This window comes from Zophobas morio, unplaced genomic scaffold (genome assembly GCF_036711695.1).
Source record: "Zophobas morio isolate AGI-343-1 ecotype UQ-CSIRO unplaced genomic scaffold, CSIRO_AGI_Zmor_V1 ptg000046l, whole genome shotgun sequence".
Classification (NCBI taxonomy): Eukaryota; Metazoa; Arthropoda; class Insecta; order Coleoptera; family Tenebrionidae; genus Zophobas; species Zophobas morio.
Window position 1 is genome coordinate 4,755,582 of NW_026972151.1, and position 70,053 is coordinate 4,825,634.

At 35.1% G+C, this 70,053-nt stretch overlaps 9 protein-coding genes and 1 non-coding gene across 14 annotated transcripts; all 10 read left to right on the forward strand.

The window, feature by feature from the left end:
- The first annotated feature begins 501 nt into the window (after positions 1-501).
- LOC135142051 (farnesol dehydrogenase-like) lies at positions 502-1,867 on the forward strand. Of its 2 annotated transcripts, none has more exons than XM_064073704.1 (5): positions 502-607; positions 692-887; positions 935-1,396; positions 1,453-1,608; positions 1,661-1,867. In XM_064073704.1, exons 2-5 carry the CDS (start codon positions 780-782, stop codon positions 1,700-1,702), a joined length of 768 nt encoding a protein of 255 aa, XP_063929774.1. In that variant the 5' UTR covers positions 502-607; positions 692-779; the 3' UTR covers positions 1,703-1,867. The 2 variants fall into 2 exon arrangements, with proteins under 2 accessions (XP_063929774.1, XP_063929775.1); XM_064073705.1 differs by having other exon boundaries at positions 572-590.
- A 9,657-nt stretch (positions 1,868-11,524) lies between these two features.
- Positions 11,525-12,713, forward strand: LOC135142054 (farnesol dehydrogenase-like). The gene is made up of 4 exons (XM_064073707.1): positions 11,525-11,791; positions 11,839-12,300; positions 12,350-12,505; positions 12,554-12,713. The coding sequence occupies exons 1-4, from the start codon at positions 11,684-11,686 to the stop codon at positions 12,593-12,595; spliced, it is 768 nt and encodes a 255-aa protein (XP_063929777.1). The 5' UTR covers positions 11,525-11,683; the 3' UTR covers positions 12,596-12,713.
- Positions 12,714-20,790: 8,077 nt separating this feature from the next.
- LOC135142053 (farnesol dehydrogenase-like) lies at positions 20,791-21,984 on the forward strand. The gene is made up of 5 exons (XM_064073706.1): positions 20,791-20,809; positions 20,863-21,073; positions 21,128-21,589; positions 21,640-21,795; positions 21,845-21,984. Exons 2-5 carry the CDS (start codon positions 20,966-20,968, stop codon positions 21,884-21,886), a joined length of 768 nt encoding a protein of 255 aa, XP_063929776.1. The 5' UTR covers positions 20,791-20,809; positions 20,863-20,965; the 3' UTR covers positions 21,887-21,984.
- Positions 21,985-26,737: 4,753 nt separating this feature from the next.
- Positions 26,738-28,004, forward strand: LOC135142038 (farnesol dehydrogenase-like). Its single transcript, XM_064073686.1, has 4 exons — positions 26,738-27,098; positions 27,153-27,614; positions 27,665-27,814; positions 27,864-28,004. Exons 1-4 carry the CDS (start codon positions 26,991-26,993, stop codon positions 27,903-27,905), a joined length of 762 nt encoding a protein of 253 aa, XP_063929756.1. The 5' UTR covers positions 26,738-26,990; the 3' UTR covers positions 27,906-28,004.
- A 1,469-nt stretch (positions 28,005-29,473) lies between these two features.
- LOC135142055 (farnesol dehydrogenase-like) lies at positions 29,474-30,603 on the forward strand. The gene is made up of 4 exons (XM_064073708.1): positions 29,474-29,704; positions 29,755-30,216; positions 30,267-30,422; positions 30,471-30,603. Exons 1-4 carry the CDS (start codon positions 29,597-29,599, stop codon positions 30,510-30,512), a joined length of 768 nt encoding a protein of 255 aa, XP_063929778.1. The 5' UTR covers positions 29,474-29,596; the 3' UTR covers positions 30,513-30,603.
- Positions 30,604-34,368: 3,765 nt separating this feature from the next.
- LOC135142436 (U6 spliceosomal RNA) lies at positions 34,369-34,464 on the forward strand. Its single transcript, XR_010282525.1, has one exon. It is a non-coding gene; the product is annotated as a U6 spliceosomal RNA (small nuclear RNA).
- A 2,362-nt stretch (positions 34,465-36,826) lies between these two features.
- Positions 36,827-38,154, forward strand: LOC135142260 (farnesol dehydrogenase-like). Its single transcript, XM_064073942.1, has 5 exons — positions 36,827-36,932; positions 37,056-37,254; positions 37,302-37,763; positions 37,814-37,969; positions 38,020-38,154. Exons 2-5 carry the CDS (start codon positions 37,156-37,158, stop codon positions 38,053-38,055), a joined length of 753 nt encoding a protein of 250 aa, XP_063930012.1. The 5' UTR covers positions 36,827-36,932; positions 37,056-37,155; the 3' UTR covers positions 38,056-38,154.
- A 7,122-nt stretch (positions 38,155-45,276) lies between these two features.
- Positions 45,277-53,330, forward strand: LOC135142221 (farnesol dehydrogenase-like). Of its 4 annotated transcripts, none has more exons than XM_064073895.1 (6): positions 45,277-45,543; positions 51,905-51,954; positions 52,213-52,438; positions 52,486-52,947; positions 53,001-53,156; positions 53,205-53,330. In XM_064073895.1, exons 3-6 carry the CDS (start codon positions 52,331-52,333, stop codon positions 53,244-53,246), a joined length of 768 nt encoding a protein of 255 aa, XP_063929965.1. In that variant the 5' UTR covers positions 45,277-45,543; positions 51,905-51,954; positions 52,213-52,330; the 3' UTR covers positions 53,247-53,330. The 4 variants fall into 4 exon arrangements, with proteins under 4 accessions (XP_063929965.1, XP_063929966.1, XP_063929964.1 ...); XM_064073896.1 differs by having other exon boundaries at positions 45,277-45,448; XM_064073894.1 differs by lacking the exon at positions 45,277-45,543 and adding an exon at positions 51,306-51,321.
- Positions 46,101-51,299, forward strand: LOC135142140 (uncharacterized). The gene has a single exon (XM_064073809.1). The coding sequence runs from the start codon at positions 46,101-46,103 to the stop codon at positions 51,297-51,299; it is 5,199 nt and encodes a 1,732-aa protein (XP_063929879.1).
- Positions 53,331-58,522: 5,192 nt separating the features above from the next.
- LOC135142000 (farnesol dehydrogenase-like) lies at positions 58,523-59,700 on the forward strand. Its single transcript, XM_064073630.1, has 4 exons — positions 58,523-58,804; positions 58,851-59,312; positions 59,363-59,518; positions 59,573-59,700. The coding sequence occupies exons 1-4, from the start codon at positions 58,697-58,699 to the stop codon at positions 59,606-59,608; spliced, it is 762 nt and encodes a 253-aa protein (XP_063929700.1). The 5' UTR covers positions 58,523-58,696; the 3' UTR covers positions 59,609-59,700.
- The last annotated feature ends 10,353 nt before the right edge of the window (positions 59,701-70,053 follow it).

Here is a 70,053-nt window from a genome sequence, read left to right on the forward strand (position 1 = left end):
ATTTTTGTTTAGTGTAAAATTTACAACACCAATAATAATGAAATAAGTAATTAATATAAGACGCCACATATTCTGTCATGTTAAGTTTTCAAAAATCTTAGTACCAGATTCTTGTCATTGGAACGTACTAATAATCCAATTTTTTTGAAGTATAAATATCAACTATTGAAGTTAAGCATGTAGTGAGACATTGAGAAACATGTTTTTCCGATGATTATTATGCATTTCAAATGTAATTTATATTGTCTGTACTTGTGCGGACTGCAAAACACTAAATTGTGTGTCATATTTCTATATCAACGACTAAGTATATGTTATGTCAATTAAATTTAGGAATGCAGATCTATGCTACTTTTTTAAATTTTAATATCTCTATTTTTTAAAACATTGCCCACAAGTAAGTAGTTTAATTTTTAATGGTTTTGTTCTCAATTTTCTTAGAAACTGTTGAATTGTTTATTTGCCGTTTAATCATATCAATGAAAGGGGTCGCGACAGAGTTAAGTATTTAGATTAAAACACTGCAGTGGGTTATTGCAGAATTAATAATAATCAGTCGTTTTGTACTCATCCGTCTGAAACCAAATATTGTTAAGTATTTTAGAACGTATGTATATGACTAACATCATTTCATTCATTCCATGTGTATGTACATGTTGATATAATTACGTATCTTTCATTTACTCACCAGGTAATCTATTTCAACAAAAAAAATAATCGCTTCGTGTATAGAAAGTAAAAACCCAGTCTAAGTGTGTGTCTTCATAAAAAAATCAAAAATGGTGCTTTCATTAGATCGGTGGGTTGGGAAAGTCGCTGTAGTGACAGGTGCAAGTTCTGGAATAGGAGCAGCCATTGCTGAGTTTCTCGTAGACAAAGGATTAATAGTTAGTTTTCAACCATTTATTATATCAAACTGACCATACTACTTCAGGTCGCTGGCTTAGCTCGTCGCTCTGAACGCGTGGAAGAAAAGGCTAAACAGCTTTCTGGTAAACCAGGAAAACTGCATGCTGTTAAAACTGACATCAGTAAAGAAGAAGACATTTTGAGCGCGTTCAAATGGATTGAAGAAAATTTGGGCCATATTTACATCCTTATCAACAGTGCTGGTGTGGCTAAAGATAATTTTTTGAGGAATGGGGATTCAGAGGCCTGGAGACAAACTTTCGATGTCAATGTTCTGGGATTGTGCATTGCGACTCGGGAGGCTGTTAAGATAATGTCTGCCAATGATATCAATGGCCATATTATTCATATCAACAGTGTAGCAGGTCACAAATATGTGGATATGCCTGGGATGAATGTTTATACGGCGAGTAAATATGCAGTGACCGCTTTGACTGAAAGCCTGAGACATGAGATGAATGACATTGATTCTAAAATTAAGATTACTGTAAGTCTTGTTTACTTGGTTACTTCATTCCTTATATTTCCTTACTTTTTTTTTAGAGTATCAGTCCAGGATTAGTCGCAAGCGAGATGTCAACTCTTAATACCGAGTTTTGTGAGGAACGTCTAAATTTGGTAAAAAGTTTGCCAATACTCCAGGCAGAAGATATTGCGGAAGCTGTGGGCTTCGTCCTATCCACTTCTGAAAATGTTCAGGTATTGCGTTGTAAATTATTATCGTTCTGTTTGTCTGAAATTTTAGTTGCAGATTAACGAATTAACTATCACCCCAGTTGGAGAGAAATTTTAAGTTAGTACCTACCTAATATCATAATTATATTTCAGCATACTTATCCAATACTTTTATTTTTAATAACAATTAATCCCTGTCCTAAAAAATATTTTGGTAATTTGTTGAAACCTATAGATGTAGAGAAAAAAACTTTATTATTACATTATATGTACTTGGTCAGTTGGTGTATGTTTTATTCTAACTCATAACCTTCAAAGCCTAAGCTATCCATCGGTCTAATGACCAGTCGTGGGAGTCCGGACCACGTCCCACCTGGTCTCGGACTATTTCAAAGTGCTCCGTATCCCGGGTACCGGCTGGGCTGGCCTGGTAACCAGATTTTCGCTTTCTTCGAGCCGTCAAATTTACTTCGTGGCGGAACAGGATACAAGAGTATTCCCCTGTCCGTGTAACCGCCTGGTTTTTTGGTATCCCTTGTTTCCAAGGCCTGTCCTATTACTAGCTGTTAGAAGTACCGAGTACCAAATTTTGCGTCCCCCTTAGGAGGAACTGAAAGCTTTAATCGGCTTTCATCAGAGCTCCTTTTTTTGGAAGCGGTTGCAACCAACTAGAAGGTGGTAGTCAACGTAGAGCAAGAGAGGCCATACGTTAGGGGTTCACTGATAACATATAATATGCCTCACAGGATATAGCACCCGATGGGATTTTACGTTCTCTACGTACACGGTGGTGAAGCTTACCATGTCCAGTTTCCTGGGCCCGAAGGTGTCTGACCCGACTCCCGAAAAACGAACAAAATAGAATACAAATATGTATAATCTATAAAGAAAAAAAAATCATATCTAACATCCTTACTTGTATTCTGTACCTGAACCGCATACCTTTGTGGTATGGAGCGATCCATCAAATACAACTGCATTTAATAACCATGTTCCCCATTTAGTAATAGCAGGTTGTGGAGGTAATGGTAAATTGGGCAATGCATTTCGATAAAATTGTACTCTTAAAAGTGATTTAACAATTTTTTTTAACGTTATTGACTAAATCGTTTCCTATTGGAAATAAATTTATAATTTCCTCAGCCACTGTATTGATACCATGAGCTAAGCATGTAATGTTGATTAAGCTAGGAAAAAATATTTTTAGGTTGGATGAAGCTTTACACATTGTACGAGTATATGTAGCAGCATCTTAATTAATTAATATGTTTTTTACTTTCTGAAAACGCTAGAAAGACTAAACGAAAAAGAGATTCGGGAGACTGCTTTGAGCAAGCAACCTCTATATCCGAACCAAAATGCCTACATCCAAGGAAGATCCACCGATACCGCTCTACACACAGTTGTAAACCTTATAGAGTGGGCGATGGAGAACAAACTCTTCACCTTAGGAATGTTTTTGGATATTGAAGGAGCGTTTGATAAAACGACCTTCAAAAGCATAGAATTAGCCCTGCGAGAGCACAACGTGGACCCCACCCTAAGCAGGTGGGTGGCCGGTATGCTGAGGAATAGGGAAGTACTGATTAATGTAGGTGGCACTGAGATCGAGGCTGTTGTAGGCAGGGGATGTCCTCAGGGAGGAGTTCTCTCTCCTGTACTCCTGGGATACTGTCGTTGACAGCCTGATACGACGCCTCAATGATCTTGGCTACCACACAATTGGATACGCAGACGATCTAGTCATTCTGCTAACAGGAAAAAACGCAGATACATTATGCGTGATAATGCAAGCTGCAGTAAAAATCGTCGAGGAATGGTGCAGCAGGCATACCCTCTCCGTTAATGGAGAGAAGACGAAACTAATCCTGTTCACTAGGAAAAGGAAAATTGGCACACTACAGATGCCAAAAATATTTAACACAACGCTTCAACTTTCGGACGAAGTCAAATACCTGGGAGTTGTATTGGACTGGCGACTGAATTGGAAGAAGCATGTAGATGATAAAGTGGAAAAAGCACGTTCGGCTCTTTGGCAATGTCGTAGAGTGATGGGAAGGTCGTGGAGTTTAAATCCTAAGATCGCCCTCTGGATCTACACGGCAATAGTCAGACCGATGCTGTGCTATGGAGTTTTAGTTTGGTGGCCCAGAGCCAGACAAAAAACAACAACCCTGCAACTTGAACACGTTCAGAGAATGGCGTCTCTCAGTGTTACAGGAGCAATGAGCACAACTCCCACAGCGGCTCTGGAGACGCTTCTTTGCTTTACATAGAGGAAGCGGCAATGAGGACGTCTCTAAGACTTCACTCTCTGGGAGTATGGAACAAGCAAGGCCGCGCAACGAAGCACACTCGAATCTTAACGGAGGCGTTCAACAGAATACCCTTGTTAAGGATGGGTTGTGACCGAATGGGCACAAAATTAATATATGAGAAGACATATAGAATATCAATGAATGATAATTCAGAAGGAAGAGCCGACATCTATGTCGATGGTGCCAAAACAGATAGTGGTTCAGGAGCCGGCATCTACTCCGAACAACTGAACCCACAAATCAGTGTACCTGTCGGTACCCACACGTCTGTCTTACGAACAGAACTGATGGGAATAATGCTGGGAGCTAGAAACGTTGCTGAACGTGAAATCCGCAACACATCAATACGCATACTTACTGACAGCAAGTCTGCACTACTAGCCCTGGATAGCTGTATGGTTCGATACGGGCTGGTTTGGGAGTGCAGACAAACGCTAAGGTATGTAATGCAGAGGAATAGTGTGGAACTTTGTTGGATCAAAGGATACAGTGGCAACGAAGGAAACGAGAGGGCAGATGAGATGGCGAAGCGAGCCGCGTGCATACCCTTCTGGGGACTCGAACCAGCAATCACCCCTTCGGTCGCCCTCTCGAACGAACTCGTAAACCAATATACCCATAGACGCCATGAGCAGATATGGGCGACGTTGAGCAGCTGTCGGCAAAGTAGAGCTTGTATGGTGACAACAGACCGTAAATTGACGAAATTTTATCTCTCACTTTCAAGAGATAAACTGCGTAAACTGGTAGGATTCCTTACGGGACATTACCAGTTTAACAAACATCTATATACGATAGGGGTAGTAACAGATCCAATCTGTCGTGGATGCAATGAAGAAGAGGAAACAGCTGAGCACATTCTTCGTGAATGTCCAGCCCTAGCCTCCTACAGGGAGTCCATACTAGGGGATATCTGGCCTAGTATGGCAAAAATCAGGGAGTTTCCATCCTCTGCATTACTTAAGTACATTCAGCAGTTGGGTGGCTTGACGAGTAGAGGAGCGGGAAAACGCCCTGATATGGACTTAGGGAAGGTACAATGGGCACAAAGGCGAGGCCTAAGTGCCGGCTGGCTATGATCAGCCCCCATAATTAAGAATCCAGAATCCAGAATCCAGACTTTCTGAGCGTAAGCAAAGGAAGGATTCTAATCGAATCCGTCGGCCCACTCTCTACTTTTACGTTTTCTCGACCTTTCATGACCCCTAGAGTACGAAGAAATGCGTCTCCCGTTTCCGTCTGTCTGTCCGGCTGTCTATCTGTCTGTCTGTCCGTCTGTCTGCCGTCCTGGATTTTTATTAGACAGATAATCGCCGAAGGTACTAGGCCGATTGTTGTCAAATTTTGTATTTATATTAGGAATGTCTGCTAGATGGTAAAACGCTAACCAAAATTTGCCTAATCATCCCCACCAATAATGTGATGACGTCACTTCAAAATTGCACGTAGTAAATGGGTTTTAAATTGTATGATATAACATAGTCCTACACATGTAGTTTACGACTCCGTATTAAGTTTTTAGTTGGAACATCCAGATTTTTTGAAAAAATCAAAATTTTAAAACAACATTTTTCAATTTAATTTTGAATCTGCAAAACCGAAAGCTTTGAAATCTTGCAGATGGTCTTTTAGAGTGATCATAAGCATGGTAACTTTTGTTATCAAAATGTATTTGCTCATCCCCCCTAAAAAATTGATTACGTCACCCCCAAATTTTGCTGAATAAATCCTATCTAACATATCCAAAATATGATGAGTCTGTTCTTGTGATTTATCATTCCATTCATATTTTTCGGATTTGCATATACAGGGTGACTCAAAAAAATTAATGAATGCGTAAATATATTTCATTGATTTAATCAGGAACTACAAAACCAAATGTTTTTAAATCTTGGAGATATTTTAAAATTATCGTACGGTAAATTTTTGATCTAAATGTATTTGCTCATCGCCCCTAAAAAATTGATGACGCCACCCCAAAATTTTACTGAAAAGATGCAAAGCCTATACTTGTGATTTATCGCTGCGTTAATATTTTTTTGATTTGCTTATACGGGGTGTCTGAAAAAAAAATATGACTGAATGAATTTATTTTAATAATGGAACGGTTCACATGGTTATTTTTGAAATGTGTGTTACAATAACTATTTTGTGGAGAGATATGTAAATGCAAGCATTTTCTTGTGATTATACAAAGTGTTTATAAAATTTTTTTGATTTTTTTTACAATTTTCAAATGTCAATATTTTTGTTTTCAAACAGAACAGCTCGTATTTTATTATTGCTTCTTATTCTATTTTTGTATTCTTTCTGATAACCCGGAATTAATTAAGAATGATAACATTTGTTGTTGCATCACAAATACGTCATTTATTACGTTTTGTTATATATTTGTTATTTAAACTCCAGTGTAAGTGAAAACTGTTGTTTTAGAATACGCATGACGAACTCTGCCCAAAAATGCAATTCCACTGGTCAGTTTCCTACAATGAGAATTTTTGTTTAATTTCACATTTTACAAGGAGCAAAAATTTTGTGAGCCAAATTTATGCTGTTCACGCAATTGTCACCTGATATACCCGTCCCAGTGAATTTAAATAAATAATAATTATTGATTAATAACAAGGTTTAGATAATTCCGAAAAACAAATAAAAAACTGATAGTTTTTGTTTTTACCACACGCGGAAAATAACTTAGCTGTTTTATTCCAAAATAATATTTACTTACAAGAAATTTATTGTACCTTTTTGCTGCTGTTCCGTTTGTTTTTAGTTTGATATCAGTAATCACAAGTGTAGCATTGAATAATGTAAAAATAGTATCAAGAATCGTTAGAATTCCACGTTTAACTTTTTGTGAAGGTATGCAATTTTTTTGGAGATTTGCAACTGAATAAAAATTTGTTTGTCAAAAGTACATTTTCATTTATGTATTTATACATATTATATCCTGACATGAACAAAAAATTGATCAACAAGTAAACTATTCTCATTTGCGGTTCGTTAGGTCAATTATAAATATTGACCCCGGGCAGAGTGTTATACGTAGATTTCTTTTGAGTGGGAGTGAAATAAACTTATATTGTACAGAAGTAAATTTAAGATCATCTTTTTTATTGATCTTTTAAATTGTGAATTACGTGAAATATTCCCAAAATACATATATATTTGGGACACGACATAATTTCAAAGAATTTCTTTTCGTCGGTACTTTAGAAATGGTATTTTAAAAAATTGGTCTAAAGAGTTTAGACAGTACTTCCCTCGCTGTCGGAAACTTGACGAATGCATGGCTATTGTGTTTTTTTCTCATTACATTTTTGTAGTGGGAATTTAAAATTGCGATGACGTCATCAACATTTTTGCAAGGACACGGATATCAGTTGGGATAGATGTAGTGTAATACTAAGAATAAAATTATTGTATTCCCAAATTTTCAGGAAAATGAATTGGGTCGTTTTGAATATTGACTTTTTATAATCAATAAAATAACGAAACAATTTACTCACGTATACGGCAACTGAAAATCGTTTATGTATAAACATTCTTAATTTAAGATGACAAGCGTAACAGCATACGTGAGAGCCAAACAGAGAAACTGTAAACAAAACGACCATCGGTTTTATTGCTTCGACTTCCGCTTATTATATAAAACATTGGGTTTTATTTTAATTCTTGACGGTGAAATTCAGAATTGGTTGATTATAAACATGTCTATTTCACATTCGCGGAACCAAGTGAACAAATGCAGGTCTGTAATGTTAAAGTCGATGTAAATAAGCGTGCTACCCTTATGTTTCAACCGAGTTTTTCTTTTAACAAATTTTGTGTCTACCAAATTGGGTTGGTTGGGGTGTAATACTAATAATAAGTGTTGCCTTTAATTTAATCAATAAAATAAATTGACTTCATTAATTTTTTTTGAACCACCTCTTAAGAAAATCTAAAAAATATGAATGGAATGATAAATCACAAGTACAAACTCATCATATTTTTTGCATTTTAGATAGGATTTATTCAGCAAAATTTAAGGGTGACGTCATCAATTTTTTTAGGAGGGATGAACAAATACATTTTGAACAAAAGTTTACCATGCTTATAATAACTTTAAAATATTCCCAAGATTTCAAAGCATTCGGTTTTGTAATTCCTGATTAAATCGATAAAATAAATTCACGCCTTCATTAATTTTTTTGAGTCACCCTGCATATGCAAATCCAAAAATATGAATGGAATGATAAATCACAAGTACAGACTCATCATATTTTGTACATTTTAGATACGATTTATTCGGCAAACTTTTGAGCTGACGTCATCAGTTTTTTGTAGAAGATAACCAAACATATTTTGACTAAAAATCTATTATGCTCTTTATAACCTTACAACATCTGCAAGATTTCAAAGCATTCGGTTTTGTAGTTCCTGATTAAATCAATAAAATAAATTTACGCATTCATTAATTTTTTTGAGTCACCCTGTATATGCAAATCGAAAAAATTTGAATGGAATGATAAATCACAAGAAGAGACTCACCATATTTTGTACATTTTAGATAGGATTTATTCAGCAAAATTTTGTGGTGACATCATAAATTTTTTAGGGGGGACGACCAAATACGTTTTGATCAAAAATTTACCATGCTTATGATAATTTTAAAATATCTTCAAGATTTCGAAGCATTCGGTTTTGTAGTTCCTGAGTAAATCAGTAAAATAAATTTACGCTTTCATTTATTTTCTTGAATAACCCTGTATATGCAAATCCAAAAAATATGAATGGAGTGATAGATCACAAGTACAGACTGATCATATTTTGTACATTTTAGATATGATTTATTCGGCAAATTTTCGAGCTGACGTCATCAAGTTTTTGGAGGGGATAAGCAAATATATTTTGACTAAACATTTATTATGCTCTTTATGACCTTAAAACATCTGCATGATTTCAGAGCATTCGGTTTTGTAGTTCCTGATTAAATCAATAAAATATATTTACGCATTCATTAATTTTTTTGAGTCACCCTGTATATGCAAATCCAAAAAATATGAATGGAGTGATAGATCACAAGTACAGACTCATCATATTTTGTACATTTTAGATATGATTTATTCCACAAACTTTTGAGCTGACGTCATCAAGTTTTTGGAGGGGATAAGCAAATATTTTTTGACTAAAGATTTATGATGCTCTTTATAGCCTTCAAACATCTGCAAGATTTCAGAGCATTCTGTTTTGTAGTTCCTGATTAAATCAATAAAATATATTTACGCATTCATTAATTTTTTTGAGTCACCTTGTATATGCAAATCCAAAAAATATGAATGGAGTGATAGATCACAAGTACAGACTCATCATATTTTGTACATTTTAGATATGATTTATTCCACAAACTTTTGAGCTGACGTCATCAAGTTTTTGGAGGGGATAAGCAAATATTTTTTGACTAAAGATTTATGACGCTCTTTATAGCCTTAAAACATCTGCAACATTTCAAAGCATTCTGGTTAGCAGATTAAAAATTAAATTTCAAAATGTTGTTTTATAATTTTGATTTTTTTTCCAAAAATCTGGACGTTTCGGGTGAAAAGTCGATTCAGAGTTGTAAACTACATGTGTAGGACTATGTTATTTTATACAATTGAAAACCTATTTACTATGTACAATTTTGAAGTGACGTCATCGCATTAGTGGTGGGGATGATTAGACAAATTTTGGTTAGCGTTTTACCATCTACATGATATTCTTAATATAAGTACAAAATTTCACAACAATCGGTCGAGTACTTTCGGAGATTATCTGTCTAATAAAAATCCGGGACAACAGACGGACAGACGGACAGACGGACGGACAGACGGACAGACGGACGGACAGACGGACAGACGGACAGACGGACGGACAGACGGACAGACGGACAGACGGACAGACAGACGGAAATGGGAGACCTATTTCTTCGTCTTCTAGGGGTCATGAAAGATCGAGAAAACGTAAAAGTAGAGAGTCGGCCGACGGACTCGATTACAATACTTCCTTTGCTTACGCTCGGGAAGTAAAATTAATTCCATAATGAGATTTCCTGAATGTAAATACATTAATTAAAAAAAAATCTTGCTGCACTTGTTTCAGCCAAATTATTATTCAGTGTAACTTCGATAATCCGAATTAATTGGGGAAATTGTGTGTTCGAATTAACGATTTATTCGGATCAGCGAATTTACCAAAAATCTGAAAGGGAATTGCATAACAACTTCATACATTGAAGAAATAAACCTTAATTTTAATAAACAAAAATAATATAAAGTTTTCTTAAGCAACAATAGCTAATAATTCCAAAAAAATATTACTCCCTGACCATAAACACCCTATATTTTTGGAATCAACGACATTTTCAAAAATGAAATTTTATGGAAGTTTCGACCCACTTTCGACGATTTTCGAAATTTAACCAGATATATTTTCTGTAGATTTCGAGCCGCAGAAGTCATTTCCGGCCTCATTTCTTCGATAACTCCAATCGTTTTTCCAAAATCGCCAATTGAAATATCGCAATTTATAAAAATTGGTCGAAAGTTGTTTCGACAGAACTTCCCTCGCACCGAAAGTACAACGAAACAGATTCAGTATTTTCGAGTTAAATTTTTATTTTACACAATTTTGTGGTAGGAAAAGATTAAACGTAGCCTCCTTATAGCAAATAAGTAGTATAACAAAAAATACGATTAACGCTTTTTCTTAACAGCCTACGTTCTGCTAGTTCGCATTCTCACTTTACAAAAGAACATATAATTCAGTACGCCCACCCACCCCGCCTCCATTTCAGTCATTCACTTTGTCTACTCCGAATGAAAGGTGGATCTCAATTGAAGAGAGATAAAATCATTTGAATGAGAACAGCGTGTGTGGACGGGGCTAGAATCTGCTAAGATAAGACTGATTGTGGCAAACGACACCAACTACTAAGTACTAAGAAGAATAAACAGATAACTTATTGCTTAGCTACAAGTCAAGATTTGGGAAGTATAATAACATGATAATGATGGTTTTGTTATAACATTTCAGCAGACTCTGGATGTGTTTTTTCCTTCACTCTCATTTCTTGACGCATTTTTTCATTTTTTTTTAAATTGCTACTTAAATTGTGAATGCATTTATAAACTGACTTACTCTCGAAAATTTTCACAACTTTTTTTAAATGTTTTTTTACACTAAATGTTCAAAAACTCCTCTTTCTTCCTGAATGCACATTTGTAATCGCCTTGTAAAATTCGTGGCATTTTGTAACCTATTGCCGTTAATGCAGAACTTGAATCGTTTCAGTCATATTTCTGCGACATTGTCCATACACATAGATTATCTCTTTTCTCAAAAAAAAAAATAAATAAATAAATAAATTTCAGGCATTTTAAAACAAGCACAAAGTTGTTCCATCAGGGTTGTACATTTTTGACATGAAAAATTTGATCAAATCGGCCGGAAAATACATGAGATATAAGCTCTGAAAGTTTTAGGTGAAACACCCAGTATATTGATGCAAATTTGCTTTGTTCTTTGTTATCTAATCTAATAAAAAACGAAGAGTCATCATTTACTATGTAACTCAAATACCGTTATTAATTCCAAATGAACCGTATAATGTAGACACAAACAAATGCGTCCTAATAATAGAGCCTTGTTTAGGAACAGAATACCGAGTAATTCACTATCAAGGCCGCTGTTACATCATTTAATAATAATCCAATTTAAACACCCAGTCGTGAGTCTGCCTCTTCACAAGAACGTCCACAATGGTGCTTACACTAGATCGATGGGTCGGAAACGTCGCTGTAGTGACAGGTGCAAGTTCTGGAATAGGTGAGGCGATTGCAGAACTTCTCGTGGGCAAAGGATTAATAGTAAGTCCTCGACCACTAATTACAATGAATTAATTCTTTTTCTTCAGGTCGTTGGTTTAGCTCGCCGTTCCGAACTCGTCGAGGAAAAAGCTAAACAACTTTCTGGGAAAGCAGGTAAACTGCATGCTGTTAAAACCGACATCACCAAAGAAGAAGACATCGTGAATGCGTTCAAATGGATTGAAAAAAATTTGGGTCATGTTCACATCCTTATCAACAATGCTGGTATTTCTAAAGAAAATTTGCTGAGGGATGGAGATGCAGCGGCTTGGAAGCAAACTTTCGATGTGAATGTTATGGGGTTGTGTATTGCAACTCGGGAGGCTGTTAAGATAATGTCTGCTAATAATATCAAAGGGCATATTATCCATATTAACAGTGTAGTTGGCCATAAAGTGATTCCTTTTCCCGGGATTAATGTCTACACGGCGAGTAAATACGCAGTGACTGCTTTGACGGAAACTCTGAGACATGAATTGAATGCAATTGATTCCAAAATTAAAACTACCGTAAGGTTTGATAACGCTTTGGGTTCATGTTTAACACTTGTGGTTGTAGAGTATCAGTCCTGGGTTAGTAACCAGCGAGATGACAACTCTTAATCCTAAGCTTGGTGAGGACCGTAAAAAGTTAATGGCTACTATGCCAATACTAAAGGCAGAAGATATTGCCGAAGCTGTGGAATACGTCTTGTCTACATCTGAAAATGTTCAGGTATTTGATCGAAAATTATCAATTTGTTCTCTGATTTTTTTATTGCAGATTAATGAATTAACTATCACGCCGGTTGGTGAGAAATTTTAAATTCAAATCTACTGCCACTTTCTTCTAATTTCATGTATCTGCACTTTTAAAAATGTTATAAATCATGTTGTACTAATATTTGAAGAAAATATTATTTACAGAAATCTGAAAAAAATGACTTGACAAATTCTTATTATTACAATACACTTGTCGCTAAAAATCCATGCTATCGTCGATCGTCTAATCTAGCCCCACTTTTTCTAATGTAGTAAGTGAGGAGAGAAAATAAGACTATTTGTTTTAAATTTATATTAAAAACAGGTCTGATATTATAATAAATGTTGAAAATGTTGCCCCTCTGCTTCAATACATCTTAAAACCCTTCTCTCAAAATTTCTGAAAACACTTTCTAACATAATGGGAATGTTATTAATCTCCGGGCATTTTTGTTCAATTCTTTGCTGTAAGTCCTACAGATCTACAACCGCTGTTTGAAAAATTGTGTTTTTAAGATAAAGCCAAAAGAAAAAATCACAGGTTGTCAAATCATAGGAACGAGGTGGGCAAGGAATTACTGTATTTCGACTAACCATGCGGTCACCAAAGAACGAAATTATTATAGAGCCTTTGTTAACTCATTGTTATTGCACGATTCGTAAATAGTATCAAACGGGAAGTTTCGTAAGAAATTTAAGTTGTCCATTGTATAATGAATCAGTGCTCCATCTTGTTGAAAGAATCCGTTTTGCAATTCACTATCGTGTAAACGGTTGACAAAGGGCTCTAAAACGTCATTTCGATATCTAGCAACATTTATTTGTGTTTCTAATAAAAATGAGAGTACAAAATGGTTGCAGATATTTTTTTTATAGTTTACCTTGAACTAATATTGGTCCAATGATTCGTCTTTGATCACTGCTGCCCACACACCAAGTTTTCCAGGCTGCAATGGTTCAATAAATTCACGTGGGTTTTCATGACTCCAAATTCTCATTTTGTGAGTTTATGTATCCATTGAGGTGAAACCATGCTTCATCACTAAAAATTATTTCTTGCGCCAATTCTCTGTTGTTGTTCATATTCATAAACCAATTGCAAAATTCTACTCTTCGTGCGAAGTCCACTGGGAAGAGTTCTTGCACTGCTGTGATATGGTAAGAACAGACTTCCAAATTTTTATGTTCTAAACTGTAAGCCCTGGCACCAAGAATGGAATGTTTGTTTGTTGGTTAGTTGTAAAAACAAGATAAGTCAGGATGGGGTAAGGAAATAAGTCTGTTCGTTAACACAATTTAGAATTTAATTTGTGATCTTTGGTTGTCTAATAAATTTCGAGTATTTCAAAAAAGGTAAGAGTAGTGCTTTTATTCAAAATGTATAGGACTTCGACATTATCGGATGAAAGGAACTATTGATTTCTAAAATATGGCTGGCAAAAGCAGAGTTTGTATTTAAGTTCTTTTTGGAAAAATCAGTGTTAGAGATATTTTTCACTCGAAGATGGAAAGTAAAAGATAGGTATGAGGGACAGTGGGGTTTATTAAAGGAGTTACCTAGATGGAAGGAATATGTCTGACTATTATTATTAATCAGTCATTGTAGCTTACCCTTAAGTTTCGCAGACATAACTTTGCCTTTGAATGAAACAAACTCTTTGATCTTGTCGTCAAGGGATGATAATACAAATGGATGTAATGAAGAGGTTAACTTAGAATACGGGATGATTTTTTTAATACTGAAACTTTCAATTATCTCGAAAATAAGCTCTCCACAAAAAAATGTCTAGATACAAAATTTAATCATTCCATGGAGGAAATAGATCAATGCAAAAAATTAGCCCCCTTTCCCCCTCCTTGTAGATGGGGCGAGGATTAACTTTGAAAACTTAAATAGGAACCCCGAATTTTTGATTACGGATTCGGATTCTGCGGTTAAAAGTACGTAGGATTTGTCTAAAAGATTTTTTTAGATTCATGACAGATGACGCTGTAATAAACGAAATTCAATTTTTTCGATTTCTCCTACTGAGAACTTATGCATGCAATTCTGCAATTTGTTTGCAGTAAAAAATACCACGTTTTCTTTGTAAATAATCAAAAATGGGTCATTGATCATTGCAGGCAACCTGAATAGTGAAATGTACCGAGACATTTTGGAAAATTACCGACATTACTTGAAAACTTGAGCTTAAAAGTGCGACAGAACATGTGGTTTCAACATGATGGTTGTCCAGAGCTCTATTCGATGGTAGTACGTGAAGTACTTGATCATGATTTAGTGGTCACTAAATCGATAGCGCTGGTCCGATAAATTGGCCTGCCAGATCACCAGATCTTAGTGCGTCCGATTTCTTTTTGTGGGACTATCTCAAAGACAAAGTTTACAAACAAGAACCAACAACCCGTGAGAATATGATTGAGCAAATCAGAAATGCTTGCCCAGAAATTCCAGCAGACACATCTCATTCAATAAGCATTGAATTCGAGGGCCATCATTTTGAGAACTTACTTTAATTGAAAGATGATGAGGCGAGGGAACTCACCTAAATCAAGCACCCTGAACGACGAAGGGACCTAAATCAAGCACCCTGATACGTGGTAGACAAGGGGACCCACGTTAATCAACTACCCCGAAGGGAACAGAAAACTACTTCGTCCACAACGTTGTTCCTGGATTACACTAAAAGTAGTTTATTCGCTAGGCATTTAGATTTCTATATGTAATAATTTCCAAGTTATTCAAAATTTGCAACATAAATAAGCTTTTTTGGCGACGAGTTTTGAGCATTTACATCAAACGTGGTGTTTTTTATTGCCAACGAATCACAGAATCATTTGTATAGATTCTCAGTAGGAGAAATCGAAAAAAATTCTACGATTCACCGCCATCTATCACGAATAAAAAAAAATGTTTCAGACCAATTATACGTGCTTTTAGCTGTAGACTCCGAATCTGCAATAAGACAGCAGTTCCAATTTAACCCAGTAAACACAGTTACGTAGTAGCGATGTTAATGCCACTTAACTCTGTCTACGATCTCATTAGCTGTTACATCCCAAACTGCGTACATGTGCTTTCCCTGTAATCAACAGTCACCCATGCCTGTACCATACTGGTGACATCCACATTGTTTCAGACTAGAGACGTGCTCGCTGGTACATTGTCATAACGTTGTGTTAGTATGTCGCTAGATTCTCTATATTTTGATGTATCAGTTACGTTTTATTTTTAACGCCAATATAATGTATTAAATGGACATAGACGTTACGTATATATCGCAACATCGTAAACATATGACTCTCAGTATATTTTATTAACATGATCTATGCGATATGAATAGGCAGTTCAAAAAGATTAGTTGCCATTTATATGTATCATTTTATTCAAGGTTTGAAAAAACATAATATATAATAAGTAATAAAATACAAAAATTAATATAAATTCATAATATAAATAAATAAATAAATATATATATGATTTCCTAATTCGAAAATAATACAATATAATTTACACTTAAAAAAAGACACAGAAACTAGAAACCGTCGTCGTTTTTTCTTTCTTCAGGCGTTGACTAGAATGTCGTAGCCACTCTGACCAGCGTTGTTCTACTTCTTTTTCTATTGCGGAATGGGTCTTTATGGTAATTTCTTCAAAAATAAAAACTGTAATAGTTATATTTACTGCAAAAAAAATACCTTCCATGATAATTATTGTTTTTGTCCCAGCCATTCTGGAATTTTCCTAGTGAACGAACAAGCTACAGCAAATTCGATGAAAAATATTTTTTTTAATACACGCCCCACATTACTCTTTTTCCCATTACCACCTATCTGGGACAATAGCAGTTCCTGAAATAAGAAAAAGTGTATATTTTTGTGTTTATACAGAGTGACTCTGAAATAAGTTCGGAAAATAAAGCCACAACATCACGAAGTAGAGAAAATTTTAAGTAATTTCTTTTATCTAGTCCTAATTCAAGGAAAAAAATATCAAGATCTACACCTTATTCAGTGCCATTTATTTTCATCTAAGCAATACACAGCAAAAACAAAGAAAAAATTTAGTCACAATGGAAACTGAAAAAATCATTGTTGCATCATCGACATTTAACTAGATCTTTCGTATTTGTTTCTTGAAACTGGAGCAGCAATTTAATTACTTTGAATCCGCGTGACAATTAAAGGATTTTTTTCCGAATCTATTTGGAAGTCACCCCGTATGTATAATATATAGGGTGCTTCACTATAAGACTTTTCTGCAACCCACTATGTATGTAACGTGTTAAGAGAAATGTGTCATGTTTAGTAGGTTCCTAAAAAGTGTTATAGTATTACAGGCATCTACCTGTATATAATATCCAATATTATGTTATATGTAGGTACATATAAATTTATTGTATTTTTTTAACTTACAAAGAAACCTGCTTGTTGTACTAGGCAAAGATAATCTTCTAATTCCTCAAAATTTGTTTAGCTATGGTCTTGGCGGCATATCTTCTATTACTATTTTCTTTTTGATTTGTCAGATTTGATGACGTTTTCATGTTGGAGATTTGTTCACTCGTTTCCTTTAGAATTTTTTTGTTTCACACATATTTTTTGTATTTGTTTCAAGCCTAGAGTAAAATTATGTTCATTAGCACCTAGTTCATAAATAATTGCAGTAACATACCTTTGCAACATTTTATGGCAAAGCGCCTCACTTTCAAAAACAATCACCGTAAGTTCTTCAAAATCAGCGGGAGTATCTTCAGTGATTAATGATCGTATTTCCAGCTTATCTGGAAAAACTGTTTTTGTTATTTACGTACAGTTATCAAAAACAACAGAAGCACGTAAAAATTAAAATGATTACTTCATTAGAATTATATTAACTTACCTAGTATAAATACAATCCACACTGATTGGCAGAAATTTTCACAAAACTGCATTAAAAATGAAGTGAGTTACGGATCCACGAGAAAGGTTCGGTGGTTGTGAACCAAATGGCCAAATGGAATTCGAAAGCGTCACTGTGAGTGTGAAGTTCAATAAACATAAATACTGAAAAAAGGGATGGTCCGACTGCACCTCCCAAACATCTGGTGAATAGTAAATGCAGAAGTTGAGCGTTATTTTTTCATTAGATGAAATAAATTTAATAAAATTAAAAATTAACCACTCTCTAATTTTTTTGGTACCCATCATCGCTTTATAATTGCCTTTCTAAAATCAAAATTCGACGAATGAACTCTTCAAAACCTGGTCCCGTTTCAGGGACAATGGAGAAAGAATTTTTATGACTTTGTTTGTGTCGTTGGGTCTTCCCTATATTACCCCAGATGTTCTATTTATAATTTGCCAAGCAGGTACTTACAAAATAACACTTCAAGTGAAGAAGTTTACAGAAATAATTCGTAGAAATTATTACAATGAAAAAAACTTGTCTTTGGTGTATTTCTAATAAAGCCGTTGTATTTTTCGCTCTGAATATAATTATTAATTAAGCATTACGAACTCACTGCCGAAGGCCACTTTTTAAAGAATACGACGACCCACATCTAATTGACCATATAATCTTTAACAATAAATTTCAAATAATACCATAGTGGTTTTTTTAAATTTTGATAAGGTGTTGTAAAATTATATGTGAATCGCCACATCTGATATGTGTCTGTTTCTGTCTTCATTCCAGACACTGTATTTACGTGAGCAAAGGATGCCGTGCGTGGGATTTTAGGAGCGGAAGCGTATACCTGCGTAAATACTGTAAATACAGTGGTGTCTAACGAAGACAAAAAAAGAAACATACCCGTTGTATTAGTATTATACATACACTCTATTACCGACATTAAAAAAAGTCTACACTATTTCGTCATATCTGCTGCTTTGTTATCAGTTTTCAGTTAGCTACATATTGGATATGAAATGAAGTGAATTTTTTGAGAAAACAATAATTTAAAGATCAACCACGAAAATACTCAATTATAATTATTCATTATATATTACCAGTTTATTTTAGAATCCAAGATTACATTGAAAAAATCTGAACTTTGGAAATTTTAATGTTAAACAGATATACCTATAACTGAGTACGAAAGTCAATACACAAAACTCGATGATCAATTATTATTTCGTATTCAAATTATTTTTTATTTTCCTTACGATCAAAGTGAAGAAATTATTTAATTAATTTTTATTTTAGAACGATATCGCTGACCTTGAAATAGATTCGTTTTTTAATTTCGATTTTTTTCTTTGTGTTGCTTTTGTTGCCGATCAACATATTTTGCATTAGAATTAATAAAATTATGAAATATATGATTTTATTTTTCGAGCATATTTCAAAATTCTGTATATGTATAATTGTTCCTTTTTGGCAGTGACGCATAGGCAGAGGTTAAAAAATAATGTCTCATTACTAGTCTTAATTCGTGTTACCTGTTAGATGGGACATTTTTTTATTCTGATCATAAACTATATGCATTAAGTCTCTTGTTCAGTTTTATAAAGCGCAGGTCGTTATGGACGTATAAAAATAAAATTATAAATAAATATAATTACATGGAAATATAACATAAAAAAAAAATAAGAGCAACTCACTATTGGCGTCATCTCGCTTGTACAAGATTTAAGACACGGAAGAAATTTATTTTTTTAAGACTCAGCATCTTTTGTTTATGAATATACTATTTACTTGCAACTTTTTGGTGTTGCCCTGTCAGAAACGTTAATTTTCGATTTGACATGCCATTTTGTAAAATGAACTGAAAAGCACTTTACATAATTAACTAATAAAAATAAAACATTTCGAAACATGTATATATATTAATCAGATATCTAGTAACTACAGTTAACATTACTTATTGGTTACATAACCGTAGTACTCCATTGTGATGTTACAAGGCTTACCTGCCAACTATATCGCTGCGACACAACAATGAGATATCTAGTAAATGCAGTTAACATTAGGTGTTAGTTGCATAACAGGAGTACCACAGTGTGATGTTTAAACGCTTATATATGCAAGCTATATTGCTGCGACATAATAATGAGATATCCAGTAAATGTAGTCAACATTACGTGTTGATTACATAGCATGAGTACTCCATTGTGATGTTATATAGCTTACGTTTCAGGTATATCGTTAAGACATAATCATGCGATCTACTCATTGTTCTTTTGTGAGTACGTAACTGTCACGTTAATGTCACAGCTGTGTTTACTGGGAAGGTTTCGAAGTTAACCCCTGTCCCACCTACAAGGACAGGAGAAGGGGGGTTAATTTTAGCACTAATGTATTTCCCCCTTGGCATGTTTAAATTTTGATTCTGGACATTTTTTCGCAGAGTGCTTATTTTTCAAGACATTTGAAAGTTTTGCAGATTCAAAATTAAATTGTAGGTGAAACGAAGTTCAGGGGGTCAGCTAGTAATTTTATAAGTTTTTAAAATTTCAAGAGCCAATATTTATTTGGTTTTGTAACTTCAATTCGCTCTTCACATCTGATCTGAAAAAAAAGAACAGTCATCATATATCATATTTTTTGCATTAATAAGGATTAAACTAGAATATGGTTCTATTATTTGGAGATCCTATGACCAAATCCAGATAACTTTGACGTCTACAATCGCTATCCTGTTACTCAATGTGATCAAAAATTGTTATTGGAAACTCTTAATTTAACGTCATTAGATGCTAGGGGGAATACTGCCTGCATAATATTTTTTACAAAAATTAGTGTCTGGCCAAATTAATTGTTTTACATTGTTAACTGAAACAGACTTACATATTCCTAGATTATTAAGCAGAAAACTAAAAACTTTTTCTTAAAGAATACAAAACAAAGTGTTACATATTAACAGTCCACTTATATTTTGTTGTCGCCTACATAACCTAGTAGCAGGAAATGACTTTGATATATTCCATCAGGATTTTTCTAAAATAGGTGTTAAGAAGAAACTAATTAATGCTAAAATTTTCCTAGATAGCAGCTATAACAACTGAGTATAAACTATTTAAGAAATAAGTATTGTTTATTATATAGGTGTATGTATGTATGTATGTTGAGTCCACGGTAGGCACTTGCCTGTTGGACACTTATAATATTATTATTATTATATAAATCATATAACGTTATTAATTTCGAATGAAATATATAATGCACTTTTTAAAATCTAAAGTACAACTATTTTTTTAGTTATGTGACTTCACCTCGCTCTTCACTATCTAATCAGATAAAAAAAATGAGCAGTCATCGTCTAAACCAAATAACGTTATTAATTCCAAATGAACGGTATAGTGTAAACATATTATATCAATACGTCCTAATAATAGAGTTTTGTTTAGGAACTGAATAACGAGTAGTTCACTACAAGGTCGCTGTTACATCATTGCATAATCCAATTTAAACACCCAGTCGTGAGCTTGCTTTTTCACAAGAACATCCACAATGGTGCTTTCGCTAGATCGATGGGTCGGAAAAGTTGCTGTAGTGACAGGTGCAAGTTCTGGAATAGGTGAAGCGATTGCAGAGTTTCTCGTAGACAAAGGATTAATAGTTAGTCATTAACCACCAGTTACTACGAATTATGGTATAATTATTTTTCTTCAGGTCGCTGGTTTAGCTCGTCGTTCCGAACGCGTCGAAGAAAAAGCTAAACAGCTTTCTGGCAAAGCAGGAAAACTGCATGCTGTTAAAACCGACATCACCAAAGAAGAAGACACCGTGAAAGCGTTTCAATGGATTGAAAAAAATTTGGGTCATGTTCACATCCTTATCAACAATGCTGGTATTTCTAAGGAAAATTTCCTAAGGGATGGAGATTCAGCGTCTTGGAAGCAAACTTTCGATGTGAATGTTATGGGATTGTGCATTGCTACTCGGGAGGCTATCAAGATAATGTCTGCTAATAATATCAAAGGGCATATTATCCATATTAACAGCGTCGCAGGTCATAAAGTGGTGGATTTTCCCGGGATTAATGTCTACACTGCGAGTAAACACGCAGTAACTGCTTTGGCGGAAACTTTGAGGCATGAACTGAATGCTGTCGATTCTAAAATTAAAATCACCGTAAGCTTTGATAATTTCAATATTTTCATTGTTCACATTTTTGGTTATAGAGTCTCAGTCCTGGGTTAGTCACCAGCGAGATGACAACTCTCAATACTAACCTTGGTGAGGAGCGTAAAAAGGTGGTAGGCACGTTGCCAATACTAAAGCCAGAGGATATTGCGGAAGCTGTAGGATACGTCTTGTCCACTTCTGAAAATGTTCAGGTATTTGACTGAAGATTATCATGTGGTTTTCTGAGATTTTTTGTTACAGATTAACGAGCTGACTATCACGCCGGTTGGCGAGAAATTTTAAATAAAATAAAAATTTACTCCCACTTTCCTTTAATCACACGTTTCAACACATTTAAATAATGCTCTAATTTTAATATCAATAAATGATATTTATAAATATTTGAAGAGATTCTTTTCTTTAAAACCTGAAAAACTTGATAAAAGTTTGCTATTTACACGATACGTGTTGCCAAAAATCCATATGCATAATTTCAAAGCAAGTCATCTTTGGATTTGAGTCCGTATGTCTTCGATGAAAATATTGTGAATGACATTGACCCCTATCCTTGCACACCTTTTTCCCTTCCTCGACTGTCATAGTCTTCGTTAGTCCTGCTGTTTGTATAATAGTATATAATTTTTAAGATGTCGTTTATTTCTCTTCTAAAAATCAGAAGCAGATACTTCCAGAGATAGAACATCCAAGTTTAAGAGAAGTTTAAGTAGAAATTTAAAGACAAATGATGTTCCAAATCAAAATTTGCGGAATTACTCTAAAGCTGTCAAAACATTGCTGGGGATTGATAAAAGGGTTGAGGGGCTTGCCGAAAGACATCGTTGCGATGAAAAAAAAAATAAATTAAACAATACTAGGGAAAGGACAAGGCGAAGTTTATGACATAAACGATCATCCTACTGGACTTTCAATAAAGTGCTTTAAATTTTTGTGTACTTTTTTTATGAACAGCTCTCAAGACGAGGTTGAAGGTTTGAACAGGATCATTGAAAATCTGAAAAAGGAGAATAAAAATAGGGAAAAAAATATATTGCAGTATTAGAGGAAAAAACGAAAAGAAAAAATTTATAATCTAGAGGAAGATCAACCCAAAAAAATTCAAAGAAAAATTGAGACGTTGCTAAGCAAGTGTTTTACACCCGAGCAAATAAAATTACTTGCTAGTCAAATGCGAAAAAAAATCATTGGTGTTTTGATGATATTGCATCGGGAATCTCTTTATTCTCTGTTCAAATGAAAGAGTCAGTGATCACGCGAAACCTGCATGATGTATTCTGGAGCCGAGTGCGCGTAAGATTACTGCGCCTAGCCCGTGTTACACTGTGGAGAAAATTTAAGTTCCGATTTTGACAAAATAATGTTTTCAACATCCGACTTGATGGCGGTTACATGTATAAAAACAAGCGAAACCACAAACGACGAAAGCAAGGAGCCGACACAACGCAAGCGATGAGTCAACAATAAAACGCACTGGCAACGAAGTATCGGTACAGTGTAAAACTGGCCTGGGAAATACCCTCCTCCAAATTTGTCGACCAATTGGCAGTTGAACACGCGCTGATCACCTGTCTTTATTGCTGACTCTTTGCTTTAAATATACTGTAAGAAGTATACGTCCTAAAGGTTACAGCTTAGTACGAGCCAATTATTATCCTTTACCAGGATTTATAACTTTAAAGGATTGGGCTAAATGTTTGCACTTGGATTAAAGGCTTCTAGCTGATATTATTCGACTAATGAAAAGAAAGTCAGTAGGAATGACAGAACTACAAACACTGATGGTACTGACATTCGATGAGATCTACATCTCTAATAAAACTTATATTGACAGAACTATTCAAAAGAAACTTGGTTCACATAGATCGTGTCAAACAGCTGCGGCTAGGGGTTTGGTTGGTCAATGGAAGGAACCAATTTATTACCAATTTGACCACAACATGACAAAAGTTATTATGTTTGAAATAATAGCTGCACTTTATTCTGCGGGATTGATTGTCGTTGTAATTACTAGTGACATGGGTACGGGTAATATGGGTCTTTGCTCTTAGCTCAATATTGGTTACGATAATCAGTGTTCATTCAATCATCCAAGTGATGATTCTTTACGAATATTTGTGTTTGCGGGTGCTCCCTATCTAATAGTGGAAAAGTAGTTAACAAGCCATGCTTTGAAGAACTCATTTCACCCACCACCAATGATATGACGTCATCTCCAAAATTTACAATAATAATTTTTTTTATTTTTATAAAATAAGACCCTCTTGCATTTGTGGTGAATGAATCCGTCTTGAGTTTTCATCTTGGACAACCAGATTTTGCAATTTAACTTTGAAACTACAAAACCGAATGCTCTGATCTCTTGCGAAACGTTTTAAAGTTGTCGTAATGATGGTAAGTCGTTATTTAAAATTTATTCGTTTATCCCCTCCCAAAAAATGGATTACGTCATTTTAAAATTTTGTAAAATAGTTCCTTTCTAAAACCTACAAAATATGATATATGATGTACTTGTGATTTATCATTCCATTAATAGTTCTTGGAATTGCTTATACAGGGTACCTCAAAATAATTAATAAATACCAAAAAATTGATGACATCATCTCAACATTTTGCCGAATAAATCCTATCGAAAATGTGAATTTATATTTTTTAGAATTACTTATCCCGGGGGTCTTAAATGAGACAATTTATCTTACTGATTAAACTAGGAACGGATCACTTCATTTTATCAAAAATTTGGGAATACAATACTGTTATTGTTTTAGTATGTTTTAGTGCACCTATCCAAATTGATGTACATCTTGCAAAAATGTTTATCACAAAAGTTTATAAAGGAAAAACTGCTTTGAAACATAGTCGTAGCACGGTTCTTTATATTTACTTTAACATTACATATATGTATATCTTTATTTTAAGTTCTAGGGTTTCTCAAAAAAAAAATTAAATTCCCAAAATCAAATTATATAGTTTTCACTTCCCGAGCTTAGGCAAAGGAAGTATTGTAATCGAGTCCATCGGCCGACTTTCTACTTTTGCATTTTCTCGACCTATCATGATCCCTAGAGGACGAAGAAATAGGTCTCACGTTTCCGTCTTTCTGTTCGTCTGTTTGCCGTCCCGGATTTTTATTAGACAGATAATCTCCGAAAATACCTACTGGGCCGATTGTTGTAACATTTTTCTATTTATATTAGGTGTATCATATAGATGGTAAAACACTAATCAAAATTTGTCTAATCATCCCCACCACTAATGTGATGACGTAACTTCAAGACTGTACATAGTAAATGGGTTTTAAATTGTATCAAATAACATAGTCTTACACCTGTACTTTATGACTCCGAATTGAGATTTTAGCCGAAACGTCCAGATTTTTGGAAAAAAAAAATCAAAATTAGAAAACAACATTTTGACATTTAATTTGCAATCTGCAAAACCGAATGCTTTGAAATCTTGCAGATGGTTTACAGTTATGATAAGCATGATAAGTTTTTATTCAAAATATAAGGTCCCCTCCAAAAAATTGATGACGTCACCTGAAAAGTTTGCCGAATAAATCCTATCTAAAATGTAGAAAATATGATGAGTCTGTACTTGTACTTTACAATTCCATTAATATTTTTTGGATTTGCATATACAGGGTAACTCAAAAAAATTAATGAATGCGTGAATATATTTTATTTATTTAATCAGGAACTACAAAACCGACTGCTTTCAAGTCTTAGAGATGTTTTACAGTTATCATAGGAACGGTAAATGTTTAGTCAAAATATATTTCCTCACCCCCCCCCCTAAAAAATTGATGACGTCGCCTCAAAATTTTTCCGAAAAAATGCTATTTTAAATGTGCATTGTGCAAAGTTTGATGAGTCTATAGTTGTGATTTATTACTGCATAAATATTTTTTAGATTTGCTTATACGGGGTGTGTGAAAAAAATTAATGACTGTGTCAATTTATTTTATTGATTTTGTCTAATCATCCGCACCACTAATGTGATGACGTAACTTCAAGACTGTACATAGTAAATGGGTTTTAAATTGTATCAAATAACATAGTCTTACACATGTACTTTATGACTCCGAATTGAGATTTTAGTTTAGAGTTTTGCAATTCTTGATTTAATCAAAAATTGCAAAACTGAATACTTTGAAATCTTGACGTTTTGAAGTTATTATAAGCATGGTAACTTTTTAATGAAAATTTATGTTTTTGCCGAATAAATTATTTCGCAAATGTGCAAAATATGAACAGATTTTTAATCAGCGGATTCATATTTTTTAGATTTGCTCAAACATGTGACTCAAAAAAATTGATGAGTCAGTCAGTTTATTATTGATCAAATTAAGAACGAGCTACCCCATTTTCTGGAAAATGTGAGAATACGCTCGTCTTTATAACAATAAAATAATGTATTCCCGTTGATAATGTGCTGTAAATATATTTTTTGCACTCATAACCGTTTTTGATGACTTTGGCGCATTCAACAGCATGCGGGATTTCAAACATCACGCACAGATGCGTTTTGCTATGACGTCGTTGTTTATAAATAAAGCTGGGCGGTGCATCCTTGCCGTACTCGCTTCTCGCTTTCCAATTGTTTATAATTTTTAATAATTTGCAGAAATAGATTTATTTTCAGCGAGACCGACACTTGAAAACTATTAAAACGTTAGTTTACTTATAATTATTTTCTTCACGATGCGTAATATCACTGGTCTGGCGTGGTTCATACTGTTCATACGCAGCGCATAAATTTCAACCGCCTAGCCCTATTTTTTTAGTATTACTCTACATCTATCCAAACTAATATACGTGTCCTTGCAAAAATGTTGATGACGTCATCGCAAAAATTTTTTAAAATACTCCGCTACAAAAATGTAATGAAAAAAAAACTTGATAGGCATGCCCTCGTCACGTTTCCGACTGCGAGGGAAGTACTGTCAAAACTCTTTAGACCAATTTTTTGAAATTGAAAGAGCAAATACTTATTTAGTTGTGTAACTTCACTTCGCTATTCACTATATCTAATCTGATAAAGAAAAGAACAGTCATCATATATACCTATATATATATATATAAACTATAAAACGTTATTAACTCCAAATGAACCCTATTGTGTACTATTTTTAAATTTAAAGTGCAACTATTTATTTAGTTATGTACTTCACTTCGGTTTTCACTATCTAATCATATAAAAGGAAAAACAGTCATCGCATCAATCAAATAACGTTATAAATACCAAATGCAACGTAGAGTGTAGACACATAAACACGTTCTAATACTAGTTTTGTTTAGTAACCGAATAACGAGTGATTCACCACCAAAGTCGCTGTTACATAATTTAATAATCCAATTTAAACACCCAGACGTGAGTTTGCTTCTTCACAATGGTGCTTTCACTAGATCGATGGGTCGGAAAAGTCGCTGTAGTCACAGGTGCAAGTTCTGGAATAGGTGAGGCGATTACAGAGTTTCTCGTAGACAAAGGATTAATAGTTAGTCATTAACCACCAGTTACTACGAATTATGGTATAATTATTTTTCTTCAGGTCGCTGGTTTAGCTCGTCGTTCCGAACGCGTCGAAGAAAAAGCTAAACAGCTTTCTGGCAAAAAAGGAAAACTGCATGCTGTTAAAACCGACATCACCAAAGAAGAAGACATCGTGAATGCGTTCAAATGGATTGAAAAAAATTTGGGTCATGTCCACATCCTTATCAACAATGCTGGTATTTCTAAGGAAAATTTCCTAAGGGATGGAGATTCAGCGTCTTGGAAGCAAACTTTCGATGTGAATGTTATGGGATTGTGCATTGCAACTCGAGAGGCTGTTAAGATAATGTCTGCTAATAACATTAAAGGTCATATTATTCATATTAACAGCGTCGCAGGTCATAAAGTGGTGGATTATCCCGGGATTAATGTCTACACTGCGAGTAAACACGCAGTAACTACTTTGGCGGAAACTCTGAGGCATGAACTGAATGCTATCGATTCAAAAATTAAAATTACCGTAAGCTTTGATAATTTCAATGTTTTCATTGTCTACACTTTTGGTTGTAGAGTCTCAGTCCTGGATTAGTCGCCACCGAGATGACAACTGTCAATTTTGGTGAGGAGCGTAAAAAGGTGGTAAGCACTTTGCCAATACTAAAGCCACAAGATATTGCGGAAGCTGTGGGATACGTCTTGTCGACTTCTGAAAATGTTCAGGTATTTGACTGAAAATCATCACATTGTTTTCTGAAATTTTTAGTTGCAGATTAACGAATTGACTATCACGCCGGTTGGTGAGAAATTTTAAATGAAATAAAAATCTACTCCTACTTTCCTTTAATCACACGTTTCAACACATTTAAACAATGCTTTATTTTTAATGTCAATAAATGATGTTGTACAAATATTCGAAGAGGTTCTTTTCTACTGAAATCCGAAAAACTTGATAAAAGCTTGCCATGCTCTATGTGAACAAATATGTGGGGATATGCTTAATTTCTAGGCGAGCCATCTTTGGAATTGAATCCGCAAGCCTTCTCTGAAAATATTGTGTTTAATATGTTGGTTTTTGACTTTTGTTAGGGACTCACCCTGTATGTATGTGTGTGTCTGTTTAGCGACATTAAATTTCATCCAGCAGGTAAACCAGTGTTGCCACAAATATAGGGTGAGTCACTTAGAGCGCGTTCCTCGATATCTCATTGAGTATTAGAAACAAAAATAATTGGTCTAAAGCTGTTTCGACAGAACTTCCTGTAAGGAATTTCTCTCGTGAATGGGCTACGAGTCGCACATGGAAGGAATTCGACCAGCACTGGATATAGTTCCAAATAAACAATGACGTCATGGTACTCCACTGTGGTTATGGTCCACGAGGGGAGTCATTCGATTCTCAGCTATAACCAAGTCAAGTACTCGTAAACTGAGCTGTCCGAATTGATTTTAATAAAATATCTGTTTTAAAAACGTTGAGTCTTATATTCCCTCGCACCTAAAATACAATGAACCATATCCAGCATTTTCGAGTTGAGTTTTTACTTTTTTTTTAAATTTTGTGTCGATGTTATCAACATTTTTGCAGAAACACATAAATCAACTTAGATTGGTGCAGTGTAATACTAAAAATAGCAGTATTGTATTTTAAAATTTTCTGGAAAAATGGAGTGGGCCGTTCCTGATGTAATCGATAAAATAAATTGACTCATTCATTAATTTTTTAAGCAAATCTAAATATATGACTGCAGTGTTAAATCACAAGTCCAGACTCATCATATTTCGTACATTTAAGATTTTAGATTTATTCAGCAATATTTTGGGGTGACGTCATCAATTTTTTAGTGGGGGATGGACAAATATATCTCATCAAATTGATCAAAAATTTACCATGCTTATGATAACTTTAAAACATCTCCAAGATTTCCAAGCATTCGGTTTTGCAGTTCCTGATTAAATCAATAAAATAAATTCAATCTTTCATTAAATTTTTTGAGTTACCCTGTATAAGCAAATCCAAAAAATATGAATGGAATGATAAATCACAAGTATAGAGTCATCATATTTTGGACATTTTAGATATGATTTGTATTTTGATTAAGTATTTATCATGCTTATCATAACTTTAAAACTGTTTTACAGATTCAAAATTAAATTGGGAAATGTTACTGTTTAGAATGTTTAGGTTTTTTATTCATATCACTTTAAACTGCGTGTAAAAGTACAAAAGTTGTTATAGGCAATTGAGACGCAACTTCAATTATTTAAAACAAGTACGTCTTATACTCGACAGTTTCATTACGAATTACCTACATATCTATCGGTATCATCACGATCTAATCTACTCTGAAAAAAACGAGTCATCTTACAAAACAGAGATTGTATGAGTTCCAAACAGTCGTATAGTGCAGACACCAACTGCCAAATCCCAATAAGAAAATCTCTTTAAAAAAGCTCATTGTCACAAAGTCCGCTGTTAGATTACCTCTTAAAAAGCTATCAAAAATGGTACTTTCGCTTGATCGATGGGTCGGAAAAGTTGCTGTGGTAACAGGTGCAAGTTCTGGAATAGGTGCAGCCATTGCTGAGTTTCTCGTAGAAAAAGGATTAATAGTTAGTTCTCAACGAGTTAATATATCTAAATAACTAATATTCTTTTTAAGGTTGCTGGCTTAGCTCGCCGATCCGAACTCATAGAGCAAAAAGCTAAAGAGCTTTCTGGTAAATCAGGAAAACTCCATGCTATTAAAACTGACACGGCTAAAGAGGAAGACATTGTGAATGCGTTCAAATGGATCGAAAAAAATTTAGGCCATGTTCACATCCTTATCAACAATGCTGGTGTTACTAAAGAAAATTCGCTGAGGGATGGAGATGCAGCGGTCTGGAAGCAAACTTTCGACGTCAATGTCATGGGTTTGTGCATCGCGACTCGGGAGGCTGTGAAGATAATGTCTGCTAATAAAATCAATGGGCATATTATTCATATTAACAGTGTGGCGGGTCATAAAGTGGTGCCTATGCCGGGTATTAATGTTTATACTGCGAGTAAATACGCAGTGACGGCTTTAGCCGAGACTTTGAGACATGAATTGAATGCTGTTGATTCTAAAATTAAAATTACTGTAAGTGTTAATAATTTTATTGTTCTCATTTTCTACATTTTCGATTGTAGAGTATCAGTCCTGGGTTAGTCACCAGTGAAATGACAACTCTTAATCCTGTACTTGGTGAGAAGCGTAGAAATCTAATGAACAGTTTTCCAATACTAAAGGCAGAAGATGTTGCGGAAGCTGTGGGATACGTGTTATCTACCTCTGAAAATGTTCAGGTATTGAGTTAGAATTATTATATCGTTGTCTGAAATTTTCAGTTGCAGATTAATGAATTAACTATCACCCCGGTTGGAGAGAAATTTTAAATTTACGGTTACTACCAGTTTCCTATGATCGTTTGTTGTTTGACTACAATGTTTTTATTTTTAATAAAGATAAATTATAATGTTTTACAAATATTTTAAGAGTGCAAACTGGAAATTTATTGTTACCGTATACAACTCGCTGTAAGATGGTGAGAAGACGTGTAAAAGGAACGTCGAGCAACCAATGATTAGAATTAGCGAATTGGTTACCATAAACAATATAAAATGGGTGTGGATTTTGTTATCAAATTTTACTATTCATTGAAAATTATCATTAAAAGAACAAAATTTTAACTAAAACGTGCATGTTTTTCATATCCGTAAAATTCAAGACATCATGTGACTTATTATAACGGGTGTATTATTATTAATTAATTATTAATACAATAAATTATATATTAGAAGCCGCCTTTGGAATTATTAATTTAGTACTTGTTAAGATAAGATTGATTTCGGTAAATGAATAAACAATATTAAGAGTAATCACTGGAATGAAGAGGGGGTGGCTGGGCGGGACTATTGCTTGTTTATGAATGTCTCTACGGGAAAAAGTTAGACTTAGCCCCGCCCACCCACCCGTTCTCTAATTTTTTTTATATTATAGATATATTTTGATTAACAATTTACCATGCTTACAATAACTTTAAAACGTCTGAAAGATTTCGAAGATTTTGCAATTCTTGATTTAATAAATAAAATAAATTGACTCGGACAACAATACACCCTGTATAAGCAAATCAAAAAAATATTAATGCAGTGATAAATCACAAGTATAGACTCATCATATTTTGTGCATTTAAGCAATATCTTGAGGTGACGTCATTAATTTTTTAGGAGGGATGAGCAAATACATTTTGACCAAAAATTTACCATGCTTCAAAGAATTCGGTTCTGCATATTTCAAATTACATTGCAAAATGTTGTTTTGGATTCTGGATTCTTTATTATGGGGGCTGACATTAGCCAGCCGGCACTTAGGCCTCCCCTTTGGGCCCATTGTATCTTCCCCAAGTCCATTTCAGGGTGTTTTCCCGCTCCTCTACTCGTCAAGCCACCCAACTGCTTGAATGTACTTGAGTAATGCAGAGGGTGGAAACTCCCTGATTTTTGCCATACTAGGCCAGATGTCCCCTAGTATGGATTCCCTGTAGGAGGCTAGGGCTGGACACTCACGAAGAATGTGATCAGCTGTTTCCTCTTCTTCATTGCATCCACGAGAGACAGGGTCTGTTACCACCCCTATCGTACGTAGATATTTGTTAAACTGGTAATGTCCCGTAAGGAATCCTGCCAGTTTGCGCAGTTTGTCCCTTGAAAGTGAGAGATAAAATTTCGTCAACTTACGATCTGGTGTTGCCATACAAGCTCTACTTTGCCGACAGCTGCTCAACGTCGCCCATATCTGCTCATGGCGTCTATGGGTATATTGCTTTACGAGTTCGTTCGAGAGGGCGGCCGAAGGCGTGATTGCCGGTTTGGGTCCCCAGAAGGGCATGCGCGCGTCTCACTTCGCTATCTCATCTGCCCTCTCGTTTCCTTCGTTGCCACTGTGTCCTTTGATCCAACAAAGTTCCACACTATTCCTCTACGTACATACCTTAGCGTTTGTCTGCACTCCCAAACCAGCCCGTATCGAACCATACAGCTGTCCAGGGTTAGTAGTGCAGACTTGCTGTCAGTAAGAATGCATATTGATTTGTTGCCGATTTCACGTTCGGCAACGATTCTAGCTCTTAGCATTATTCCTATCAATTCTGTTTGTAAGACAGAAGTGTGGGTGCCGAGAGATACACTGATTTGTGCGTTCAGTTGTTCGGAGTAGATGCCGGCTCCTGAACCACTGTCTGTTTTGGCACCATCAAAATAGATATCGATGTCGGTTCTTCCTTCTGAATTATCATTCATTGATATATATTCTATATGTTTTCTCATATATTAGTTTTGTGCCCATTCGGTCACAGCTCATCCTTAATATATCTGTTGAACGCCTCCGTTAAGATTCGAGTGTGCTTCGTTGTGCGGCCTTGCTTGTTCCATACTCCCAGAGAGTGAAGTCTTAGAGACGTCCTCATTGCCGCTTTCTCTAAGTAAAGGTTAAAAGGTGCTAAGCAAAGAAGAGTCTCCAGAGCCGCTGTGGGAGTCCTCATTGCTCCTGTAACACTGAGACAAGCCATTCTCTGAACGTGTTCAAGTTGCAGGGCTGTTGTTTTTTGTCTGGCTCTGGGCCACCAAACTAAAGCTTCATAGCACAGCATCGGTCTGACTATTGCCGTGTAGGTCCAGAGGGCGATCTTGGGATTTAAACCCCACGACCTTCCCACCACCCTACGACATTGTCAAAGAGGCGAGCGTGCTTTTTCCAATTTATCATCTACATGCTTCTTCCAATTCAGTCGCCAGTCCAATACAACTCCCAGGTATTTGACTTCGTCCGAAAGTTGAAGCGTTGTGTTAAATATTTTTGGCATCTATAGTGTGCCAATTTTCCTTTTCCTAGTAAACAGGATTAGTTTCGTCTTCTCTCCATTAACGGAGAGGGTATGCCTGCTGCACCATTCCTCGACTATTTTTACTGCAGCTTGCATTATTTCACATAATGTATCTGCGTTTCTTCCTGTTAGCAGAATGACTAGATTGTCTGCGTATCCAATTGTGTGGTAGCCAAGATCATTGAGGCGTCGTATCAGGCTGTCAACGACAGTATCCCACAGTACAGGAGAGAGAACTGAGGACATCCCCTGCCTACAACAGCCTCGATCTCAGTGCCACCAACATTAATCAGTACTTCCCTATTCCTCAGCATACGTGCCACCCACATACTTAGGGTGGGGTCCACGTCGTGCTCTCGTAGGGCTAGTTCTATGCTTTTGAAGGTTGTTTTATCAAACGCTTCTTCAATATCCAAAAACATTCCTAAGGTGAAGAGTTTGTTTTCCATCGCCCATTCTATACGGTTTACAACTGTGTGTAGGGCCGTATCGGTGGATCTTCCTTGGATGTAGGCATGTTGGTTCGGATGTACACGTAGCTTGCTCAAAGCGGTCTCCCGAATCTCTTTTTCGCTTAGTCTTTCTAGCGTTTTCAGCAAGAATGATGTTAAGCTAATTGGTCTGTAAGATTTAGCCAAGGTGTACTCTTGTCGCCCTGGCTTAGGTATAAAGATCACCTTTACTTTTCGCCATGCATTCGGTATGTAGCTGAAAGCCAGACACGCCCGAAGCATTGGCAACAAAATAGGGCGTAGTCTGCTCATTCCCCTCTGCAGGAGGGCAGGATAAATACCGTCAACTTCCGGAGATTTATATGGGGAAAAGCTGCCCACTGCCCACTCCAGTCTTGCCTCCGTGACTACCTTTGCCGCCATCGCACAGTCCTTCGGAGAAGGTTGAGTATCGGCTACATTGTGCTGTCTGGAAACATGGTCTGCAGCAAAAGTTCTGCGGACTCTTCTAAGGCGGCTGTAAAGGTGCCATCTTCTTTCTTTAGGAAACCTAGTTGATGTGTGTGATCCTTCGAGAGAACTCTCTTCAGCCTTTCGGCCGAAGAATTGACGTTATGTCGCTGCAGAAGGATCTCTAGTCTTCAGTTTTCTTAGTGTTTTTTGTTCCATTGAAAAGTTTTCTTAGCCCCGATTGAAGTAGGCTGAGCCTTCGGTTCCACCATGGTGTACCTTGCCCAGACCTTCCTTCTTTAGGGGGCAACTTTTCTCATACGCTGACATTAGAGAGTCGTTGATAATGGTCAAGGTTTTCTCTATGTCTTCTGTCGATTTGTATTCTGTTGGTATAGACTGCGCGGAGGTCCCCAGTCTGTCGTCGAGTTCTTCGTTGTATAAAGCCCAGTTCGTCAGCCTAGGGTTCGCTTCGGCGATACATATACTAAAATTGGAACGATACAGAGAAGATTAGCATGGCCCCTGGGCAAAATGTTGTTTTATAATTGTGATTTTTTTCCAAAAAAAAACCTCAATACGGAGTCATAAACTACATGTGTAGGACTATGTTATTTTATACAATTTAAAATCCATTTACTACATTTACAAGGTGTCCATCTAGAGATTGTATCTAAAATATGCGTCTAGAATGAATTTATCAAGGGAATTTTTTTCGTTTGAAATTAACGAATCTGTGAGGATGAAGTCGAATACTGACATGATGTTGTAATTTATTTTTTTGTTCATAGTACAATCTTTCGATGTTAAAAAATATTTCAGTTATTCCACACATTGCTTACTATCTGTACATTCATCCACATGCAAATATTGTTCACAACTGCAGTAGTTATCGAAACGATGAATACGTTTTAGCGTCCAGTCAAAGCTGATAACTTTGAAATTAAGTCAAGAATGACAGTAAATACCAGATGACTATTATTAGCAACTCTGTTAGTCATATTAGTACGTCAGTTCATAGTTGTCAGATTTGACATCAACACGACTAACAAACGTGTTGATTAGTTGAGACGATGGCAGCTATTATAAATGTCACTTCGGCAATCAGGCATGCTATCATAAAATTTTAAATGAGTTCTCAACCTGATACACAACAATTACAAACATTAATAGTCAGTCGGTACATGCAACAAAACGATTGTACGAAATAGTTATTTACATTACAAGTCGGGTAGAAGCATCATTACACAAGTGTGTAACTTGTGTAACCACACAAGTAGTGTAATATGCTCTAGCCCACGAGTGATGTACAACATTTTATCTACGACCGCTGAGATAAGATACAAAACTAATAAAAACCAACGCTTAATTTTACGTTTTTCGTGACACGAATTCTATTCTGCCTTATTACCAGCAAAATCAAAACTGAAGTATGAAAAAACTTACGAGCGGTATCTGAAACGGTGTAACGCGAAAAAAAGTGGAAAATGTAACCAGTGAGAAGGTTGTGCTAGCGTTCTGACGAAAAAGTACAGATCATCCAGTGCTTGGGTTTTCTATTCAATACGAAGGGCAACAATTTCTACGAAATTGACTTACGAAAATACAAGCAGTTGATTGTATTTTTAAAAAGGTAGTCAGAAGCCTACAGACCCAAGAAGTCAAAAATATTTACTAATAATGAGATTGGAAAGTTCCTGAAATAAGCTGAAGATACGCAGTTTTTACTTACTAATTAAGGATGAAGGGTTGGTTCTCCACATACAATCCCGAACATGAAAACCAAAATTTCTAGAGAGTTTTTTCAAGCGGTCGGTGGCATCCAGAGACTTGATATGGTGGAAATAATTAGGGAATATCTGGCGTTACGTCCCCAGCATACCAACCAAGGAAAGTTTTTTGTTGGATACAGGAAGGTTTTTGTACAATGCAACCTGTACACATTGATATGTTTGGGACTATATCCAATTACGAAAACATTGTTATTATTGTTTATAGGGACGTGTGTGTTTTTGCAGTTTACTTAAATAAAATGTTCCATCTTTATATTTATAAATTTAATCTTGAAAATCAAAATGAATTGTGTAATGAATTTCATTACACGATTAGTGAAATAATATTGAAGATTACATAACTCAGACAGCCGTAATGATAAGTGATTATCATGTAAGCCGCAGATAAACAACGTATTTATTTATTGATCACCTTAGAAACGTGTTATTGACTAGATAAAAATTAGTGACTATCTATAAGCAACACCTGTTATAATTCGACGTTTTATTAATATAATAATAACATAATATGTACATGCACTCTCTAAATAAATTATGGGCTGACATTTTTTATTTAATTTATTTAATATATTTTGATCATTCTAATGTTTTCTAATCATTAAATTAATCCCTTATTGAATCATAAATAAGAGATTAGTGCTTTACTGTATTCACAAAAATCTTAAAGTGTGTGCAAAATTCATAAGGACAAAACTAGGGGTCTATTTGTTAAAACACATGGCTGTATAAACAATATGTATACTGTTTTATATTTTAAATTAGTAAAATTTTTAAATGAAGTTTTGAAATTTTTATCTGTCTAATAAAATCACCAACAGAGAGAAACTGGCGACCAACTTTATCGTATTCTAGGCCCTACGACCACACTTCTTTAACTTGTGTACGTCGAAATTAGCGAAACAGCAAAACGGAGACAAAAAACACGCCACAGGAAGTTAAATTAAACCGACTTTCCAATTTCGAAAAATTGCAAGGACCCCTCTGTTGTTGAATCTAATTCATTCAGCATTGAGGACCATAGAGGACGATTTTCGACCGGCTGGAAACTTATACACTTCGTTCATTTCCTTCAGGTTGCACAATGTTGCTTGTTGTGTAACGTTCCGCATGTCAATATATAAATACACGCGTTCGACGTTTGACTCGATACAGTTTTCCTCATATCTTGCGCCTTACAGAAATAGTAGTAATTCAGTGTTGTAGTGATACTTCCAGAAATTTCTGCACAAAAATTAGGTACGTAAGGATTATAAAGTCATCAATAGGGTGGAGAAATAAGAGCGTGGGAAAAAATAAACTTGTTAAGAAAAAATAATAAACAAAGAATTATTATAAAACAAATAATCTTATTAATTCCAGCAACAACATATTGATTTGAAAGCACACTCAGCAGTTCATCAATCAAGGGCACCATTATATTATTTATCGTGAGTCTTCCTCTTAAAAAATACGCTCAAAAATGGTGCTTTCGCTGGATCGATGGGTCGGAAAAGTGACAGGTGCGAGTTCTGGAATAGGCGCAGCCATTGCAGAGTTCCTCGTGGACAAAGGATTAATAGTTAGTCCTTAAACACCAACTATACCAGAATAACTATTCTTCTTCAGGTCGCTGGTTTAGCTCGTCGCTCCGACCTCGTAGAGAAAAAAGCCAAAGAGCTTTCTGGTAAAACAGGAAAACTGTATGCTATTAAAACTGACCTCGCAAAAGAAGAAGATATTCTGAATGCGTTGAAGTGGATTGAAGAAAATTTGGGCCACGTTCATATCCTTATCAACAATGCTGGTCTTTTTAAAGACAATCTGTTGAGAAATGGAGATTCAGCGCTCTGGAAACAAATTTTCGATGTAAATGTTCTGGGGTTGTGCATTGCAACTCGAGAGGCTGTTAAGATAATGTCTGGTCATAACATCAACGGCCATATTATTCATATCAACAGCGTAGTGGGTCATAAAGTGCTGCCTTTTCCAGGGAGTAATGTTTATCCTGCGAGTAAACACGCAGTGACTGCTCTGACTGAGACTCTGAGGCATGAACTGAACGCTGTGGATTCTAAAATTAAAACAACTGTAAGTTTTGATTAGTTCGTTCTTTTTATTTGTGACACTTTTAATTGTAGAGTATTAGTCCTGGGTTAACCGATAGTGAAATGACAACTTTAAACACTGAGCTTAGTCAAGAGCGCCAAAATTTATTTAAATCTTTGCCAGCACTAAAGGGAGTAGATGTTGCGGAAGCTGTAGGATATGTGTTATCCACTTCTGAAAATGTTCAGGTATTGGTTTGAAAATCGTCATGTTATATGTTGAAATCTTTGAGTTGCAGATTAATGAATTGACCATGACACCAGTTGGAGAGTAGTTTTCAAATCACATGCACTACCTGTATTCCAATCCAAGTATATGGATGTAGTTTTGAAAAAATAAAAAGTTTCTAAATAAAGTACATTTAAAATGACAATACTCTACTAAAAACTTGTTTGTCCACCTTTTCCGCAAAATAATTATCATTCATTCACGCCTTATTTTGGCTTGTTCTCGAGCACTAGAATTTGGAATTATTTTTTTCGGCAATACATAGCATTGTTTAAAACATATACAATCGTCAAATACATTTTTTTTTCTAAGCAACTACATCCTACACGTCTTTAAAATTTTCCCAAAACCTTGTTGTTGAGTTAGTGATAACTGATAACCTGATAATAATCTGTTGATTTAAATGTGTATGAGTTGAGACTTTTCCCACAAAAATTTAGATGTGCTAGCACTTAAATAATACTCATATATGTATCAAGAGAAATAAACTGCCATATTAATCCCGAGGCTGTAAGTTCAGTCGAGGGATTAAGAAAGTTTATTCCATACAAAACTTTCCTCCCAACCGGTTAAATTAACAATAAATTACAAACGAAAATGATGTAGCAGTTAATTTTATGAATAAAATCATTCATAAATTGAAAAAATGAACATTGAAGAATTTGATATACCTTTGGCCATTACTGCAAGAGCTAAAGATGTAACGTCCAATTTGCTTCCGGAGAAATTGAAAAATGTGTATAAAAAGGCTTACCAACAATTCTTGAATTAGTGTGAACAGTGTTTCTTCTGAAGATGTGTTGCTGGTACATAGGTGGGCATAATGATGGGTTTTGTTGGAGCGACAAGGGTTCAAGAACTCTTAAATTTATCAGTAGGTGATATTGGAGACGAAGGAGCAGTTATAATTGTTAACGTCAGAGATACAAAAAGCAGGACTGATCGGTCTTTTGGTATTGTAAATCCTAAGGACAAATAATCGCTGAAATTAATTGAACTGTAACAGGAAAAATACTTTAGGCAAAAGACCATTGATTATTGCAAAGTATTTGAAGCTTTCTGATGCTAAGTTATATACTGGACACTGTATGAGAAGAACATCAGCCACTTTGTTGGCAGACAGCGGTGCTGATTAAACGACTGTAAAGCGGTTGGAAATTTGGAAATGTTGCAAAAGACTACATAGAATCTTCGGCTCAAAGTAAAACGCTAATTGCAAAATAGATGTTCACCGATTATGAAAATGCAGCTTCAACCAGCAGAGACGAAACTTCAACTAGCAAGACCAGCAAAGTTGCAGTCGTAGGTAATAGAAATAATGAATTCTTGGTTATTAGTAATGTAAATGTTAATGTTAATTCATAAAAGAATAAAATTTGGTATTTCACTTAAATTGTTCTTACTTATTCCCTAGGGTATAAAGCATCATTTTATTCCCGGTTTGAAGAAATAGTTATTTATGTACCAAGGGTACAAAGAAGATGTTTATATTCGAGGGCAACGTTTACAAATTCGAGGCCTCTGGCCCGAGATTTTGTAAGTTGCCCGAGATTTATAAACATCAAGTTGTGCCCATGGTGCATACAAACTTTTATTTTTCACGAGAAAATCTAAAAAAAAGACTAATTTATATAATTAATTCGTAAAAAAAAATTTACGTGGCGTTGATTTTGTTGCCAAGGAGATTCTATGTTTATTGCAAACACGGCGTCTATTCACGGTGTCAACACGTATATTTTCGACCGCGGAAATGAATGAGGAAAATTGTGAAATTCCAGAAAACATTGTGAAGAAAGCACAAAAAGCCAATGAAAATGTGTTACCTGGAACATCAGGATCCATATATGAAAAATAATACAAAATTTTCCTTAATTGGAAGATTAAGAAGTGGCTTACTTCCAAGAATTGGTGAGTTATTCTGTTTATAAAATAATTATTTAACTGCGTTCTTCATTTTGAGTCAGAAAAATATTCACCCAGTTCCTTATGGTGAAAATACTCGATGATCAAGACAACTTTAAGAGTAAACGACAACATAGACATTTCTAATTATCATCGTTTGACATATTTCTATAAAAAAACCCAAAAGGTTATGTGGCAAAAAAATCCCGAGTTTTGACTGGCGAACAAGTCATGCAATTTCTAAAAGATGCTTCCGACAACAGATATTTACTTCAGAAGGTAAAGTAAGTTATTTTTTGACGATTGTAATTAATTTAAATACGAATGTTTTATGCTGCAAAGGTAGTTGGAGGATGAGTGAACACAATTCAAGATTTTTATATAATACGTTATTCGGTGCTAGCAGAATGTAAGCAGTGGCAGAAATAATTCCAATAGAGGCACCTCCGAAAAGTTTAAGTTTACCTGAATAAATAGTTTGGTATGAATAGCAAGTTTGTAAATTGTAATTTGTATCTTCGTTATTAAATAAATTGTCAAAAAATAAATAAGTAGTTAAAAATAAACAATAATTTTTTTAAATTTTTGTTTAATTCGGTTTAGCATAATGAGAGGGCGTAATAACTCTTTATGCCCGCTCATTGTGCCCCGGATATAAGATGCCGCTTTACGTTTATCAAATCATGGATATAAAACAAACATTATATACGAGTGAAAAATAAAATATTTTATTTTTCACGGCGATTTTAAGATTAAGGCAAAACAATATTATTGTATCAAAACATATTGATTTTATCGATTACCTTGTAAACGACTTATCGAATTTTTCTAGAACATTTGAAACACTCAGGTTATATTTGGTAGAGTAGGGGAAAATTTAGAGACTAGAAGATAAATAAAAAATTATTGAGTGTCTATAAGCAATATTAATACAGTCTATAAATAAAACTAAAAGTCTTAACCTAACGATTTCTTAAATTCAACAATTTTGGCTTTAGATAGCGATGATCTGATGAAATAAGCGGAGCATGTAGGAGGGAAGAATTAAAGTGTATATTTACAGAAAATGTAATTGACGAAGTGTTTCAAATACTTTTAACAATAATAATATTAGTTTCCTGAGATGTTTGTTTGCTTTTTCCAAGTGTCCTAATACCGCAAACCTTAGTCTGTTTAGAAAAATTGTTGGTTTAACATAGCTTGGAGCAACAAATCATTGAAGAATATGTTCAACTAAACGACGTCTGTATAAAACAAAATATTTTTCAATTTAACCGACAATTTTTTCAAAAGCATGACGAAGCGGGAATGTGCAATTCGTTATCACCTTTCATGGCTGATCTTTTCTTCAATATCAAATGTTGGAATATTTTCCACGGAAATCTCACCCCTTTATTATTATTGTTTATATTTTTATTGCACTCTCGAGCAAAGAGTTCACACTCTGTTATCTTCCAAAACAATGTCTTTAATGTGATAAATGCGGTCTAAGAAATTTTTAATAGCAAAGCTTAGTTGATTGGCGAGTTTTAAATTCGTTTGTTAACCACTTCGGGACCTTGGAAGTTAATTTCAGAGACAACTGGTAGTATCGATTTACCAAGTTTGTGAATTTTAGACACAATACAATTTAGGAACTACAAAGTTAGTTCTAGCAACGTGCAACTTAAACCTTAGTCCAGGGGTAATGAAGTAGTTCATTATTTTGAACTGTTTACTTCTCTGATCATCTTTGGTAATGTATTTTTCACAATTGACTCATAAGGACCAATTCAATAAGAAGATTAAAATAGTTCTCTTTATCTAAAATAACGACTTTATTACCCTCCCCAGCTTTAATATAAAAGCCGCTTTCATGTTTTCACGACATTCCATGAGCGTCTGCGTCGATTTTTACTAGACACGTAATCTCCGAAACTACTGGACCGATTGTTGTCAAATTTTGTATCTAGATTGAGAATATCATGTGGATGGTAAAACGCTGACTAAAATGTGGATAATTATATCCACCACCAATGGGATGATGTCATTGTTGTATATTATAGGGTATTCGGTGTGTCAGGTTGGCAAGGGACAGCAGTTGCAACATAGCCGCCAAGACACAGAGTCTTTGAAAATTAATGTTATTTTTGTATTAGCCAGGATCATCAATAAACATCCTTTGTTATAATCGAGTTTCTTACAATGTACAGTATATCACATGGTGTCAGGTGTGAAGATTTTCAAATGAAATAAAAAAATTTGGACAAGTTTGGAAACCAAGTTTAAACAGAACCTCCAAAATGGGCGATCTCTACAATAAACCCGGAAAATTGATCATAAAGGGGAATCGAAACATCGATTGGAAAACTTGGAAGAAATGTTTCGAAAATTATTTAGTTGCATCTGGGATGGATGGTGTCAAGGACAAAAGAAAAATTGCCATAATGATAAATCTCATAGGAGAAGATGGACAACAGATGTATGACAATTTCAAGTACGAAGCGGAAGAGGATAAAAAGAGTTTCAACGTAGTAATGAAGAAGTTTGAAGAAGTGTGTGAACCGAAACTGAATCTAACTGTAGAAAGATTCAATCTCTTCAATACCAGCCAAAGAGAGGGTGAGCCGTTTGAGACATTTCTAATAGAGTTAAGAAACAAAACAGCAACATGTGAGTTTGGAGAACAAAGAGACAGTCTTATTAGAGACAAAATTGATTTCAGAAAAAAATAGTACAGATATTTGGAGATATTGAAGGAGTTAACATAATATTTGACGATTTAATAATAGCAGCAAGTACAGAAGAAGAACATGGTAGAATTTTAGGAGAAGTAATGAAAAGAGCTGAGAAAAATAAAGTGAAATTCAACAAGAATAAACTTCAATTTAAGGTAAAAGCGGTGAAATTTTTAGGTAACATAGTAAGTGAAAAAGGATTAGTCGCAGATCCAGAAAAAGTTAAAGCAATTGCAGCAGTAGAGACACCAAAGAGCAAAGAAGAATTGAAGAGAATTTTGGAAATGATCAATTACCTTTCAACATTCATACCAAACTTAGCTGAGTTAAACGCACCCTTAAGAGAGTTGTTAAAACAAGATATAGAATGGGTTTGGAATGAGAAGCATCAAGAGAGTTTGGAAAAGCTGAAGCAGTTGTTATGTAAAGCACCAGTATTCTCGTATTATGACCAGAAAGTTCCAATAATTATTCAAACGGATGCCTCAGGAAATGGTTTAGGAGCGTGCTTATTGCAAAATCAACATCCAGTTGCTTACGCTTCTAGAGCACTAACAGAAAGTGAAAAGAAGATGGCACAGAAAGAAAAGGAACTGTTAGTGATTGTGTATGCTATAGAAAAGTTTCATTATTATGTTTATGGAAAGAAGTTTACAGTACAGAGTGATCATAAACCTCTGGAAGCGATACTGAAGAAAGAGATAACGAAAGTCACTAGTATATTACAGAGAATGATACTGAAACAGTATCCAAGCATTTAGCGGTAACTCCAGAAAAAAGAAAAGTATTCCAAGAAGAAACCAAGGAAGACAAAGACATCTGTACTCTGTGTCTCGGCGGCCATGTTGCAACTGCTGTCCCTTGCCAACCTGACACACCGAATACGCTATAATATACAACACAATGTACAGTATATAGCAGTCATCTCCAAAATTTACAATAATACTTTTCTCTTAATCCTGCACTTGTGATGTATGAATCCGTGTTGAATTTTCAGCCTAGATAGACATCCAAATTGTTTGAAAAAAAAATCAGAATTATATAACAACATTTTGCAACTTATCTTTGAAACTGTAAAACTGCGCTCTGAAATTTTGCAAACGTTTTAAAGCTACCGCAACTAGGGTAAATGGATAATTAAAATCTATTCGTTTATCTATTCCCTGACTTCATCTCAAAATTTTGCCTTGCAGATCCTCTCTGAAATATGTTTCTATTTCAGAAATGACCTCTTCCACTTCCGGACGGATTGGTCGCAGTATTTCGAACCACGATTCAAAAGTTCTAATTCACTGTCATTAAAAGTTTGTGAAATTGGTTCTCAACAGTGTTGATGTTCTTCAAAGGAGGCTCCGCTTTCTTGGAAGAACAACCCATTTTTCCTAATTTCCTTTGCTGTGAAATAATTTTCTTGTGAAGCTATCAATTAATTGTCAGGAACATCTTCTTTTGAAAATCACACCGTTGTTGGTGTTCAAGTGGGGCGAGTCCTCGTTAGGGTATAAATAAGCGCCTAGTTATAGTTTAAGTTGAGTTTAGCTTTGTCTAGATAATGCCAAACTGGTTAGCGTCGACAAATATTCTTTTAGATGTTTTGGGTCGTGGGGATAAACGTTATACTATAATAGCGCACCCATTGATCAAAAAGTACAATAGTATTTTAAATTATAAGTGAGAGGAAAGCTATATTATAGCGAGTGATACTGCTCTCACGAACTTATAATGACATTTCGCTCACGTACAATATGCGATGTTTTATCTTACAGAAGCAACAAATTCATAAAAGTAAGAATAAGGTGAATCCAAATTGACAGCTCATTTAGCTTAAAAAATCGTATTGTCATTAGAAGTATTAGTAGTATCTATAGTTAGATTACATTACATCACTTGTTAATAATACTGAATTTGTCTCTCGCAAAACGGTTGTATAATCTCCCCAAAACCTACTACTATACGATAAAATTATTTGATTCACTGATTAGTACTTTTTTAACACATTTATTTAACAAATTTGAATATTTTAAATTTCAAAACAATTCTCGTATATTCTAACACGAACTTTAAAATTGCTCTTGCAAAATTTATTTTCTTTTATGACCACCCATAGGTACTACATATTAAAAATTTGATCCATTATTAAACCATAAGTACAAAATTAGCGTTTTACTGTATTCACGAAAATTTTAAAGCTTGTCCAAAATTTCGTTATGCAGTTTTGAATATTTTCGTAATTATCTACATTGACAGCGTTAAAAATAGGAGTGTAAATATTTGACAAATCACACCTTTAGTAAACATTTGCCGTCCACATTTTAATTAGGATTTATTTAGCAAAATTTTCACACGTCGTCACCAAATTTTTGATGATCAGATAAATTTACCCCAAATTCTTAAAATTTCACAAACATCTGTCTAATAAAGTCGGCAACGAAACTGGCGACCAACTTTACCATATTCTAGGATGTTAATACGCCACTTCCGGGAAGCAGGAAAAGTTAACGAAAACAGAAAAATTCAGAGAGAAACACTCCACGCAAATTAATTGAAATTACTAGGGTACCTGCGCAGTCGAATCTACTTCATGCAGTATCGAGTACCACACAGCGTGATTTTGGACCGGCTGGAGATTTAAAACACATTTCGTTCACTTACTTCACGTTGCACAATGTAGCTTGTTATTGCGTAACCTTCCACATAAATATAAATACACGTGCTCGAAATTTTACTTGGTGAAGTTTTTCTGTGTAACTTGTGTCTTACAGAAATAGTAGGAATTCAGTATTCTAGTGATACTGTAAGAAATTTTGCAAAAGATATTAGGTAAGGACTATAAAGTGGCCAAAAAGCGAAGAGTGTTGAAAAAATTAAAAAAAACATTAGGGGGTGGGGGAAATATTGTACCACTCAAACAGAGGGTTGGTGAAGTGAAAAAAATTATATGTATATTGTTAGTGCCTCTGGCGGGACCCTGTTTCACCCCTCCCCACCCATAAGGGTGGGAGCCAGAGCCACCCCCACCTTGGTACACAGGGTAGCATTCATTCTAAAATCTTAACTGATTCATAGACATTCATTCGCAATTCACAATTCGTAACGAACAGTCATCTCTCTCGACCGCACGGTCATACTATTCTATTCTTGTAATTCTTAGTTATCATAACACTTGTTACTAGCAATATACACTTATTTTACTGTTCGCTGGTCTTATTCATTTATACAAATTAACATGGTCCTTCGAGCCGGATCAGCGACAGAATAACAGTGGTAGTGATAAGTGTAATTCTCAACGTATCATTCCTCGGCTGGAATTCAGCAAAATAGTTATCAAACATTACCCAGAAATCATCCGCGCAGTGTTCAACAATCGGTAACGGCCGCGAGTGCAGTGCAAATCATCCAGGGTCATTCATCGAGAAACTCAGGTAGGCTTTAGTTTTGTCCATTTACGTAGTGCATTAATCTCGTACCGACGATGCCGAATAACGATTCTCTCTGTAAATTTATCCTTCTGGTTCACGACGTGCGTTCACATGAGGATTTTATCTCAGAAGTTACAAACCACCAAAAAATAGGCGAATTAAGATGCAGGTTGGAGGACTTAAAACGGGTACAATCGGCGGTATTAGGCCTTATGGCTGAACATAAATCGGACACTTTATTAATTACGGATGACGCGGATAGCGAGGAACCTAGCGAACCTGTCGTTTATAATTTCAGAGATACTTTGAAGGATATTTTTAAATTGCATGGAACTTTCGACGAGCTCATAAGAAAAGGTGATGCGGCATCTCGATCTTCTTCCCCTACCTTCTCCAACGCATGCAATATAAGGGTTAAATTGCCTAAAATAGACCTCCCTAAATTCAGTGGAGATGTTACGGAATGGGGGTCATTTTTCGACACGTTTTCTAGCCTAATAGGTAACAACGAATCGCTAACTGAATCCCAAAAGTTTCATTATTTAAAATCGTCTTTAGGTGACGAACCAAGGAAAACGTTAGAAAGTCTTAAAACAACCAATAATAACTACGCTATTGCCGTGGATCTATTGAAACAAAGATTTGAAAACAAAAGATTTATAGTCAATAACCACTTAAAAAATATTTTCGACCTTCCTCACGTGAATAAAAATGATTCTAAGTCTTTGCGCGGTTTTCTAGACCAAGCGCAAATTAATTTAAATACGTTAAAGGCATTGGGGCGTCCTGTCGATCAATGGGGGGACGTCATTGTTTACATATTGACCTCCAAACTAGATCATTTCTCCAGTGCGGCATGGGAGGAATCTATTGAATTTAACACCATTCCCGGGCAAGCGGAATTACTTTCATTTTTAGAAAAACGTTGCCGAAACTTAGAGTCAATTAATTTACACAAATTTCGTAACGAAGGAAAACCGATTATTACTCCCAGACCAAATGTGAATGCTTCACTTAAAAGGCATGTTTTTCAGTCATCAAATATAAACAAAGTCCATGCTAACAGTAATCAATCAATCCCGTGTTTTATATGTTCCCAAATGCACAATATATTCAATTGTACAGATTTTTTAAGTTTGACGCCCAACGATAGGTTGGAACAAATAAGGAAAATGAATCGTTGTGTCAATTGTTTAAGAACTAATCATTTTGCTAAAAGTTGTTACACATTAACGCGTTGTAAACAATGTCATAAGAAGCACCACACGCTTTTGCACGCGGAAACAAACAATAACCCGACCAAAAATGAAATAAAAGATAAACCAGATGAGGATTCCGATAATGCTGAAGACACGTCAAAATGTAATTTAGCTATTACGTCTAGTGTACTTTTGTCCACCGCGTTGATTCACGTAAAGGGTCCGTCAGGGAAAGTAAAAGAATGTCGCGTGTTGTTGGACATCGGGAGTCAATCTCATTTTATCACCGAAGATTTGTGCAAGGCTTTAGAATTAAATATTAATAACATCAATATGTCAATCGTAGGTATCAACAGCGAGACGAGGCTTTCGAAATGTGCCGAGCTCGAAATAATTAGCCGAGTTTCCGAATTTCGTGCAGTGGTTAAGTGTTTAATTATTCCAAAAATTACCGATAATTTGCCCGCATTCAATTTTAATATAAACCACTTAAAGTTGCCCAAAAATCTAAAATTGGCTGATCCGAAATTGCATGTTTCTGCAACTGTGGATATGTTAATTGGAGCAGAGTTATTTTTGCACTTGCTGACTAACGGTAAAATTCAATTGGGAAAAAATCAACCAGTGCTTCAGAATACAGTACTTGGATGGATTCTTGGCGGTACTTTGAGGGGCTTAGAAAATAATCCTTCCTGTTGTTATAAAATCAGTCTGGACGAGAGAATTTCGCGTTTCTGGGAAATTGAAACCGTTGAAGCCGCCGACAAACCTATTAAAAAGGATTCACAAAGTACGCTTTGTGAAACCCACTTTAAAGATACCACAGGCCGTTCACCCGATGGTCGCTTTGTGGTGAGACTCCCCTTTTCGAAGAATCCGCCGCAATTAGGAAATTCCAAAGAGATGGCCCTAAAACGGCTATTGTCTATGGAGAGAAAGTTGGGTCGGGACCGTAAACTTAATGAGGGTTATACTTCCTTTATGAAGGAGTACTTGGCACTTGGACACATGGAGGTTGTAGAGGATGATTCATCCAGTAAATCCTTTTACCTTCCTCACAATTGCGTTGTAAATCCGAATAGCTCTTCCACTAAATTGCGCGTGGTTTTCGATGGTTCATGTCCTAGTTCAAACAACTTAAGTCTAAACGACAATTTATTAACAGGCCCCGTTTTACAACCCGAACTTTTTACCATATTAATTCAATTTCGCTTACCACAGTTCGTCATAACATGTGACATATCGAAGATGTACCGGTGCGTTTGGGTTCACCCCGACGACCGCAATTACCAAAAAATTGTGTGGCGAGAATCTACTGAACTTCCCATCCAAACGTACCGACTCAAAACAATAACGTATGGTCTAACGTCCTCGTCTTATCAGGCCATTAAATGTGTTCAGCAGTTAGGGTTCGATGAAAAAGCTTCTTTTCCTTTAGCACATAATGTAATAAACAATTGCTTTTATGTCGATGATGCATTGTTCGGTGCAAATTCAGTAAGCGAGTTAATCGAAACCAAAGACGAATTAAAGGCCGTTCTGGCAAAGGGAGGCTTCGAGTTAAGCAAATGGTCGTCTAATTGTCCCAATATACAAGAATGCACTCAGCCTACATCCAGCGGTAATCGCTTAATAACGGACAAACAACACAATAATAAAACTTTAGGTATCAGGTGGGATAACCAAAATGATTCGTTTTCCTATGCCGGGTTTACTTTTTCGGTGACAAAGGTCACCAAACGATCTGTAATGAGCGCCATATCGCAATTATTTGATCCGCTTGGTTTAGTCAATCCGGTAGTAACAAAGGCTAAAATCATTATGCAACAGCTATGGGCTTTGAAACTAAATTGGGACGACGAATTACCTGAACACATGCACAAAATATGGGTTGCTTTTGTGCGCGAATTAGCATTTCTAAACAACTTTCAATTTCCCAGACGGGTAATTTGTAAGGACCCTATCAAATTAGAAATCCACGGATTTTGCGATAGCTCACAGCAAGCTTACGGCGCGGCCATTTTTCTTAGATCCATCAATACTCAGTTAAATGTATCGGTACGGTTACTATGTGCAAAATCACGTGTTGCCCCGTTAAAGACAATCTCGCTACCCCGACTCGAATTATGTGGAGCGGTACTACTATCCAAACTTCTCTGCAAACTATCAAAAACGTTAAGCATTCTTCCAGAGAACTGTTATTGCTGGACCGACTCCCAAATAGTGTTATCCTGGTTAGCGGCGGAGCCTAGTAACTGGAAAACCTTTGTAGCAAATCGCGTATCCGAAATCCAGGACCTAACGAACGGTTGTACTTGGAATCACGTGAATAGTCGGGACAACCCAGCCGATATAATTACGCGCGGTGCTTATCCAAGAGAATTAGCGAAACATCAATTATGGTCAAGTGGACCATCTTGGCTTTATCAATTGGAAATCAATACCTCTAGGGAACACGAAAAAAGTCTAGCCCAAACAGAGGCATCGCTTGAAAAACGCACTGTTGTCGCGATAAACCTGCAACGGAACAAAGACGCTATGGTCATTTTCACTCTTTTTTCCACTTTCTCGAAACTGAAAACTTTTGTAGCCTGTTGGAAGCGTGTTATTAAAAACTTGCAGAATCGCGTAAAGAAACAACCTGAAGTTACTGGCAATTTGACATTAGGAGAATTAAAAGAAGCCACTACCTCCATAATCCGCTTGTTGCAAGCTGAATCTTTTTCCTCAGAAATCCGACAGTTAAAGAAAAATCAAAAAATCAGTAATAGTCATGTCATTTCCCTTAATCCCTTCTTAGATTCAAACGCCTTAATTAGGGTTGGGGGTAGACTGAGAAATGTTTCAACCATGCCTTTCAATAAAAAATGTCCTATTCTACTGCCAAAGCATCATGTAACTGATGTGATAATAAAAGAAACGCATGAACACTTATTGCACGCAGGTCAATTAGGTACGCTGGCACAAATAAGATTGAACTATTGGCCTGTATCCGGGCGTAGTCAAGTCCGTAAAGTTTTACACAAGTGTATTAATTGTTTCAAAGTCAATCCTAAGCCTTACACTCAAATTATGGGGAATTTACCTGAAGAACGGTTAATGTCAGCCCGCCCATTTTGTAATGTAGGAGTGGATTTCGGAGGCCCTATATTCATTAAAGAGGGAAGAGGTAGAGGAAAAAGAACTGTCAAATCGTACATCTGCCTTTTCGTTTGCTTATGTACCAAGGCAATCCATCTCGAATTAGTAGGTGACCTCACGACCGATGCATTTTTTAACGCTTTAAAACGACTTATTTCTCGCCGTGGTAACATTTCATATATCATTAGTGACAATGCCACGAATTTCGTAGGTACTAAGCGTGAGCTAAAGGAATTGTTATTAGGTAAAGAATTTCAAAATAAAGTAAAACAAGAAAATATTACGTGGAAATTCATCCCTCCGCGTGCGCCCAATTTTGGTGGTTTGTGGGAAGCGGGGATTAAATCCGTAAAAACTCACATTAAGCGCGTTATCGGGGAAAACCATCTGACGTACGAGGAAATGTATACGCTCTTGGTCAGGATTGAGGCTGTCTTGAATTCTCGTCCCTTGACGCCGCTATCCAGCGACGTTACTGATTTGGCCGCCCTGACTCCGGGCCATTTTCTCGTTGGCCATCCATTGACAGCTCCAGTAGAAAGGGACCACACTACCATTCCTCACAACAGGCTCTCCCGTTGGCAATTAATTGAATCCTGTCGCCAACATTTTTGGAAGCGTTGGTCCGCGGAGTACCTGACGACGCTGCAAGGGAGATCCAGGTGGCAGACCGTCTCAAAAATCGTGCCCGACGTCGGAACTCTGGTACTGATCAAAGAGGACAACCTGCCCCCGCTTCAGTGGCAGTTAGGGAGAATAGTGCAAGTGCATCCCGGTAAAGACGATCTCGTTCGTGTAGTGTCTGTGCAGTGTCGAAATGGGATCATAAAACGAGCCATTTCAAAAATATGCCCCCTACCGGTCGACAATGAGAGTGCTAATTCAGAAACAATATGTCGATCCAGTGTTTAAGTATTGGACTAGCGATGCTTAAGTGAGCTCTTAGGTTTACACTGTAAATAAGTTCGTTCTCATATTAATTCTTGTTCTGGTTTACTGCTAACTCACTACATGCACAGTTTTGTAAATAAAGTTGGTCCACTCGTATTGTACCTAATAATGTGTTGTAAATCTCTTTCAGGTGGCTTACATGTAATGTAATATTCATTGTAATATTCTATAATTTTGGTATTAAAACAATGTAATTGTTTCAAGGCGGGGGGTATGTTAGTGCCTCTGGCGGGACCCTGTTTCACCCCTCCCCACCCATAAGGGTGGGAGCCAGAGCCACCCCCACCTTGGTACACAGGGTAGCATTCATTCTAAAATCTTAACTGATTCATAGACATTCATTCGCAATTCACAATTCGTAACGAACAGTCATCTCTCTCGACCGCACGGTCATACTATTCTATTCTTGTAATTCTTAGTTATCATAACACTTGTTACTAGCAATATACACTTATTTTACTGTTCGCTGGTCTTATTCATTTATACAAATTAACATATATATTTTTTAACAAATTACTAAAATATAGTCTCAAATGAGCGGAAAATCATTTCAAAAATATTTTCAGATACGGTTTTGGACCATCGTCGATATAGGTGCTGCTCATTCATAGATAAGGTAAGACCCAATTAAACTTATATTATTATCTATATTCATATAAAATTCGTCCTTGACAATTTTTGTTCAGAGTTGTTATCAACTAATTAAAATATACTTTCTGCTAGGTAGTTAGAGAACTGCGTTTCATAACTGAAAGTTAGATTACGAGTTACCTGTATGTTTACAAATATAAATAATTGTGCTTAGTTGTCCACTCTGTAATCTGCCTCTAAATAAAAATTTGTCATATAAAACAGATAATCTTATTAATTCTAGGTGAATCGTCTAGTGTGGACCCAAATCAACAAATTTCAATAACAGCACACTGTTTAGAAACTACAGTCATCAGTTCACTGTCAAGGCCACCCTTACATCATTCATAAAACCGTTAAAAATGGTACTTTCACTAGATCGATGGGTCGGAAAAGTCGCTGTAGTGACAGGAGCAAGTTCTGGAATAGGTGCAGCCATTGCAGACTTCCTCGTCGACAAAGGACTAATAGTCAGTACTCAACCCCCAATTACAACAAATTAATTCTCCTTCTTCAGGTCGCTGGTTTAGCTCGTCGTTCTGAACGCGTAGAGAAAAAAGCTAAAGAGCTCTCTGGCAAAAAAGGGAAACTCCATGCTATTAAAACTGACATCACCAAAGAAGAAGACATACTGAATGCCTTCAAATGGATCGAAGAAAATTTGGGCCACGTTCATATCCTCATCAACAACGCTGGTGTTTCGAAGGAGGATTTTTTAAGAAATGGAGATGCAGCGATTTGGAAACAAGTTTTGGATGTGAATGTCATGGGTTTGTGTATTGCTACTCGGGAGGCTGTAAAGATAATGTCTGCTAATAACATCAAGGGGCATATTATTCACATCAATAGTGTGGCTGGGCATAAAGTGCTGAATTATCCCGGGATAAATCTTTACTGTGCGAGTAAATATGCTGTGACCGCTTTGACTGAGACCCTGAGGCATGAGTTGAATGCTATTGATTCTAAAATTAAAACGACTGTAAGTTTTGATTGTTTGGTTCGTTGTTTTTTTTTCTATGTTTTTATTTGTAGAGTCTCAGTCCTGGGTTAGTCACTTGTGAAATGACAACTCTTAATCCTGAGCTTAGTGAGGAGCGTAAAAAGTTGCGCGTCACTTTGCCGATACTAGATCCAGAGGATGTTGCTGAGGCTGTAGGATATGTCTTATCCACTTCTGAAAATGTTCAGGTATTAGGTGTAAATTTTCATATAGTTTTCTGAAATTTTCTGTTTCAGATTAATGAGTTAACTATCACTCCAGTTGGCGAGAAATTTTAAATTCACATCCATTGCCTATTTCCTGTTATCTGTTCCAACGCATTTACAATTGCTCTTATTCTTAATAAAACTGAGTAATATTTTCTTTCAAACATTTAAAAAGAGTATTGTTTACTAAAATCTGAACAATAAGGTTTTAGTGCTCATAATAGCTGTTCGTACAATAAAACAGGATAACCAATGTTTTTGCGTATTAAGTGTGCTATTTTTCACCGAAACGAAGTTTAGGTTAGAAACACGCCGTGTACAGAAAAAGCTTTTCCAAACATGTTGCGCACATGATTTTTTCAAGTTTAAAGTATAATCAGTCGAATAAAAAACAGCTGAAAGACAACAAACTACGTAGCATGGTGACGCATTATGGCAGCAGCGCGAAGGGCGTCTTGTCGTGAATGTCTACTTGTCCCAACCACAACTTCAACACGCCACGTGCGTTTTAAGTAATCGCATTCCTGAGGGTTCTAGGTACTCCGCGTCGTTATCCCGTGCTTCTGAAATCTCCCAAATTTTGACGGTAGTAAAATAAGTGTTACAATTATAACAAGCAAAATTAAATTATGCCACACTCTATCAAGAATTTCAAACAAAGAATTTACATGATATTAAAATATGTATTAATTCAAATTATTGATTTGAGCCAACAAATCTTACATAATAAGCAATATTCAGTACGATTAAAATCATTTTCTCAAATACTTACTTGAGAACAGATGTTCAAATTGAGTCAGTAGGAAAGTATTAAAACCCCCCGGTTTTCGAATCCACGACAATATGAATTTAATTGATGAAAGATGAGTTTAAATGTCATCATTAAATGTCGAGTGAGTACTAGTGAAGTATGTTATAATATAAGAACTTAAATAAAAACATTCTGAACTTTTAGACATTTTGCTGTAGAAGTAACATAAATAGTTAAAAATCTTAATATGAACTTTGAATTTACAAACAAAAGAAACAAAAATAACACGTGTTGACGAATTCGCCGAAGATTCATAACATTTCAGATTAGAAAATCGATAATTAACTGATCTTACACCAATTACACTCTACGAGTAGGAGGATAGTGGTGTCAAATGCGATCCATTTTTGTTTAATCAATTGCCCGTTTATGTATAATTACTAGAGTCCGGAATTTACGAAATTTGCATTCTGATGTAGTTGTTCATACTACAACTAAATGCTTTCGGATCTAGGCGAATTAGGTAAATACGAATTGATTGATTATTTTCACATATTTTGACAATTTTTAGATTTTCAAAGCATAGCGCGCACTTTTTATTGCAAGTGTCAGCGTTTTTAACTTCTAAAGGTCGAAATCTACAAGATAATATCTTTGGTTAAATTTCGAAAATTGTCAAAAACAATTGAAAATTTCAAAATGGGATGTATTGAAAAATTGAATTTTTGAAAAAGTTGCTTAAAAAATCTCAAACAATTCTGAGGTGTACATTTTGACATGCCAATTGGAAAAATGTAGCGTCTTTATCATTCTTGAACGAGATTTTAGAAATATCCGGTTTGAAATTTACTTTTTTTTAATAATCCTAAAAGTTGCCACATTTCAATTGGTGATTCTGAAAAAATGGTGGGAGTTACATTTGCCAACCTCGGTCTTATTTTAGCAGGTACTAGCCCCGCCCACCCGCCCTCTCTTTTCTTAGAGGTATCTCATTTGCCAATATCCGTTTTATTTTAGCAGGTACTAGCTCCGCCCATCCACACTCTCTATTTTTCGAGGGTATTTCATTTGCTAAAATCGATCTTATTTTAGCAGGTACTAACCCCGCCCACCCACCTTCTATTTTATTAGAGGGATCACATTTGCCAAAAGCAGTCTTATTTATCTTAACAGCTACTAAGTTTAACTTTTTCCTACAGAGTTCTATCTTAGCAGATACTAGCTCCCCCCACCGGCGCTGTTCTCATTCTAACGATTTTATTTCTGTTGAAAATAATATAATTCCAAACACGCATTAAAAAAGTAAAGGGAAAAATAGCACAACTTATAAATAAAAAGTTTAAGGAAGTACTAGAAAAGAATCAAGGATATATTTTGTTATCAAAGGTAGCTAAAATATATAATGGAGATTCTAGTAGTGCGGTTAACATGGAACCACATTTAATTAGCGCTCTTAAGTATGCACCCATTACATCAGTGGATGTAGAGACGAGTTTCTCTACCTATAAACAAATTTTTTCTGATAGGCGACGTAATTTTTTAATTGAAAACATTGAAAAACTTATAGTTGCATTAACGCTGTGGCGACACAATAATAAGTAGTAGTAAACGAAGAAAGATAAGCGGTCTCATGGTCTAGTGGTCAGGATACCTGCCCGGCAAGCGGGAAGCGTGGGCTTCGATTCCCCCCGAGGCAGAGCAACATTTTTCTTTGTTTACCTACAATGCAGACATTTAACTGTTTTTGATGTATCATTGTACTCGTTTTTTTTGCAAATATTTGTTATTTAGTTGTCTTTTTTTTGTAAAATAAAATTTTTAAAATATGGCACAATATTGTTTTAAATTCAAAGTTTTAGACTTATGGATAAACTACCAATTTGTTGTATGCTCAATAAAAAAAGTATAAAACGTGTGCATATGTTTACAAAAATTTTGCATATTTTCGTAAAATTAAAACATATTTTCTTATTTTTTCTGCATAAATATGCACATATTTTGGCCAAATTTCGTGCATAAAATTCCGGACTCTAATAATTACAAAGTAAATGATGTACCAATTTTATTAAGAGGTGTTAAACAATATTTAGCAAGAAGTGAACCAAAAATAAGCTCTCCCCGAACGCCAAATCTTGTTGAATTATTTCGAAAATATTCATTTATCGCTCCTTCGTCAATTGAGAGTTAACGATGTTTTCTTGGATGTTGAAGTGCCGAATATACTGTACAAAATGTTGCTATTTATATTATTTTCAGCATATCACGAAAGGTCGCTGAATATTTGAAGTCCTTGCAAGTACATAAACCATTGTTTTAGAAGAACGTCTGCTACAAGCTAGCAGTGTGAGAGGCGGACATCACAATTTTAAGGAGACACGGTAGTTGAAAGGCAACCAATGTGGCAAAAGGAAAAACTTAGAATTCTTTTGGACATATATACTAGTCCAAAAGGTATAAAGTTATGTGACCATCATAAAAGTAGTTAATCGCAAATAAATACCCCCTTTGTGTGGTTGGCACTAAGCTTACCGGTTGGCAATAAATCGTCTGCTAAACATTTCTTGCTTACATTTAACAAGGCCGGCTTTCAAAGCGAGTGGTTATTTAGAAACCCTCAGCGGCTGCAGGTAGTAAAGAAATAGTGGAGTGGTAGATTTACATATTTAGTGAAAGCCGTCCCTGAACGAAACCACAACAGCCGGTTGAGCTGCAGTGGACACGTTATTTAGGACACTAAAACCTTTTCTATTGTAAACAACTTAACTTCGACACAATGGGATGATTTTATGATGGCTATATAACCTTATAGCTTTGGGTCTACTATACTTCAAGTTTGGATGCCAAAACTATACTGACCGGCAAAAAAAACCGACCACCCAAAAAATTTTCCAAAACCACTTTAAAAATTATTAATTTAACTAGTAATCCTTATTTTATTAAAGAATCATTCTCTAATGACACATAATGTTACAAATTAGTAAAAAAAAGACAAATAAACGCAGAATTACATTTAATTTAACAAAATAACACAAACAGACCTAGTAATAGTGTTTTTCATCATTTGGCAATTAATAAACGTTTTCAGGCGAAAATAATTCCCTTTACACTTATAGACGTCTCTCAAACTGTCGCTCTGTTTCTGTTATTTTGTTAAATTAAATTTAATTCTACATTTATTTGTCTTCTTTTTTTGCTGATTTATACATCATGTGTCAATGGTGAATGGTTGTTTAATAAAATAACGATCACTAGTTAAATTAATAATTTTTAAAATTTGGTTTTGAGAAATTTTTCAGAGTGGCCGGTTTTCTATGCCGGTCAGTGTATTTGCTCAAAATGAAGAACTAGTCGTAATTATATAGCAGTTCGAAATCAGCTGGAACACAGCTTTTAAAAATGAAGTCAAATGTTACAAATCGATAGAAATATTTAAATATCACAAATTTAAACACCCAAAAAAAATAAAATCGTCATTAAGGTAACTGAATGGTAATAGTTAAGTTGTAATAGTGGTGTAACGGCACGTTTAAATTATGGCAGTCGAACAAGAAAAGACCAAGCTGAATGAAAACAAAGTACGCTGCGCGACGACCCATAGCGAGAGCGGCGCGAAAGGCGTCTTCTCATTTGAGAACAAAAGTTCAAATTCAGTCTATAAGCAGATGATTAAATCTGTAAGAAAATATTAAAGCCCTTCTGTTTTCTGATGTCGATGAGGTTGCCGAAGTTTCACGACATTTCAGATTAGAAAATCGCCAATTAACTGGTTTTACGTTATTGACGCTGATTGGACAGAGACGGTGGCATAGAATGCGATTCATTTTTCTTTAAACAATTGCCCTTCTATAAAATCACAAATAAAAATTAATCTACATTTTTTTAAAATATCGGTTCACTAACAGCACAAAACACGAGTGACCTTGATGAACCCACATAGAAAGTAACTAGTAAGTAAGTTCACTCAAATCTTTATCTGTCCCACTGAATTCCAAGCTCTATTCTAAACTAAGGGTTTTAAATTCCGCTGCGAGTGAGAGCGCATGGATCATTGCTTATGATACTGAGTGATTTTGCCCTTCAATTTTATAATCTTCAAATGTGGTTTTGAGGTGTTGCTTTCTTTTTAGGGCGAAATTTAATTTTTAAAATGAGGACACTACAGCAGTGAGCCTATCTTGGACATAAAGTAGAAAAATATATTTCGTATAAATTTTAGTATACAGTTAAATAATTTCGCAATAGTGGTACTTCAGAGATTATTTCTCTATTAAATTTCAGATAGACAAAGAAATAGACAGACAGCAAATGATGACGTGTGAAAACGGAAAATTTTTAAAGTCATGCGAAATGAAAATGAAATTTTAACAACAAAAAAACTTCCATCAGGTTAATACTATTTACTATTATATAACCTTCATTCTTGAGAATCAGCGATGCAAACTTCTGCATCCAGTCAAAACATATTTTCAACTACTTAAAAAATACGTTTCATAACCGACAATTTGATAACAAATTGTCTGTATATCTAGCAAAATAAATTCATTTATCTCTCGATGCTCCCTATCTAATCTGCTCCAAACAAAATTCGTCATAAAAATCAGCTAATGTTATTAATTCCAAACGAACTGTACAGTGTGTGCTCAGACAAAAATACAAATTCTAATAATAGCTTCTGGTTTAGAAACCGCAGGATCTGTGTTGGTTCACTACCAAGGCCAAGGCTGTCGCTTCATTATTCGTTGTGAGTTTGCCTCTGCATAAAGCCACAAAAATGGTGCTTTCGCTAGACCGCTGGGTCGGAAAAGTCGCGGTAGTGACAGGTGCAAGTTCTGGAATAGGTGCTGCTATTGCACAGTTCCTCGTAGACAAAGGATTAATAGTGAGTACCCCACCACTAATTTACGAAAAAAGTTATACTTCTTCAGGTCGCTGGTTTGGCTCGTCGTTACGAACTCGTCGACGCAAAAGCCAAAGAGCTTTCTGGCAAAACAGGAAAACTGTATGCTATCAAAACTGACCTCGCAAAAGAAGAAGATATTCTGAATGCGTTCAAGTGGATTGAAGAAAATTTGGGCCACGTTCATATCCTTATCAACAATGCTGGTCTTTTTAAAGACAATCTGTTGAGAAATGGGGATGCAGCGCTCTGGAAACAAATTTTCGATGTAAATGTTCTGGGGTTGTGCATTGCAACTCGAGAGGCTATTAAGATAATGTCTGCTAATAACATCAACGGCCATATTATTCATATCAACAGTGTAGTAGGTCATAAAGTGCTGCCTTTTCCAGGAATCAATGTTTATCCTGCGACTAAACACGCAGTGACTGCTCTAACTGAGACGTTGAGGCATGAACTGAACGCTGTGAATTCTAAAATTAAAACAACGGTAACGTTTGATTACTTAGTTTTATTTTTTTGTGACACTTTTAATTGTAGAGTATTAGTCCTGGGTTAACCGATAGTGAAATGACAACTTTGAATACCGAGCTTAGTCAAGAGCGTCAAAATTTATTTAAATCTTTGCCAGCACTAAAGGGAGAAGACGTTGCGGAAGCTGTAGGATACGTATTATCTACTTCTGAAAATGTTCAGGTATTGGGCTGCAAATCATTATAAGTATTATATGTTGAAATCTTTGAGTTGCAGATTAATGAATTGACCATCACACCTGTTGGAGAGTAATTTTATACGCACTACCAATTTTTTATAACCATATTTCAATATTTTTGTAAAATAATAGACATTTATGACAACAGAAAAATGTCCTTGGGAGAGCAAGCTGGTTTTCTTACCATCTGGTATGGTCAGTGGGGAAACACAAAGAGAGTTTGCGCATCTAACGTCAAGTTGATGGCGTTTTCTTTGAAGTCAGATGAATGGTTAGAATATACATATATACATCTGATTTGTCCATTTCATGACGATTTGCATACAAACTTTACCCATTAAAAAATTGATGATGAATCGTTTATTGTGGCACTTCGAAACTTGTTCATACTGCGAGAGTCGCTCTCACAGAAAAATTATAAAATTTAATTTTCCTACAACTGTCGAAAAATGACAACTTTTAATATAATATCACTAAGGATATGCAAGATATGACTTTCGAGCTATAGTTAAAAATAGGATATAACGATACAATTTTATTGTTAGGCAACGATTTAAATGACACATTTTGCAATTCAGAATATGCAATTTATTTCAAAAACAACAATTATTGCGACTAATTTTTATTAACATTAAAAATAATCGGAACACTGAAATAGTTATTGTCAATTTGACCTTTGGTCCACCAGACACTGTTCTTAAATTTTCCTCAATATTTTCTTCTATAATGTTTTTCATAACTTGGTCTCTTCCGAGCAGAATCTCCGGTAGATGCAAAATTTTTCTGAATATTTTCTTTTCCAAAGTTTTCCACAACTTGGTCTCTATTCCGAGTAGAATCTTCAGTGGATGTAAAGGATTGGCTATCAAAGATTTTGCTAGAAATACCTTGATTTTGTTATTTATACTGTAGGTAAGCGAAGAAGAATATTGCGGCCTCGGTGGGTATCGAACCATACGCCCCCCGCTCACCGGGCAGGTATCCTGACCACTAGACCACGAGGCCGGTTATCTTTCTTCGCTTACTACTACTTATTATTGTGTCGCCACAATAATATTTGCAATGTACCCCTCCGCCACGGTGCTAGATATCCATCCCTCGTAACGTTTGATAGAAATTAGATCTCCTCCTGCATTTGCCAAGAAAGCGGCAGAACTCCTTTGAAGCAGTGGCCGGTGTCTCCCGGTTATAATACGCACTGCCTCAAAATAGAGAATTTACAATGCAAATTTTTAAAATTTCTCTTTAGAGCATTCGGTTTTTATCCGGATAGAGGTTTTCCTCATGATACACTGCTATCCATTTTCTCAGTTCAGAGGTTAGAAATGAGACGTGTTATTTTGTCTTTATGTTTTCTCTTTAAGCTTGTAAATGCTAAAATTGATTCAGATGTATTATTGGGAAAATTATCTTTCTTGGTACCTAGACTTAATACCAGAAATCCAGAATGTTTTTACGTTGAATTTTCAAGAATAAATGTACATATGTTTTCACCTATTGTCACTATCTGTCGTAACTATAATTTATACAGGAATCATTTTGACCTATTCAACAGCAGTATCCGCCAAATTAAAAGTTGGCGTTTATAATTTTGAATTAGATTTTCTATTTTTTTTTCTTAATTCATCCCCATCTTTATAAATGGTTTATCTGTTAGGATGGCTAAATAATAATATTATTAATATTAATATTATATCAAACTGATTACGCTGAGTACAACACAATACTATCCCAAATTAAAGATACCCCATTACAAAAGCTTTCTTTATATAGCAAAAGACTTAAAAGATACAAACAATCACATCTCAGAAAAATTCATAACACTAAATTTTTAAACAACGAAAAACTATTCTATCAACATTTAACTAATTCAAGCAAAACTCAATTATCCGGTGAACTACCAAGTTCACAGGATGTAACAACATTTTGGTCAAAACTTTCGTCTAAAGAATTTGAATTTAACCAATCTGCCAAATGGATTCCTCATATATCCCATAAACTATCCACAGTTACACCAATGAATGATCATCAGATAACACTTGCCGAATTAATAAATACCATCAATAAGACACACAACTGGAAATCATCAGAACCAGACAAAATCCATAATTTTTGGATAAAAAAATTAAATTGTGTACATATTCATTTACTACATCACTTAAATCAGTTCCTTCTTGACCCATCCTCCTTTCCAACATTCTTATGTCCTGTTGTAACATACCTAAAACCTAAAGATAACGACACAAAAAATCCATCAAAATACAGACTTATCACATGTCTACCTACAATCTATAAAATATTAACCTCATGCATTACACAAAAAATCTATCAACACTGTTTTAACTCTGACATCATTAATGAAGAACAGAAAGGATGTATTAAAGGATACAAAGAGCAATTAATCATAGATTCCATCATCTGTGAACAAGCTAGAAAAGAAAACCGAAACATATGTACTGCTTTTATTGATTACTAGCTGACCCCGTGAACTTCGTTTCACCTACAATTTAATTTTGAATCTGCAAAATCGAATGCTTTGAAATCTCGCAGATGTTTTAAACATATGATAAGCATAATAAATTTTTATTCAAAATATATTTACTTATCCTCTCCAAAAAATTGATGACGTCAGCCCAAAATTTTGCCAAATGAGTCCTATCTAAAATGTCCAAAATAGGATGAGACTATACTTGTGATTCATCATTCCATTCATATTTTTTAGTTTTGCTTATAGGGGGTGTCTCAAAAAAATTAATCACTGAGTCAATTTATTTTATTAATTGAATCAAGGATTGCAAAACTGAATTTTGAAATATTGCAGAGGTTTTGAAGTTACTGTTTGACATGGTAGGTTTTCAATCAAAATATATCTGTTTATCAAACCCAAAAACTTGAAAACGTCATCTCAAGATTTTCCCGAATAGATTCTATCTAAAATGTGGAAAATATCATCAGTATATTTTCGTAATTTATCATTGCATTCATATTTTTTAGATTTGCTTTTACAGTGACTCAAAAAAATATATGGATCAGTCAATTTATTTTAGTGAATAACTCAAGAGTTGCAAAAATGAATACTTTGAGATCTTGCAGACGTTTTAAAGTTATTGTAAGCATGGTAAATTGTTAAGAATATTTATTTATTGCCCCCAAAAAATTGATGGAATGGCTCACTCTATTTTCGCAGATAATTTTGGGAATACAATACAGTTATTTTTAGTATTACACTGCACCAATCCAAGGTGGTATACGTGTTGATCGTAAATGTTGATTAGGTCATCACAAAACTGTGTGAAGAAAAGACTCAACTCGAAAATGCTGAATATGTTTCATTATACTTTTGGTGCGAAGGACGTTCTGTCGAAACAACGTTCGATCAATTTTTTGACAATGGTTGATATAAATAAAAAAATAATATAAATGCTCATACTCGAAATACGAAGTATCTACTCGAGTATCACATCAAAATATTTCTAGTTTTTCTACATGATACTAATACTTCAGTAGGTAACAGTTGATGCTCAAGTAGCATCTCGATACAACAAAAAAGGACAACAGTGACAGCGTTCAACCATCAAAGCAAAAATCGAGTCACCAAAATATAAGTTAGTATGGGGTAGACACATTGAGATGGGAATCGCTATGGCCAATGTTAGAAAAAACGCACTGCACAATTTATGCATAAATAAAAGTTAATTACCTGAAAAGTTTTCGATATTCCTGCTCCTAATGTGTTTTTCAAACTGAATGCACCTTTTGACGACGTTCCACGTTCATGAAAGTCGCCATGTTTAGTCAAAATTCACTCTTACAACGATCCTACTCGTTTTCTAAGCTGCTTTACAGACAGCTCAGTTATTTGCCACGCCGATTTTCATTTTTAGATTAAATGCTCACAAAACACGTAGATGTTCAATTTGTGTCCGGGGAGATACAATGTTTCCAAGTAGGTACTCAGTACATAGAGTAGATGCTCAGGTATATAAGAGTAATAATGAAGTAGGTACTTCGTACTTCGAATATTAGTTTCTACTCAGTTTTATTCATTTTATTCATGTTGATTATGAGCACAACGCTGATCAACTTCCATATCCGAATTACCCATGAAATAAATCATTGCGGTTTGCACCTGAGGTAGTTCGTCGCACATTTGATTGACTTCGTGGACCTATGTCAGCTTATCGTCTTCTCGGCATTACAATGCTGATATGAACTTCGTAAAACGACAGAATTATTTTCACAGTCAATCAAATCTGTAAATTTTGTCTTGAGAATTTTAAAATATTGAAACCTACAAACTAAATCCTCGAATAACGGTAAAGTTTGAGGTTTTGTCGAAACCAACAAAGTGAATATCGGTAAATAGAATGGCAGATCAAAATTAATAAGAAACTTTCGCAATGTGTAATTAAATTCACTTTAACCAAGACTTTTCTTATTATAAACGACGTTTTTTTTACGAAAAACAAAGAACGATTTGAAATGCAATATACTTTTCACAATTGCACAACTATTGAAATTAATTCGAAGTGGCGATTCCCATACAAAATTTTTAGATTTTTTTTATTTTTTAACTGTTCTTTTAAGTTTTCCTTATTTTTTTTATTTATAAACCATCCCCGTAATATAAAAAATTCTTCAAATCGGTCAAGCCGTTTTTGAGTCTTAGCGAGACTAACAGGAACAGCAATTGATTTTTATTATATAGACGATTAAAAAATGGGGGTTGGTGGTAGAAAGGTGAAAATTTAGGGTTATGTGTATTTTTTGATGCCAATTCTTAAAAAAATAAAAATAAAAAATTTTGTGCAAAAAATAGACCAAAATTTTTTAGGGTGGGCCACCCTTATCACTTAGGGGTTTAAAAAATAGTTTACAACCTATTCTCAGACCTACCGAATATACATGAAAAATTTCATACAAATCGGTCAACCCATTTCGGAGAAGTTCGGTTACAAACACTGTGACGCGAGAATTTTACACATAATGCATTATTATTTTAGAACAAATTTCAGTACCATAAAAAAGGTTATACTGACTCGACCTTAAAAGATAGACATATGCTGTCCCGGACTTTTCTTTAGAACTTTTAGAGGGGAACAATTTCGTCATACATGATTTTTACGTAACTTTAACCGTTTAAGCAGCGTAAGCAACGGAAGCTGTCAAAGGAGGAATAATTTTCCCGTTTTTCCGAATTTTTCATTGCTACTTCGCGCCTAATGATCGTAGCGTGATGTTATATAGCCTATATGTAGATATGATACATAGACTATCCAACACAAAAAGATTTTTTGAATTTGAACCAGTAGTTTCTGAGATTAACGTGTTCAAATAAACAAAAGCTTCAGCTTTATTATATAAGTATAGAAAGTATAGATAAGAAAGCTTACGATTCTGTCCCTCATTCCTGGCTATGCAAAATTCTGGAATTATACAAAATTGATACTAAAATCTGCACTTTTCTCAAATGTTCCATGGAATTTTGGAAGACCACCCTCCAAATAACCTTAAATGAACAAACAATTCAGTCAGATCCAATAATGATCCGAAGAGGAATTTTTCAAGGCGATTCCCTTAGCCCGTTATGGGTCTGCTTAACAATAAATCCCTTCTCCGATATCCTGAACAGCTGCAATTATGGGTTCAATATAAGAATTAACAAACAAAGAGAAAACAGAATAAGTCACTTGCTGTATATGGATGACATAAAAATATATGCAAGCAGTGCCGAAACCAGAGAATATTTAGGTATAGGCGAACCTTGCGTTAGGCGCTCCTCCTCTATACATAAAAAAATGCAATTTTACAGAACAGTTTTATTTATATTTTTTAATAAGTATGCAAAACAGATACTATGATAAAATATAAAAAAAAGAAAAAAAAATCGAGATTATACATATAGGATATAGGTATATAATATGTATGAATATGTAATATGTTTCTGAGTTTCCGTTCAAAATAAAAAAGATTAATATGACATAATTCTTGGTACAACATAATTTTTGGACGAATTTGGCGCCCCTTGTCGTTGGCGCCCCTAGGCAAGGGCCTACTCGGCCTATAGCTTGTTTCGGCACTGTATGCAAGTACACAAAATCAGTTAACAAACCCATTAAATCTGACTGAACAATTTTCCGTGATATTGGTATGTGTTTTGGTATTGACAAATGTAAGACCCACGCAATCATAAAAGGCGTCCAACACCAAGTACCACATATCGCACTGTGAGAGCAATACCCACGTAAGTCAAAATTTGCCGAATTCTTAAATTTATCATTAATGCATAAAAAAGTTAATGTAGTTTTAGTATATAGTATAAACGGTTTTTAATAGTTACGCAATGCTCAAATTCATCAAAATGTTTGTATTGCATTTCCGAACATTACGTGTGCGCTTAATGCAAGACTGCCGTATCTCAAAACTAAGTGAAATGCACGTAAGCTATGAGATTTCAGTCGATGTTGATAATCTGATACTCCTACTAATTTAGGTACAAATTGAACACAACAAATGCACAATGTCTTCTGATATAGTTAAAAATTGACCGAAAACATGGAAATCAATTTTTCTTTGAATAGGAAAGGTAGGAAACTTAATTAGAGCGAAATGAAAAAATTAAAATTTGTGAAAAACTCCGTTGGAATTTTGTAACTTCGTATAGAAAGGAAGTATAAAATATATCAGGAAATAATAGTCAATCAATTCCCGAACATTACGACAATGGCGCATCAGACTTAAATGAAAATGATTAAACAATATTTATGAAGGTCCTTTAGCAATACGTAAAAAAATTCGATGGACTGAATCAATTATGTATAAAAAAACGAAATAAATAAAATTATAACACATTTTATAACAATTTAGCCATAAGACACTGACCGGCAAAAAAACCGGCCACCCTGAAAATTTCGCAAAACGAAGCTTTAAAAATTATTAATTTAACTAGTGATCGTTATTTTATTAAAGAACCATTCACTATTGACATATAAGGTATAAATTAGCCAAAAAAGACGCCAATTAAACGCAGAATTAAATTTAATTTAACAAAACAACAGAAACAGAGCGACGAAAGACGTCTGTAAGAGTTAACGGAATTATTTTCACGTGAAAACGTTTATTAATTGCCACGATGAAAAACACTATTTACAACAACAGGCTCCTTTATTGTTTTTTTTTTTTTTAAGAAAATATGGTACTTGGTCTGTTTTTGTTATTTTGTTAAATTAAATTTAATTCTGCGTTTAATTGTCTTCTTCTTTGTGCTAATTTGTACATCATGTGTCAATAGTGAATGATCCTTTAATAAAATAACGATCACTAGTTGAATTAAGTTTTAAAGTGGTTTTGCGAAATTTTTCAGGGTGGCCGGTTTTTTTTACCGGTCAGTGTAGATGTTGAATGAATTAATACTGTGATTGTTTTGTGTTTTGTTACATTTTTTTCATTACAATGTGTTGCTAGTTTGCTTTTGTCTTAAATTTATTAACACGCAAGCCAAAATATTGGATATGGTGTAGCAGTGCAATAGTCACGTAAGTCAAAATTTCTTGTTTTCTATAACGAGTAGAAGGGTCTACTCTAAAGGAATAAAAACACGATTAATAATAGATTGACAATACGACTATAATGTATTTCGAAGCCATTGGTATTTAAGATACAAATAATATATAATAACTTGGGAATTTTAAATCATCATTACTCGAAACACGCTGGTTTTGAGTTACGTGAGTATTGCTCTCACAGTGCGATATAACCCAGAATAATTAAATAATCGAAGCCCAAGAACGAAATGATACATACAAATATTTGGGTTTCTGTCAATCCTCCCACATCAATCATACCAAAACGAAAACACGGTTGAAAGATCAATACCTAGCGAGATTAAAATTAATATTGAAGACACAGTTAAATGGGAAAAATTTAATGAAAGCAGTAAAAACATTCTGCGTTCCACTGCTAACATATTCTTTTGGAGTCATTAAATGGTCCAAAACTGATCTTGAAAATTTAAACATCGCAACAAGGAAAATCTTCACACAGTATAGAAGGCATCATCCAAAATCGTCGATTGAAAGATTCTCATTACCAAGACAGAACGGAGGAAGGGGTTTCCAGAACCTAGAAAACTTATATCAGAGACAAATCTCAGATCTAAAGAAGTAATTCTTGAAACGAGCAGAAAGAAATGAAATGTTTCGCACCATCACAAGAGCAGATTTGAACCACACACCCTTAAATCTGTCGAACACCGAAGAAATCCACACCCCCACACAATATACAAAATAAAAAATGGGCTAAAGCAAACACAACTACATGGAAAATTCTACAAAGACTTAGAAGAAACTCATGTCAACAAGAAGATGTCATTCATTTGGTTAAAAAAAAACAAGTTTGTATGCCGAAAGAGAAGGATTTGTGTTTGCTCTTCTAGACCAAGTAATCAATACCAAGAATTACAGAAAATACATCATCAAAGATCCGAATATAAGAAACGACTGCTGTCGCCTCTGCAAAGCAAAACCTGAAACGATCCAGCACATAATCTCCTCCTGCAGCATCCTGGCACAAACTGACTACAAAGCTAGGCACGACAACGCAGCCAAAATCATTCACAAAGAATTAGCAACACTTATGAACTTAATCGAAGATACGACACCCTATTACACTTACATTCCATCTCCGTTCCTTGAAAATAACAAATACAAATTATACTGGGATCGCACAATACTTACAGAGTTAAACATTACAGCTAACAGACCAGACATCATACTTATAAAAAAACACATGAACGAAGCCATTCTCATTGACATTGCTATTCCTAACACAAACAACATTATTCAAACATACCACACCAAGATTTCAAAATATCTACAATTATCTATAGAAATGAAATCCATGTTGAATCTTAAAAAAATTTCAATTCTACCCTTAGTTATCTCTAATGTAGGTGTAGTCCCAAATAGCTTAGTTGAGAATTTAAAGTCTTTGCATTTGAATGATTCAATAATTGTCAAAATTCAAAAAGCTGTTTTGTTAGGAACATGTCATATTGTTCGTAAGTTTCTCGAACAGTCTGATCATGTCAGTCAGATTAGATTAGCACCATTAAGTCAGAGTAGTGTAGGTCACTTTCCAAGTAATGTGCGGATCAATGATCGGTGGTTACGCTAGACTTTTGGGGATGGGGTGAGATTAGAGAATAATAGCAGACTAATTTGTATGCTGTAATTCTAAAATCTCGAAAGTTGTTTTGTTAATCTAATCAATGCACATCATCACTTGGTCTTAATACCTGTAATGATAGAAGTCTTGCCTGAATGCCGGTCATTTCCGGGTCAGTGGTGGGTCTTAATAAAATCTTGTTTTCTTAACCCCTTTGCAACTAGACTCGATGTTTCTTCTATTTTATTAATGCCTACATGTTGATTGAAACATTTGCCATTATTGTATTTACAGAATAAACGCCAACTTGAGGCATGGGGCGGCCGTAGAGCTCTATATTTTCGATATATAGTGAAACCTCCTCTAAAGGACACATCCCAACAGCGGACATCTCTCCACAGCACAATTTTCACTGTCCCAACGTATGAAATAGGTCTCTTAATGTAAAAAATCCTCCAAACAACGGAAATTCCCAACAGGGGACACGGACAGTAAAATTGGCGCATTTTTAGTTATTTTTTTTTGTAAAATTACCTCTTCACAACGGACGACGAACGTAAGAGTAGCAGGGGCGACGCCAATATCTATCTCCTTCGCACTCCAGCACGACCGCGCGCTGTGTCGCTGGGGCGGAGTACTATGGCGACACAATAATACGTAGTAGTAAGCGAGGAAAGATAAACTCCTCCGTAGTCTAGTGGTAAGGGCACCTGCCCGGCAAGCGGTAAACGTGCGGTTCGATTCCCACCGGAAAAGCAACATTTTTCTTTGCTGACCTACAATATAACAGCAATCTGAATGTACCCTCCGGATTTGAAAAAAAGGACGGTGACGTCAAAATTATTTAATTTATCAAAAAACTTAGTGGACCAGTTTTCTATTATTGCGAACGTACTTATTAAAGATTTTATGTTTTTTGCTTTCAGTATCTTAATACTATTTTCAAATGTGCAGAATATTGATTAAATAATTAAGGTACGGAAGACACATTAAAAACAAAATTATTCTTAGTCCGGTCCTTCACGTCTCGCCCGTCCCTAGCACGTGGCGTGGTTTACATTTACGAAGTTTTATGAAAGGTCGGCTGTAAAGTAGTTTAAACGTCAAAGCCATAAACGTCTTAAATCTTTGAGTCCAGTCTACCACTCTCAACTTATGCAGATGTACTCCTATAATGCACTGATAAGCATTAGAGTAGTTTCCATTAAGATAAAGTAGATTTCTACTTATCATAGGGATTTGGTTAATCAAGTTTTTGTAAACTATTGCGAAGATTTATTTATAGATAACCAAAAATGAACTAAAATTTATTTATTTTTTGCCAATTCATCCACTCCAGATAGTTGTCGTTCTA

Coding starts and splice junctions, on each gene's coding strand:
- LOC135142051 (XM_064073704.1), top strand. CDS start 780: ATGGTGCTTTCATTAGATCGGTGGGTTGGGAAAGTCGCTGTAGTGACA. Junction 888..934: donor TCGTAGACAAAGGATTAATA/GTTAGTTTTCAA, acceptor ATACTACTTCAG/GTCGCTGGCTTAGCTCGTCG. Junction 1,609..1,660: donor CCACTTCTGAAAATGTTCAG/GTATTGCGTTGT, acceptor TTTTAGTTGCAG/ATTAACGAATTAACTATCAC.
- LOC135142054 (XM_064073707.1), top strand. CDS start 11,684: ATGGTGCTTACACTAGATCGATGGGTCGGAAACGTCGCTGTAGTGACA. Junction 12,301..12,349: donor ATTCCAAAATTAAAACTACC/GTAAGGTTTGAT, acceptor TTGTGGTTGTAG/AGTATCAGTCCTGGGTTAGT. Junction 12,506..12,553: donor CTACATCTGAAAATGTTCAG/GTATTTGATCGA, acceptor TTTTTATTGCAG/ATTAATGAATTAACTATCAC.
- LOC135142053 (XM_064073706.1), top strand. CDS start 20,966: ATGGTGCTTTCGCTAGATCGATGGGTCGGAAAAGTTGCTGTAGTGACA. Junction 21,074..21,127: donor TCGTAGACAAAGGATTAATA/GTTAGTCATTAA, acceptor ATTTTTCTTCAG/GTCGCTGGTTTAGCTCGTCG. Junction 21,796..21,844: donor CCACTTCTGAAAATGTTCAG/GTATTTGACTGA, acceptor TTTTTGTTACAG/ATTAACGAGCTGACTATCAC.
- LOC135142038 (XM_064073686.1), top strand. CDS start 26,991: ATGGTGCTTTCACTAGATCGATGGGTCGGAAAAGTCGCTGTAGTCACA. Junction 27,615..27,664: donor ATTCAAAAATTAAAATTACC/GTAAGCTTTGAT, acceptor TTTTGGTTGTAG/AGTCTCAGTCCTGGATTAGT. Junction 27,815..27,863: donor CGACTTCTGAAAATGTTCAG/GTATTTGACTGA, acceptor TTTTAGTTGCAG/ATTAACGAATTGACTATCAC.
- LOC135142055 (XM_064073708.1), top strand. CDS start 29,597: ATGGTACTTTCGCTTGATCGATGGGTCGGAAAAGTTGCTGTGGTAACA. Junction 29,705..29,754: donor TCGTAGAAAAAGGATTAATA/GTTAGTTCTCAA, acceptor ATTCTTTTTAAG/GTTGCTGGCTTAGCTCGCCG. Junction 30,423..30,470: donor CTACCTCTGAAAATGTTCAG/GTATTGAGTTAG, acceptor TTTCAGTTGCAG/ATTAATGAATTAACTATCAC.
- LOC135142260 (XM_064073942.1), top strand. CDS start 37,156: ATGGTGCTTTCGCTGGATCGATGGGTCGGAAAAGTGACAGGTGCGAGT. Junction 37,255..37,301: donor TCGTGGACAAAGGATTAATA/GTTAGTCCTTAA, acceptor ATTCTTCTTCAG/GTCGCTGGTTTAGCTCGTCG. Junction 37,970..38,019: donor CCACTTCTGAAAATGTTCAG/GTATTGGTTTGA, acceptor TTTGAGTTGCAG/ATTAATGAATTGACCATGAC.
- LOC135142140 (XM_064073809.1), top strand. CDS start 46,101: ATGCCGAATAACGATTCTCTCTGTAAATTTATCCTTCTGGTTCACGAC.
- LOC135142221 (XM_064073895.1), top strand. CDS start 52,331: ATGGTACTTTCACTAGATCGATGGGTCGGAAAAGTCGCTGTAGTGACA. Junction 52,439..52,485: donor TCGTCGACAAAGGACTAATA/GTCAGTACTCAA, acceptor CTCCTTCTTCAG/GTCGCTGGTTTAGCTCGTCG. Junction 52,948..53,000: donor ATTCTAAAATTAAAACGACT/GTAAGTTTTGAT, acceptor TTTTATTTGTAG/AGTCTCAGTCCTGGGTTAGT.
- LOC135142000 (XM_064073630.1), top strand. CDS start 58,697: ATGGTGCTTTCGCTAGACCGCTGGGTCGGAAAAGTCGCGGTAGTGACA. Junction 58,805..58,850: donor TCGTAGACAAAGGATTAATA/GTGAGTACCCCA, acceptor ATACTTCTTCAG/GTCGCTGGTTTGGCTCGTCG. Junction 59,519..59,572: donor CTACTTCTGAAAATGTTCAG/GTATTGGGCTGC, acceptor TTTGAGTTGCAG/ATTAATGAATTGACCATCAC.